Below are 72,089 nucleotides of genomic sequence, written 5' to 3'. Positions count from 1 at the left end.
ACTGTTATTATCAGTATTACCAAAACGAATGTGTTGTTGCATGTGTTTAAGAGAAACGTTGAAGTCGCATGCTTCTATTCAAGCTTTTTGGCAGCCCCCGTGAACTAACTGCATTAAATGATTTTTTGTGCAGCTCCGTGCTAGTAGCAAACAAAATGGCCCTACCAGTGTCTGATTCGTGAGATTGTGCAGGATTTCAAAGTCGAGCTAAGCTTATAAAGTTCAGCCGTAATGGTACCCGAAGAAGCCAGTCTTGTCGTTTTGTTCGAGGCTACAAAACAGTTCGCCAGGCACGTAACTATCATGCCAAAAATATCCAACGATCCAGCGCATCACCATCAACACCAACGCCGATACCAAAGGTTCTTTTCAGAACCACCATTATTACCATAGAGAATTATTTGAAAATTTCCCATTCAAACGTGATTCTGTTGAATATTATTAGATTTAAATTAACGTCTCGAATTGAAATCACGACGCTCCGGTTATGTGACAGACATTACCCACCCATCTTTTTTTATTGTGACCACGACACCCTATTTCAATATTTCTGAATGAACAGAAGGTCGAGTTTGGAAAGTTTGTAACTTTCATTGTACTTAACCAAATTACACAATGTTCGCACTAATGATTCAGAAATATGATCAGGAATCTTCTGTTAGATTTGTAAGTATGTATAATTTACATGAATAAAGAACAATTGATTTTCAGGAATCAATTGTTATCTGTTCTTCCATTGGCCAGTACTACGCGACTTCCTCATGCTAACAATTAATTTCATCGTTAGCCATCTCCCTCACCAAGGCCAACAACGCCAACAAAACCGGTCCTTTTCAGGACCACCATCATTTTTGTAAAGAATAATTTGAAATATTCCTCGCCCAAATCAGCTTTTGTCCGAAAATCCTAATGAGTATCAACATATTTGAAGAACTTGTTCCTTATGTATTCTACATCTCTCCGGTTATGTCGCAGACATTACCCACCCATCTTTTTTAACATTTTAAACAGATCCATTGGAAACTTTAGATCAATCATGGGATTACAAATTGAACATAGTCATTCAGATTCGCTCTATAAATACTTTTCCGATGATTTGAGTTCAAGCAAGGAAAGGCTTGCAACAGTACCGGCAGCAAACGGCACGAAGAGAAGAAGAGGGTTAGGTACACTATATGCGCCTCTGCAACATACACTAGATCGAGAAGTTCTATTAATTCTAATAAAGGGTTGCTGTATTCCGAAGACATCGAAACATTTTATCCACGTGTGGTTCTTTATGAGATTAAATTTGGTATAAACTGGAATTGAACGATTATCATAATTACAATCACTCAACAGTAACGTAATTCAGTAACCTAGCCACAGAAGACATTCATGTTCTTACAAACAAGTTTATACTTGTGTAAATAATTCAACGAATATCCATTAAAACAGTAGCGAATCGATGCCATATAAGCATATCTCTACTAACTTAGTGGTTGTTTTTTTTTTCTTTTTGTGATCAGCTATCAATTCAATTAAGTTCATTAACACACCTGGCAGTGATATACTAATCACTTTCAAATAAACTGTTATTTTTTACATAACTTTAACGCTCGAGATTGACGTTTTGCTTTTCTCAATAGAAAGGTATTGCAATTGCTCTGAAAACCGTGTGTGTGTACGCGAACACAATCTCACCAACTTTTCTCAGAGATGGCTGAACCGATTTTCACAAACTTAGTCCCAAATGAAGGTGCAACGTTCCCATAGATTGCTATTGAATTTCTGATGGATCCGACTTCCTGTTCCGGAATTACAGGGTGATGAGTACGAACACGCAGAAAATGTCGATTTTAATAAATTCTGCAATGAATGTATAATGGTGAAAATTTTTCCAAAATATGACCACAACTGCTTCGATTTGTAGTATTAGGTCACTAACATCCATTCAAAGTCTATTTGGCCACATTAGTCACCATCATCGGTTCCGGAAGCCCCGGCGGAAGTATCTAAATTCAGAATAACAGTCACATCGGTTTCTCGGAGATGGCTAGACCGATTCAACTAAACTTGGTCTCAAATGAAAGGTATTGCGTCCCCGTAAATGACTATTTAATTTCATCCCGATCCGACTTCCGGAGTTACAGATTGTGGCGTGCGATCACATAGCAAATTGCGGTTCAAACCGATACTCCGATGAAAGCAAAAAAGGTAAAAAATTCGCTAAAATGTCTCAAACAACTTCAATTTGCTGTTCTAGGTCACCGACGGCCAACCAAACTTTCGTTGACTACATTGACCACCATAGACGGTGGAAGTGCCCGGGAAAAGCTGCCATCTTTCAAAATTGACGAATTCACATCAGTTTCCCGGAAATGGTTGGGCCGATTTTCACAAACTTAGTCCCAAATGATAGCTATAATATCCCCACAGATGTCAGTAAAATTTCGTAAGGATCGCTTATATGGGTCCGGAAATATAGACTAAATCGTTCGGTCACATATGAAATTCCCATATAAGCCGGAACTCAATTTTTTTTTTCAAATGAAATTTCAGAAATCGAATTCGTATTTTTGATGCCAAACATCTTCAAAATGCATGAAACGTCGAGATTTTATGTTATCTCGAAATTTTTTTTGTAAAAATCGACTTTTTGGGACTTTGCCGATTTCGCATCTTTTATCAATTCAATATTACCGTGGCTGTTTTTTCTTTTACAAAGTTTTAGAACTCGAATAATGATTTCTATTCTTGTATATAGTTGTCATGTCGTGTATAATAAAAATGTAATTTATACATTTGGAAGCTTATAATGAATATAAACAACGCAAAAATTCTCATGTTCATGATTGAGAAAGGCACAATTGCACCGCTAGGTGGATTGAAACAAGTTTTTCTATTATACCTAACCAAAAATCGGACATCTAAATCCAACTCTACCATCCAACGAATGATGAGAACTGATTCACACGCGTATCATTACATTAGCGATGTTTAACTTTGAGTCACCAGGGTGCGGATACATGTGGCATAGGGACCATTCATAAATTACGTAACGCTTTTAGGGGGGGGAGGGGGTACGACAAGTTGTGACAAGTTGTGACATAGGGGGGAGGGGGTGTTAACTAGATCGTTACGTAACATGTTTTCATCGAAGAAAAAAAATTTTTTTCTTGGAATTTGTTACGTAACAGGGGATGGGGGGGATGGAAAAATTTGTGACAATTTGTTACATAGGGGGAGGGGGGGGGTCAATTTTGGGCAATTTTTGCGTTACGTAATTTATGAATGGTCCCATACAGGTAAAATTTTAATAAAGAAGCTTTTTAGCAGACGAACTTTTTGGTAGGTAGCTATAAGCTTTTTGGTAGGTGGAATATTTTTCTACTATTAATTAATATTAAAATCAATTTTTTTTTACGTTTTAACGACATTCAATTAGCTAGAGATTACTGGGTAGGGAAAGTTATGAAACTTAGAGCCATAGTACTCAAGTGAGAGCAAGGATGTGAAGTAAACAGATCGGAAAACTAGAAGTGGCAGGGTCATTAGAACAGGCTTAATATCGTGCGGGCTTAATTTTTGCCTTCTGATAATGAGGGTCGAGCTTACTATTAGCTCGACCCTCATTATCAGAAGGCAAAAATTAAGCCCGCACGATATTAAGCCTGTTCTAATGACCCTGCCACTTCTAGTTTTCCGATCTGTTTACTTCACATCCTTGCTCTCACTTGAGTACTATGGCTCTAAGTTTCATAACTTTCCCTACCCAGTAATCTCTAGCTAATTGAATGTCGTTAAAACGTAAAAAAGAAAATGTGACTAACATAGTCGAAATAAAAAAGGGAAAAAATTAAAATCAATTTCTCGCCCCCATGTCTGTGAACCAATATCATTCAGTACGACAAGTTAACTTTTTGGTAAGGAAGCTTTTTAGTAAATAAGCTTTTTGGTAGATTAAATTTCTACTAAAAAATTAATTTCTCGGCACTAGGCCTTTACCTGAAATAAACAATGCACCAGGAGATAGCTAAAAGTATGGGCAATTGACTAAACAATATGTGGTTGTTAGTCATTTTGTGTTTCTTATGCAAAATTTAAAAACAGTTTATTTGCTCGATAATTATGGCAACTCCAGTAGTTCCGATTCCCGCCACCAGGCTGTGAGCTTTATCTATAAAGCACTTTTATGGTGGAAGTCTGTATTCAGTGAGCTTTTTTAGTAGAGGAGCTTTTTGGTAGGTGAGCTTTTTGGTAGGTAAGTTCACAGAAGTGTTTCAACACTGTTTTCGCATTTTGTTTTGATCACTCAGACTAGAAAAACTCTAGTAAGAGAACTGCGGAGAGAAAAACAGCATTTTTGGCAACGTATGCCGCGGCATTGCATGGCAACACGTCCAATGTTATAAGGATAGGCAATGTTCGATTGGATTCTTTTGACAGCTAAACGCGAATCCATTCGATCCAAAATGGAGTCTCCGCAGTTCTCTTTCTAGAGTTTTTCTAACTCAGACAATTTCTACCTAGCTTTCTACTTTGTGACTCCGTTCTGTTACTGTGAGCGATGGTGCTATTGTACAGTTTATCATCACTCGCAAAAATCGGAAATTCACTAACACTTTTCAATGAAATGATTTTGGGTCACATCAATCCGACGACTTCGCGATTATTAAAGTGAATTTCTCCGGGAGACCGTTCGAAAAGGGGATTTACTTTTGGTCTAGAAATCAAATCACCTTTTCTTGATTTTGCGTTGGGCGCCAGTTGTTACGACTTAATACGAACTACTACGTGAACTGACACTTTCACTGCGGTTTACGGTACACATAACACTAGAGCATTTGGGTCGTTTTCTGTGATCTCCAGGAGAATTTCACTGTGCGGGCGGACTGTCAACCCTACCGTTGGTCTCTGGGCAAATTCACAAACTAGCGGACTAAATTAACTCAAGGACATCACATAATTATAGAAAACAGCTTAGACAGACCAGACAATTTATTCGAACAAAAACACTAAAAATACTTGCGCAATTTAGACTTTTTTTCACTTTATTTCATGCAGAAAATCGTTGCGGCCGGGACAAACGTTGGTCGACTTGCTGCTTCGATGGGTTTCCGGGACGACGAGCAGGAACAGCTGATGGTGGTTCAGACCGGATGCTTCCGTCGGTCGGGATCCAGTTGCGGCGGCAACTCGGCCGTGTAACGTGTGGCCTGCGTTTGCGGAAAGGTCCGGAAGTGGTTCACTGTGCACACAAACTTTTGCGAGTGATTTAGCACAATCGAGCAGGATTAACAATGGTCAAAAATGAATCTTTCAGCACCAGTCCCTACCACACAGCCTTTTGTAATGGCGTCATTGGACCAAATTTTGCACTCGTCGGGACTGGGCTGGATAACGTAACACTACACTTTGACCCCAACTCGACTGATCCTGCTGCCAGGAAAAAAAAGTCCGTGTAGTGCTTCTGGCGGATCGTGCTTCGGATCTTTTAGATTCCACTTTTTTCCAAACGGAAAACTATCGAACCGCACTATCCCAGTGTAACGAAGGAACTACGCTGCCGCGGGTCTTCCTTCCACGGACCGAACTTTTTCTATCTGATGCCGTTTTTGACGCGGGAAGCCCTTTTTATCCTCCTCCTTGCCCCGGAAACCATCCCCACTTTCGGTCGATGACCTCTTGTAGTATGCAGCATAGCAGTAGAAAACGTTGTTTACAAACATGTATGGGTTGGTGCCCCGATAAAAAGTTTATTTGCATATTTAGATCGGATTGGTTGCATGCATAACCTTTGCATTATATAAATTTACTTTTCACCAAATAAACAAATGAACAAAAAATGTAAATAAACTATCTGACACATAATATAAACAATTGCGTAAATAAATAAATAATTAAATAAATAAATAAATAAATAAATTAATAAATTAATAAATTAATAAATAAATAAATAAATAAGTAAATAAATAAATAAATAGATAAATAAATAAATAAATAAATAAATAAATAAACAAATAAATAAATGAATAAATTCTGACGGGCACCAACCGAAGACTACTAAACATGAAATAAATATCCTTCAAACATGTAAACACGGAAACTATGACATTTATTTCACATTTAGACATTTACTGACAATATTTACAAATATAACAAAATTTCTAGGGGTCTATATTTAGCTGGCGCAGTGACCACGGATTTATTGTGACCAACGAAACACAGGTCACAAAGCCTACAAATTCTGCTTCGAATACCATAATATGGATGTTGGATCGGCACCATTCCGGAACGAAATCAAAGAACAACCGCCACCAAGACCGCGAGAGCCACCTAGAATTCCACCTAGACCAACGCTCCTACCTAAAAATTTGACTAATCCGTTCCATCGTACGTTTAGACAAAATCCAATTCAACCCAGACCATTCAACTCAAACCCATTTAACTCAAACCCATTCAGACCGAATTTCGCAAAGCCAAATCCTTTCCAACCAAACCCCTTCACATTAAATCAAACACCAAAACCTTTCCCTCCACCCGATCAGAAACACATAACAGAAATCTTTCAAAACTATATCTCGCATTGTTACTTGTTATAAATTTCTGTTATTTTAACTATTAACGGGACCTAATTTACAACACAATTCATTCTGATCGGGCAGCTGAACCAATGGAAGTTTATCCTAGCATGAGAACAAGAGTCGTCAACTATGGCAATCGGCCACCGATAAATTACAAACGTCCTCATCCAACTCCCCAGCAATATCAATCAAACTTCAAAAGACAGGCTCATCCATTAGGGGTCATGCATAAATGATGTAGCATTTTGGGGGTAGGGGGGTATACCAAATTTGGGACGAACTGTGACGAGGGGGAGGGTAGGGTCAGAAGTTGTGAAATGTAGCATTAAGTTTAATTTTTTTAACGGGCATCAAAACCCATTGAATAGAGAAAACATTTCAGTATTCCTCCAATCTCAAGAGAAATAAATTTAAATTCACATAAGTTACATTTCACGCGGTTTTTCATGTGGTAAATTTTATGATTCGCGGAATTTCAGACTCTCAAAAAGGAAAGATTTTGTATGTGGATATAACTTCCTACATTAGTTAGCTAATGTTGCTAACTATTACACGCAAAAGAATTGTGCATGTTTGATTCTATAAATTATTTCTTCATTTTTAATCGATAAAAATTCTTTATTGTAAAATATCTTTTGAATCAATCTTACAAGTTTTGTTATCTGTGCTTTTCGAAGATCGACAAAATTATTGTTTGCTCCAAACAAATCAGTGATTCTAACAAAAGCATGCAGCAAATTGATTCAAAAGGACTGAATGCATTACATCAACAGTCCTTGTTGAATTGAAACAAAAAAAAGTTGCTACGAAGAAGAAAACTTTTTCCACGTGCGTCAATGCTGGAAAAATTCGCTATTTTTAAATCAGGGAATTCAGATTTTGGTAAATTCGTATAGTGCTCAGATTTTCCGGACTCGAAGGGCGCAAGTGCAGCTTGAAAATAATCATAATGTCGCACAAAGGTTAGTGAATAAATTAAGTCGAATGCACACGGTGCGTTTTATGGTGCCTTCCTCTATTCCAGGACTCAAACAAAACACCCTGTGTGGCTTAAAAACGACAATCGCAGAACTGAAAACACGTCACCGCACCAGAAATAAATAATACCCGTTCGAGAGGGCAGTTTCCTGTACTTCACCATCTCTGGTCCAACAGGATGACACAGCGTATTCGTGCGCCTTCTGCAATCTTTTTGGAAAAGCCGAGACTCTGAAGCACTACATTATAGCGCATATCTGGAACAAATCACGCGCACGGCCAAAGGTACCACATAAAGAGACGGTGATTGGAATCGTATGCGCTGCATGTAATAAAATTTCATTTCATTCCAAGCAAACCTACTCCGGAACAGGTTTGGAATCCCTTATGGATTCTCGCTCAAATGCAACAAACGATTGAGTCGGAATCGGTTGTTGCCTTTGAGCTGGAACTCATAATGAATCCATTGAGAATTCCAAACCGATCCCGGAATGGGTTTGACTGGGCCATACTGAATCCATTCAGGATTCCGAAGCGGTTCCAGAATGATTTGACAGCGTAAAATTAATGCGTTTGTAGCCTGTTTTTAGAGAAAGGCCAATAAGTCAACGGCCAGTATTTACTTTGTGTGGTTCATTTGTACTGATGTGATCTGTTGTCAGCGAGTAATGGTTTGTTCTAAATTTGTCACCATCCAAATATTTGTTATGTTTAAAACAATAAAAGATATTATTTGATTTAACATAATTGTTTTTTGTATTGAACATTTGACATGCATTGATCCAAATATTTTATTAGTTTTATTCAACAAAACGAGCTCATTGATTCAACAAAGTTGTTTGTTGTTTCGATTGTTGTTATGATAAAATCAATAAAAAAAAATTTGGTCCAACTATTTTCCATGTTTGATCCAATAAATTCTTCAGAGTTATTTCAACAATTAATTTATTTATATAAACATGTATTTTTTATTGAACACAGAACAACTTGGTAAATTTATTATTTCAACCCTCATATTAGTTGACATTAAAAATTATTTTTCTGCGTGTAGACTTAGTTTGGTAGTTGAATTAAACTTTCTCTTCGTATGCTTCCTAGAATCCTTGGCACCTGCAGGATTGTGAACTTCTCTTCATGTTCCATGACATATAAAATTCAAAACAAAACTATCAACACTATATTTGTCATTAAATGGGCTTTTTTGTATGCAATTTGCTATTATAATGAAAATTTTGGTAAAAGTCGTCAAACATTTTGTAAGGAAATGTATTTAAAAGAATTGAAAAATATTTCAACCGCGGCTGCGTTGGTCATGGGGGAGGGGGTTAAGGAAATGCTACGTTATTTACAAGGGGGCAGTTAGAATTTTGTGACCAAATGCTACGAGGGGGGAGGGGGAGGGGTTGAAAATCGTCGAAAAAAGCTACGTCATTTGTGTACGGCCCCTTAGAAACTATACAGCAACAACCCGAAGACATTGACTGGTATGACAATCAATATTTTAATTACGAACAGAACTATGACAACAATAGTCATGGTACAATAACCCATATGACGAGTCTATCCACCCCACTTATGAAATAAGAGAACCCTTGGGACTACAACAGTCCGAACCTAACGCTTCTCAAACAGAAGAGGCCAACTTTTTAAAACAGCATCCCCGTTGGTAGTACCAACGATGCAGTATATTAACTTGCAAAAAAACATTGGAGAATCCCCTTTTCTCATCGATACAGGTGCGAACATAAACCTGATTCATCCATCGTTAGCGAACTCATGTTCTATAGCAAAGCCATACTCATTCACGGCTAATAATATAGGTAGTGCAAACGGAAAATTTAGTGCTAAGTCAGTTGACTTGAACTTCTTCTACCCCAAGATTAACCACACCACGGTGTTCATATAAACGTTATTAACAAAAAATGACCATCAATTCGGCATACGGCATTCAAAAGATACAGTATCCAAGCATCTTCTCAGTGAATTTCAAAATGATCCATCGAGAGATTGGGGAGATATGGCGAGTTGAAGTTTTATGACACGTTTCATAAGGCTACCAGAAAACACCCACAAGTTTGGTCTGATTTTTGCTAACCAAAAAATATTTGTCTACTCATTTGGTACTTGGCATTCGAAAGATATAGTATTCAAGTATATCCTCTGCGAGTTTGAAAATATTTCATGTTTTTTTCTAAGAAGCAAGCCCGTAATCATGCTATGGGCGGACCTTCGTGTCCCTTCGGTGTGGCAAATAAGAAGAAGCCGTGAACGTTACACAGCTAAATCTAAACCATTGTGCAGCAGCCCAACAGCTGCTGTGGCAGTCGGTCTCGGAGTCGAGGACAGATGTCGCCCTCCTATCAGACCCGTACAACATCCCTGCCGACAACGACAATTGGGTGTCGGACGGGTCTGGGATGGTGGCAATCTGTACAACGGGACGGTTCCCGGCTCAAGAGGTAATACACTCCTCCGCCGAGGGTGTTGTGATTGCCAAGATAAATGGTGTGTTCTATTGTAGCTGCTACGCTCCACCAAGATAGCCCATAGAACAGTTCAACCAGATGATCGACAGGCTCTCGTCAGACCTAGTGGACATACTGTTCGTATGTCATCGGTTCGACGTCGAAAGAAGAGCAATGCTTGACGTCTGTGGCTGGGACACAACCCCTGATACCCTTATTCAGCGGATGTGTCAATCGGTGGAGAAGTGGAACGCAGTTTCGGCTGCTACCATCCAGATTGCCAGTAGGCTACAGGTAATCTGGCGAACCGAGCAACAGACGACGGGCACGGCTAACTAGTGATTGGTTAGCTGGAGCTAAAAAGGCCAAGCGCAAAAAAGGGAGTGCATGGTCTGTTCATGCCGAGGCAGGTTTGGCGCAGCGAATGGCAACCGCACAAGGGATAAACCCAGCCACCCCGAAGCAAGACAGAAGAGTGAGTGTATAGGCGTATAAGTGGACTGCCTCATGCCAAGACGGGAGGGTCGTAGCGTAGTATGTTGGGACTTAGCTATCGATACCTCATGGCGTGGCAGAAAAGTGAAAGGGTGAGCATCCAAGTCAGTCTCACACGGCATGTTAAGGGTGAGCACAAAAGTCAGCCTCACATGGTATGGTAGAGGCTAGCACAAAAATCAGCCTAGCAAGGAATGAAAAAGGTGAGCACACAAGTCAGCCTCGCATGGTATGTCAGAAGTGGGGCCTAAGAAAAATGTCCCACATGGGATGCCAGGGGGAGTGACAAAGGTACAATAGAGTGGCACGAATGAGAGTGAATCATGTGATAGGGTGAGCACCCAAGTCAGCCTCACACGGTATGGGTGGGGTGAGCACAAAAGTAAGCCTAGCAAGGAATGAGTAAGGTGAGCACACAAGTCAGCCTCGCAAGGAACAAAAAAGGTGAGCACAAAAGTCAGCCTCATGTGGGAGTGTTTGAGAGTGAATCAAAGTGCGATTGAGAGAGCACCCAAGTAAGCCTCATACAGGACGTATGAACGCGTGAGTGAGAGTGAATGAGTACACTTAGTACAGCCATCCCCCCAGAAGTAATACCGAGAGGTAGTTCCTGGAAGGAATGATGGCGGAGCCCAATGGAGTTTAGTCGGTATTAATGGCTGGTCACCATTCGAGTCCGACACGCCCCCAGTGCACCCCGTGTGGTAGATTGGACCCTACCAATAGCACGTGTACTGGGCTGGGACGCAAAAAGGTCTTCTCCATTGTAAAAAAAAAGACCTAGTGGGCCGGAAACCGGTAGTCATAGCGGGAGACTTTAACGCTTGGGCAGTGGAGTGGGGCAGCCGCTGTACAAATAGCAGGGCCCAAGCGCTAATGGAGGCGCTTGAGAAACTCGATACTGTGCTAGCAAATAATGGCTCCGCTGGTACATTCCGTAGAAACGGGGTGGAGGCGTGGATTGACGTAACATTTGCTAGCCCGAGTCTGGTTCCAGGCATGGAATGGAGGGTAGACGAAGGCTACACCCATAGCGATCATTTAGCAATCCGCTTTAGGATCAACTATGGTGTGCAGCATCCGAGGGCGGGAGATCCCTGTCAGGTACGCGGGTGGAAGTCCAATCATTTCGACAGCGAAGCTTTCACCGCGGCCCTGGGACTGGAGGCCAACACCGACAGTCTAAGCGGGGATGCGCTGGTAGCTGTTCTATCACGCGCGTGCGACGCCGCTATGCCGAGAAAAACCCTGCCAAGAAACGGCAGATGCCCGGTATATTGGTGGAGTGCCGAGATTGCAGCTCTACGATCAGCATGCCTCAGAGCTAGACGTAGGATGCAAAGAGCTCGCACCGAGGATGCAAGAGAGAACCGCCGTGAAGTGTTTCGAGCTGCGAAATTGGCCCTCAACAAGGCCATTAAAAGCAGCAAGAGAGCGTGTTTCGACAACCTGTGTGAGAGTGCCAACGTGAATCCGTGGGGTGACGCCTACAGGATCGTGATAACCAAGACCAAAGGGGGCTCTTCACCCCCAGAACGGTTTCCGGACCGGTTGGCGACGATTATCGAAGTACTCTTCCCGTAGCGAGCCACAAGCCCCTGGCCACCTGCACTACTAGACAGTGCGGGCACGGCGGAAATGGTGGCTCCGGTGACGGATGAAGAACTACTCGCAGTGGCTAAATCCGTAGCAATGAACAAAGCTCCAGGGCCGGATGGAGTTCCAAACAGCGCTCTCAAGGCAGCGATCATAGCGAACCCGAACATGTTCAGGCTATGCAGAGATGCCTTGACGAGTGGCGTTTCTCCGATAGATGGAAAAGGCAGAAATTGGTGCTGTTGCCGAAGTCCGGGAAGCCGCCAGGAGACTCATCGGCGTACAGACCAATCTGTCTGATCGACACGACTGGCAAATTGCTTGAGAGGATTATCCTCAACAGGCTAACCCCGTACGCGGAAGGTACGGACGACCTGTCAAGCAACCAGTTTGGCTTTCGGAAGGGTAAGTCCAAAGTGGACGCTCTCAACTCAGTGATAAAGACTGCCGAGATAGCGATCCAACGAAAAAGGCGAGGCATTCGATACTGTGCGTTAGTGACGCTTGACGTGAAGAACGCATTCAACAGCGCAAGCTGGGATGCCATTGCGCTCTCGTTACACCGGCTTAGCCTACCGGTGGGTCTGTACCGGATCCTGGAAAGTTACTTCCAGAACCGCGTACTGCTATACGAGACGGATACCGGTCAGAAAAGGGTTCCGATTACCGCCGGAATCCCGCAGGGCTCGATCCTAGGCCCGGTGCTATGGAGGATTTTAACTTGACAGCTTGCGACTGTCTACATGTACTTCCGTATAAAACATAATACGTTGTGTTACACAGCGGTACTTTCCGAATCCATGTTCGACCGGAATGACATTTACTGCACTCTTTGTTTACATGCCTAATCAGCTGTTCTTTAGAAAATCTGTGAATAGCTGACCAGAAAAAGTAAACAAAAAGCGCAGCGAATGTCATTCCGGTCGCGCAGGGACTCCTTCATAAACACCCTATATAAGACTGGCTCGTTCGGCAGTTGCAAAGTAGATGGCTTAATTCTAGTAAAGGCCATCCAGAATTTGAGCTGGGTTGATGTTTCTGTTGGAATGTTGGATAACAAAAACAACCGATCCCGACTCATTATCGGTTGTTTAAAATTGGTTGTCGCTGGTCCCCATTGCGGGGAGACTTGACCAAGGCGTGGGGAGACTTGACCAAGAGAAGTTTGAAAAATCATAACAAAAAATAATGACATAAAACATACTGTAATTATTTTTTTTCCCTATTGTCGAGATCCTTAGGTAGCAGTACAAAATATAAAAGAGTTGCATTTGATAAATTTTGATTTTAATTAATGCATTTCTTTTCAAGAATAAACTGTACTGCTTGCATTGCATGTTCACACGTCACAAAATCAGTCCTACTATTGCTAACTTTGTTTACAAATATTAAAATATAAAGACTTATGTTTGGGGTGGGATTTTTTCATGGCGTGATTAACATTAACAGTAGATACCAAAGCTTAATAAATATTAGGAATTTTGTATCTTTCTTCAGCAGATCGCCCCTTGGTCAAGTCTCCCCGTAAAATCTTGGTCAAGTCTCCCCAACATTAGTTATTGCGTTCAATGTCATGCAAATTCTAGTAATAAATATTCCAATGTTCCAGTTTATGTAAAATCATTTCACTGCTTCACAAGGATAAATATGGTATATTAGTACATTAATAGTAATAAGTAGTCGAGTAGATATGTCTATACAAAGTTTGATAAAAAATTACATCATTTAATTCAAATTTATTAATCACGTAATATTTTCTGTAAGGAAAGGATTTTTCATTCCAAACTTTTAAAATTACCTTAACGAATCGAAACAAGTATAAAAATATTATTGAAAAAAATTTAAGAATCGAATAGAAGACGCCATAGCCGAAAATAGAATTTTGCGCTTGGTCAAGTCTCCCCATGTTCCCCTATATAATAAAATGCTATTCTTATTTACACGAAATTTAACTTTAAGAGACTCCTCAGAATGTAATGTTTATGAAAAAATCAACTTTTTCATTTTCTATTATAAAAAATTCGGTACATTTTAAGGCAAACATTATACATTCAAAAACGTTCTACTGCAGTAATAGGAAAACTTTTATTTTAGCAACCCTTCAGTTAATCGGAAACAGTGGAATAAAAATGTAATAAGAAATTAAGTTGCATTTTTTTTTTAAATTTTCATATTTTCAATGTTTTTGACATATGAAAATGAAATAGATGATTTTCGCATTCACGTAGTAAAAACCACCTTTCATTCTTAAAGGAATTTCATCAAAAAATATTTAACGGACCACTTCATAATAAACTGTGAATATTTACTTACTGCATATAACGATTTTTTTCACCATACATACGGCGCTGACGGCATTCAAATCACTTCAATACCTAAAATAGAGCATAGAAAATATTTTAGAATGAATATAAAATTAATTCATTCATTCTTAGCAAAAATTTCCTGTCCAGAAATCTAAAGACCTAGTACAGATTGCAATGCCATAGTATTACCCGACGCAGCAATTTTCTGGGCATTTTATCTAAGCCTCTACCAAATAGATAGTACTCAACTCACCTTGATCCCTTTGTGACACCCAAAGAAAGCTCTTCAAGTCAGCAGAATCCATCAAAAAGGCCCTTGAATCGGAATTTCCTGTCCGAAGTTTTATGAAAGTAACCTTTTGTTTACATTCATATCGGCAACACTATGGAATTTGTCAAAGTTAGCGCGCACTGTGTGCATTTTGTTGTAATGTTGTCAGAATTCAATATTGAATCCTTTGAGACATAAATTTCGAAACATTATTAACTTCATACATGGACCAATGCATCGACAGTACATTTTGTCATGAATTTTGTCATCAATTTTGATGCGTATTTTTTTCTATTTACGTTCAAGTAGTGAATGAAACATGTCGACATATTTGACCATTCATGGTTGTTCGTTTGTTACAGTGTGAAAACACGTTTCATAAAAATTATATCCCATGGCCATCTACTCATAATTTCGCTTATTTGTTGACACACTTTCATCGCTGTCAAACGGTTTATCTAGTGAGCTAATTGAAAAGGGATTATATCAATTTTATGGAACCGATGTGTCAAAAAATGAACAAATGTATTTGCAGGTATTTCTGGTTCTATATTCAATAGTGAATAAAGATACTAAAAGTAGTATATAATCGAAACTTATGCATGAGGCAGACATCATTCGTCTCCAAAGAACATTTGCAATGTAGCCAGTCGTTTTTTGGACTGTCTAAATTTGTAATACTATCCAACAAAGATTTTTTTTTACATTCAGCCTAATAACTGATTGCAACCGTCATAAGGTAATAATGATCGCATCCGGCGATGGTATGTGAAACATATATTGCAGTCTTCGGTAGAAGTGTGATGAAGAGTTGAGTTACTTATTGAAGAGAAAAAGCAAGTTATTCAACTATCAACGTATACACGCCAACGATCGACAAACCCGATGATATGAAAGGTAGTCCAACAAACGTTTAGACATGACGTACGAAGAGTACATGAAACATGACGTGAAGCTGATCAGCGGGGTGTCAAATGCAAAGGTCGGTAGGCAAGATTATTGATGATGAGAGTTTCCCCAGAACCACCAACGACAGCGTAAACGTCAATATCGCAGCAGTCAGAAAAAATTAAAGGGTTGTGTACAGGACACGACCACGGTGACATTAAAAATATAGCTTTTTTTTATCTATCACACATATCGACACACGTTCTTGTTCACTCGCCTGTTTTCATATGTTACAATTTGCTATATACCCTCCCCATTAAAACATAATTTATTGAAGGTCTTTTAACGGTAATCTATTAATTAATCAAGTATCTCACTAGGTGATTGGCATTATTTGGCTGATCCATCTAGTAAAAATAGGCTGGTCTGTCCAGAAAATATATTCAAAAGAAAAGTTCCATATTGAGAGCTGTGATGAGGAAACCCACGCCCTCCAACGGAAATATACAGATTCTCCATAAAATATGAAATTTCATTTTCCATTTAAATTTTCAATAATGTACTAATGAACTTAAGTAAACAATCTTAAGTGTAAGTATTTCTTGATCGATTAGTGGTGGAAAAATGAAATTATTTGATAAATTACATTGTTATGCAACGTTCGCACTACCAGTTAAAACGGGTTTTTATGCTATCTCGGTGACATTTTTCTTGTTGCTAATTATTAAAACGTGTTATAACTCTGTAGTGTAAACATTGTATTATTAAACCAATTCTGCAGCGTTTTATGTTATATAGGTGTTTTATGTGGTAATAGGACTGACATAATTATATCTTCAGTACAGCGGTTTGTTTCATAATTTAAAACAGATTTATTTTAAAATTTAAATTAGTATACCCAACCGTATTTGTTGTATACCTTAAAACGCAATTAGAACTGTGTTTTAAATACATAGGGTAGGACAAATATTCTGACTGGTTAAACTGGGAAAACAATTTTAAGTCCAGTAACGCTTAAGACATGGCTTGAATTTGAATCGAAAAAGAACACCCGCTTCAACTGCTGCTGGGACGGTAAGTTCTGTTTTAAAATTTTCCGTTGTGTGCAGTACGAAACAAAAGTGTTTGAAATTAGAAAACAAAAAGTTCTGCTGGGAATGTGATTGTTTCCGATGCAATTACACTCAGATTTTTCACGCAGGGGATACAGGCCGTGTAAATGAAAACCGCGTAAATTAAAAAAAAAACGCGATAATGAAAACCGCGTAAATTTCAAAATCCGCGTAAAAACCTGAGTGTACTCTCCTATATAAAATACTACGCTGCTGAACAGTGCAATAACTACAGAAGCACGTTGTCAGATGCCTTACTGATAAAAAACATATAACCGAAATATGAAACATGAAAACCAATTGGCTCTTTACCCTACGCAGCTACAAAGCGCCGTAAACATGGATTAACAAGTTACAACGCACACGCATGCATAAAAATAAATATATTTTTTTCAAACGCAACACTCTTAAGCAGCACACACCGTATTGAATTAAATCCAAACCACCCCGCCCACCCACTTTGCAAATCATTCTGTGACACCATGCTGGTACCCGACAAATCCGCACACGGCCACCGCTGCCGAAAATGCATAGCGTCTACCGCTTATTGTAGTGCCCAGATGCTGCAGCCATGATCTTACCCATTCGACATAAGAACAAAAACTGATTCAAACGGGTACGCGTCACCTCTATTTATAAACTAACCGTATATGGTTTAGTCACTTAGGTGCGAGTGTGTGCAAATGCCAACGTTACCGAAAATCGATAGCGCTTATTGTATCGCCCGGAGACGACGTTGCTCGTGTGGGATAAGAGCAACAACTGATTTAAACGGACATGCGTTGCTTCTATTTATGACTTTTCGTGTTTCATTGAGCAACTAAGCTGCCCTCTTTTGACGGCTGTGTCTGAGAAATCTGCCTCACGAATGGTATTTTTCCCGTTTTTTGTGAACTTTTTAATTTTACCAATTTCCAAAAGTCTACTTTTATTGGGGAGATATTAAATTATTACCAATATTTAAGTTAGGTGTTTCTGAATCGGTTGGTGTATGAATGATTAAAATCCATCTAGTAATATCGGAGTTATAAGCGTGCAAACCTTACATAGTTTCGTTACATGGGAGATAGTTTAGATTTTAGAATGACACCTAGCCCCAGATAGTGGAGTAAGACATTTTTAATGTCAAAATGGGTATGTGTAATACTTACTTAGTACAACAAAATATTCGGAAACGCATTTGTAGACATCCAAATGGTTAAACGTGTTTTAAAAACAACCATTGCAGAATTCGATAAAATCGGGATTTTCTGTGTGATCGTACTCATCACCCTGTAATTTCGGAACCGGATCCATTATAAATTCAATAGCAGCCATTGTACCTTTCAAATGGTTATTTCGTTGATGTCGTCGATGTTAGTATCTTCCAAAAATTGTTCGATTCTCTCTCTTAGCACATCATGGTCACATGATGTGCTAAGAGAGAGAACTATTTACATGCTTGGTAAAACAGTGACTGTTGAATCAGGATGCTGCTAAAGAATATGTTGAAAAGCTCAACGAACGAATATATGAGCTACTAATCAGAGATAAACTAAATACAGCAAGGTATCAGGTTCACGAGGCGGTCTACTACAGTCACAAAGTGTTAGGAAACACAAAAGGGCATCTGTGGAACGGCTGGATCAACATTGAATGACCAATAGCGACTAACGAGAAAATCCAGACTGTGAGTCGAATGCTTGCAGCGGCTATACAGGCAACTTACACATTCAAGTGGGAGCCAGTATAAAATTTTATCGATGTAAGAAGGGGTACCTCAAGAAAATATTTTCGAAGTACGAGGTAAGCTTTTGCTGGAAAGATTTGCAAAAAATTTACGGGACTATTTTCAGCACAAAAAAGAAAAGTTCTGCGGGACCAGATAGGATCAGGATGAGAAATCTGTTATCAAATTAAACAAAGACAACTCATTCGTATCCCAACTTTGTACCGGGAAACAAGTGCTTTTTGTTCTCTCCGGTGTGGTTTAGTTTTTTCGGTAGTACGAAGGTGCTTGCTGTGGCGGAGGCTGCAGTAAAGCATTACTAATAAACAGTCCCGCGAGTGATAATTATTACCTGCGATATCGGTGAAGGTAGTGCAGTGAAGTGCGTTACTAAACAGTTTTCTTGCCTGAAAGACTGCTTTGTTTAGACGAGCTATATCAGCTCTACTGTGTGAAGGTCACGCGGGTGACGGATAAAACAAACGAAGGATCAATTCACCTACCAGCTCGTCAGGAACCAACTGGTGAAGTGTTTCGTTTTTTACTTTTCTTATCGATTTTTTTTTTCTTTTTATTGCTTTTGATTTTTTATTTTGATTTAAGTTAAACAGTGCGGTCGAGCGTGTTGCTCCCGCAACAAAATGGAACAAACAGAAGGATCACCCTCCGAATACGAATCTTATGGGGAAGAGAAACGTATATCTGATTTGGAGACAGATAATGTTATGGTCGATCCACTTCCCCCCAATGTCTCACAGCCCCCCCCCCCCCGAGTCAAGGTTTACCAGGATGGATCCGCTGGTCCTTGGGTGGTATACTTTCGGCCCAAAAATAAACCGTTAAACAGCATAACTGTTGCACGGGAGCTGACAAAACGTTACTCGGCCGTAACCGAGATTAAAAAGGTTCAGTCAGATAAACTGCGCGTAGTCGTTACTGACTTGAAACAGGCCAATGATATCGTTAGCAATAGCCTCTTTACGCTGGAGTATCGCGTCTACATCCCTTCTCGTGATGTGGAGATCGACGGCGTGGTAAGTGCTGCGGGTCTAACTGTCGATGATCTGATGAATGATGGGGCTGGCCACTTTAAGGACCCCAACCTTCAATCAGTTAAGGTTTTGGAGTGCAAGCAATTGCACTCAAAGTCCATCGAAGATGGTAATTACTATCCATCAGACTCGTTTCGCGTAACCTTCGCCGGATCTGGACTTCCGAGCTACGTTGAAGTGGGAGGAGCTCGTCTACCTGTACGCCTGTTTGTACCGCGGGTCATGAATTGTTCCAATTGCAAGCAGCTAGGTCACACGGCCACCTACTGTAGCAACAAGCAACGGTGCGGTAAATGTGGGGAACGCCATGCGGATGATACTTGCAGTGGGCCGCTGATAAGTGTGTTTACTGTGGGGAGAATCCGCATGCACTTTTGACATGCCCAACGTACAAACTTCGCGCGGATAAACTGAAGCGATCCGCCAAAGATCGCTCCAGACGCTCTTACGCAGAAATGCTTAAAAGAGCTGTTCCACTTATCTCCGAAAACCCATTCGCTCTCTTGCCACCTGACGATAACGCCTCTAACGACCCTTGCGAGGGGCATTCTTTGGCTCCGCTTGGAAACTCTAGGAAAAGACCTAATCAAAACTCACCTGAACTTCCTCGTAAGGGTCCTAGGTTGTCCCAAACAAGGGTACAAAATAAAAATAATTCATCAACTGGAAGTGCTGGTACAAATCCGAAGATAATACCTGCTGGTTTTGGGAAATTGAGATACAACCAGGAGTTCCCAGCACTCCCCGGGGCACCAAAAATCCCAAGTACTCCAATTTTACAATCAAAAACTCAACCTAAAACGGGATTCCTTAAATTTTCTGACATTGTGGACTGGATATTCACAGCTTTCAACATTACCGATCCTATGAAAAGCTTGCTGGTTGCTATTCTACCAACAGTAAGAACATTTTTAAAACAGTTGACTGAACAATGGCCCCTCCTTACAGCGATCGTATCCTTCGATGGCTAACTTATTAGACGGAATCAGGGATCTGATCACTGTTTTACAGTGGAACTGCAGAAGTATTATCCCCAAAATTGATTCATTGAAACACTTGCTAAATTACAATCATTGTGATGCATTTTCCCTATGTGAAACATGGCTAATATCTAATATAAACCTCAACTTCCACGATTTTAACATTATCCGCTTGGATCGAGAAGACTCATATGGGGGGGGGGGGTACTTTTAGGGATCAAAAAGTGCTACTCCTTCAATCGAATCAACCTCCCTTCGACGCCATGCATTGAAGTTGTCGCTTGTCAAACAACAATCAAAGGCAAAGATCTTTGCATTGCTTCTATTTACATTCCTCCTAGGGCCATGATGGGATATCGAAGATTCTCCAACGTGCTTGAACACCTTCCCTCGCCCCGCCTGCTTCTTGGAGACTTTAACTCTCACGGTACGGGGTGGGGTTGTCTATACGACGATAATCGATCTTCGACAATTCAAGACCTTTGTGACAAGTTCAATATGACAATTCTGAACACAGGGGAAATGACACGGATCCCTAGACCACCTGCGCAAGCAAGTGCACTGGACATATCTTTATGCTCGACATCACTACAGTTAGATTGCAAGTGGAAGGTAATATCTGATCCCCACGGTAGTGACCACTTACCAATTGTAATTGCAATCACCACTGATTCAAGACCATCGGCACCAATCAATGTTCCCTATGACCTCACACGAAACATTGATTGGAAGAGCTACGCTGCTGAGATATCCAAAACTATCGATTCAACACAGGTACTTCCCCCGGAGGAAGAATATAAGTTTTTGTCCAACTCGATTCTCGATAGCGCGATTCAAACTCAGACGAAACGAGTACCCGACGTGAACACCCAAAAACGTTCTCCCAACCCGTGGTGGGACAAAGAGTGCTCAGACGTGTACGCGGAGAAAGCTGCCGCGTATAAAACCTTCCGGAACGACGGGTTAGTTGCTAGTTATCGAGTGTACGCGATATTAGAAAAGCGAATGAAAAATTTAATGAAAGCTAAGAAACGCAGTTACTGGCGCCGGTTTGTCGACGGGTTAACAAGAGAAACATCGATGAGCACTCTTTGGGGCACGGCCCGACGTATGCGAAACCGAAACAGTACTAACGAGAGCGTGGAATATTCAAACCGTTGGATATTCGATTTCGCCAAGAAGGTTTGTCCGGATTCCGCCCCGGCACAGAAAATCTACCGCGCCGCGTCGCCTTACAATACCGCGAACGAAACACCGTTTACTATGGTGGAGTTCTCACTTGCTCTCTTATCATGTAACAATAAAGCCCCGGGGCCAGATAGAACCAAATTCAACTTGTTGAAGAATCTGCCAGACTCTGCCAAAAGACGCTTGTTGAATTTATTTAATAGGTTTCTTGAGAGTAACATTGTCCCACATGACTGGAGACAGGTGAGGGTCATCGCCATCCAAAAACCAGGAAAACCAGCCTCCGACCACAATTCGTATCGTCCGATTGCAATGCTGTCCTGTATCCGGAAGTTATTCGAAAAAATGATCTTGTTTCGCCTCGATAATTGGGTCGAAACAAATGGCTTACTGTCAGATACACAATTTGGCTTCCGCAAAGGCAAAGGGACGAACGATTGCCTTGCGTTGCTCTCAACAGAAATTCAAATGGCATATGCTAACAAAGAGCAGATGGCATCAGTATTCTTGGATATTAAGGGGGCTTTCGATTCAGTTTCGATCAACATTCTTTATGAGAAGTTGCACCAGCATGGTCTTTTGCCAATTTTAAATAACTTTTTGCTAAACCTGCTGTCTGAAAAACAAATGAATTTCTCGCATGGCGATTTATCGACATCACGATTTAGCTACATGGGCCTTCCCCAGGGCTCATGTCTAAGCCCTCTCCTCTACAATTTTTACGTGAATGACATTGACGAATGTCTTGTCAATTCCTGCACGCTAAGGCAGCTTGCAGATGACGGTGTGATCTCTATTACAGGTCCTAAAGCCGTCGACTTGCAAGGACCACTGAAAGATACCTTGGACAATTTGTCTGCTTGGGCTCTCCAGCTGGGTATCGAGTTCTCCACGGAGAAAACTGAGCTAGTCGTATTTTCTAGAAAGCGTGAACCAGCGCAACTACAGCTTCAATTAATGGATCAAACTATTGCTCAGGCTTCAACATTCAAATATCTCGGGGTATGGTTCGACTCTAAAGGTACCTGGGGATGTCACATTAGGTATCTGAAACAGAAGTGCCAACAAAGGATCAACTTTTTCCGTACAATAACTGGAACATGGTGGGGTGCCCATCCAGGAGACCTAATCAGGCTGTACCAAACAACGATATTATCAGTGTTGGAGTACGGATGTTTCTGCTTTCGCTCCGCTGCGAACATACATTTCATCAAACTGGAGCGAATCCAGTATCGTTGCTTGCGTATTGCCTTGGGTTGCATGCACTCGACCCATACGATGAGTCTCGAAGTGCTGGCGGGCGTTCTTCCGCTGAAAAATCGATTTTGGGACCTCTCATATCGATTGCTCATTCGATGCGATATTCTGAACCCATTGGTGATTGCAAATTGCGAAAGGCTTGTCGAGCTTAATTCTCAGACCCGATTCGTGTCCTTGTACTTCGATTACATGGCACAGAACATCAATTCATCTACGTATAACGTCAACCGTGCTCATCTCTTAGATACTTCTGATCCAACTGTATTTTTCGATACATCCATGAAGGAAGAGATTTGTGGAATTCCGGATCATATTCGCCCACAAGTGGTCCCAAATATTTTCTATAACAAATATCATCAAGTCGACTGCGCCAAAATGTTCTACACTGACGGATCAATTCTCGACGGGTCCACAGGCTTCGGTATCTTCAACGAAAATCTTGCTGCCTCATTCAAACTCAATGATCCTGCTTCAATTTACGTCGCAGAATTAGCTGCCATTCAGTATACTCTCGGGATCATTGACACCCTGCCCTCAGACCATAACTTCATCGTTTCGGATAGTCTCAGCTCCATTGAGACCATCCGTGCGGCGAAGCCTGGAAAGCTCTCACCGTATTTCCTGGGGAAAATACGGGAATATCTGAGTGCTTTATCTGAAAAATCTTACCAGATTACCTTGGTTTGGGTCCCGTCACATTGTTCTATTGCGGGCAATGAGAAGGCGGACTCTTTAGCCAAGGTGGGCGCATTAGAAGGCGACACTTACGAAAGACCAATTTGCTTCAACGAATTTTTCAGTATCTCTCGTCAGAGGACACTCGATAGTTGGCAAACCTCATGGAGCAATGGGTATCTGGGACGGTGGCTACATTCCATTATCCTGAAGGTATCAACGAATGCTTGGTTTAAGGGGTTGGATGTGAACCGGGACTTTATTCGTACGATGTCAAGGATCATGTCCAACCATTACTCGTTTGACGCGCATCTCCGTCGTATGGGGCTTGCTGAAAGTAATCATTGTGTTTGTGAGAACGGCTATCACGACATCGAGCATGTTGTTTGGCTGTGCGCAGAGTACTGTGTTGCCAGGTCCCAACTAATAGATTCCCTTCGGGCCCGAGGTAGATCACCCTATGTGCCAGTCCGGGACGTCCTGGCAAGCCGTGACCACCCCTATATTTTTCTTATCTATATCTTCTTGAAAACCATTGATGTCCAAGTTTAATACATTTTCCCCTCTCTTATTCACAGTAGAATCTCACCAACCTATCCCTTCTTGATAACCGTCTACCCAGAACATCATGACATACCTCACATGCAGATGATATAGAGAACATCATGACAGCATCAGAGTGCCAATAATTATCCGAAATATCGACCCTCCCTCGCCCCTGCGATTACAGGCTGGAAACTACAACACTACAACAAAGTGTGCATATCCGCCACAATGATCAATCAGCAAACGACGATGTCAATTACACAATATGTATCCCACTTCCTACCTTTTTCCTTAACTCACATAAGAGGGCAGCAAGCCGCCCCTAAATACGGCTTTCCCTTCCCCCACTAACATATGACATGTTATTAAAAAAAATGAATTATCGGCCTCGTTAAGCTAAAGCAATTGGGCCTAAATAAACGTATTTAAGATAAAAAAAATACAAGACCTTTGTGACAACTTCAATATGACAATTCTGAACACAGGGGAAATGACACGGATTCCTAGACCACCTGCGCAAGCAAGTGCACTGGACATATCTTTATGCTCGACATCCTTACGGTTAGATTGCAAGTGGAAGGTAATATCTGACCCCCACGGTAGTGACCACTTACCAATTGTAATTGCAATCACCACTGGTTCAAGACCATCGGCACCAATCAATGTTCCCTATGACCTCACACGAAACATTGATTGGAAGAGCTACGCTGCTGAGATATCCAAAACTATCGATTCAACACAGGTACTTCCCCCGGAGGAAGAATATAAGATTTTGTCCAACTCGATTCTCGATAGCGCGATTCAAACTCAGACGAAACGAGTACCCGACGTGAACACCCAAAAACGTTCTCCCAACCCGTGGTGGGACAAAGAGTGCTCAGACGTGTACGCGGAGAAAGCTGCCGCGTATAAAACCTTCCGGAACGACGGGTTAGTTGCTAGTTATCGAGTGTACGCGATATTAGAAAAGCGAATGAAAAATTTAATGAAAGCTAAGAAACGCAGTTACTGGCGCCGGTTTGTCGACGGGTTAACAAGAGAAACATCGATGAGCACTCTTTGGGGCACGGCCCGACGTATGCGAAACCGAAACAGTACTAACGAGAGCGTGGAATATTCAAACCGTTGAATATTCGATTTCGCCCCGGCACAGAAAATCTACCGCGCCGCGTCGCCTTACAATACCGCGAACGAAACACCGTTTACGATGGTGGAGTTCTCACTTGCTCTCTTATCATGTAACAATAAAGCCCCGGGGTCAGATAGAATCAAATTTAACTTGTTGAAGAATCTGACACACTCTGCCAAAAGACGCTTGTTGAATTTATTTAATAGGTTTCTTGAGAGTAACATTGTCCCACATGACTGGAGACAGGTGAGGGTCATCGCCATCCAAAAACCAGGAAAACCAGCCTCCGACCACAATTCGTATCGTCCGATTGCAATGCTGTCCTGTATCCGGAAGTTATTCGAAAAAATGATCTTGTTTCGCCTCGATAATTGGGTCGATACAAATAGCTTACTGTCAGATACACAATTTGGCTTCCGCAAAGGCAAAGGGACGAACGATTGCCTTGCGTTGCTCTCAACAGAAATTCAAATGGCATATGCTAACAAAGAGCAGATGGCATCAGTATTCTTGGATATTAAGGGGGCTTTCGATTCAGTTTCGATCAACATTCTTTATGAGAAGTTGCACCAGCATGGTCTTTTGCCAATTTTAAATAACTTTTTGCTAAACCTGTTGTCTGAAAAACAAATGCATTTCTCGCATGGCGATTTATCGACACCACGATTTAGCTACATGGGCCTTCCCCAGGGCTCATGTCTAAGCCCTCTCCTCTACAATTTTTACGTAAATGACATTGACGAATGTCTTGTCAATTCCTGCACGCTAAGGCAGCTTGCAGATGACGGTGTGGTCTCTATTACAGGTCCTAAAGCCGTCGACTTGCAAGGACCACTGCAAGATACCTTGGACAATTTGTCTGCTTGGGCTCTTCCAGCTGGGTATCGAGTTCTCCACGGAGAAAACTGAGCTAGTCGTATTTTCTAGAAAGCGTGAACCAGCGCAACTACAGCTTCAATTAATGGATCAAACTATTGCTCAGGCTTCAGCATTCAAATATCTGGGGGTATGGTTCGACTCTAGAGGTACCTGGAGATGTCACATTAGGTATCTGAAACAGAAGTGCCAACAAAGGATCAACTTTTTCCGCACAATAACTGGAACATGGTGGGGTGCCCATCCAGGAGACCTAATCAGGCTGTACCAAACAACGATATTATCAGTGTTGGAGTACGGATGTTTCTGCTTTCGCTCCGCTGCGAACATACACTTCATCAAACTGGAGCGAATCCAGTATCGTTGCTTGCGTATTGCCTTGGGTTGCATGCACTCGACCCATACGATGAGTCTCGAAGTGCTGGCGGGCGTTCTTCCGCTGAAAAGTCGATTTTGGGACCTCTCATATCGATTGCTCATTCGATGCGATATTCTGAACCCATTGGTGATTGCAAATTGCGAAAGGCTTGTCGAGCTTAATTCTCAGACCCGATTCATGTTCTTGTACTTCGATTACATGGCACAGAACATCAATTCATCTACGTATAACGTCAACCGTGCTCATCTCTTAGATACTTCTGATCCAACTGTATTTTTCGATACATCCATGAAGGAAGAGATTTGTGGAATTCCGGATCATATTCGCCCACAAGTGGTCCCAAATATTTTCTATAACAAATACCATCAAGTCGACTGCGCCAAAATGTTCTACACTGACGGATCAATTCTCGACGGGTCCACAGGCTTCGGTATCTTCAACGAAAATCTTGCTGCCTCATTCAAACTCAATGATCCTGCTTCAATTTACGTCGCAGAATTAGCTGCCATTCAGTATACTCTCGGGATCATTGACACCCTGCCCTCAGACCATAACTTCATCGTTTCGGATAGTCTCAGCTCCATTGAGGCCATCCGTGCGGCGAAGCCTGGAAAGCACTCACCGTATTTCCTGGGGAAAATACGGGAATATCTGAGTGCTTTATCTGAAAAATCTTACCAGATTACCTTGGTTTGGGTCCCGTCACATTGTTCTATTGCGGGCAATGAGAAGGCGGACTCTTTAGCCAAGGTGGGCGCATTAGAAGGCGACACTTACGAAAGACCAATTTGCTTCAACGATTTTTTCAGTATCTCTCGTCAGAGGACGCTCGATAGTTGGCAAACCTCATGGAGCAATGGGCATCTGGGATGGTGGCTACATTCCATTATCCCGAAGGTATCAACGAATGCTTGGTTTAAGGGGTTGGATGTGAACCGGGACTTTATTCGTACGATGTCAAGGATCATGTCCAACCATTACTCGTTTGACGCGCATCTCCGTCGTATAGGGCTTGCTGAAAGTAATCATTGTGTTTGTGAGAACGGCTATCACGACATCGAGCATGTTGTTTGGCTGTGCGCAGAGTACTGTGTTGCCAGGTCCCAACTAATAGATTCCCTTCGGGCCCGAGGTAGATCACCCTATGTGCCAGTCCGGGACGTCCTGGCAAGCCGTGACCACCCCTATATTTTTTTTATCTATATCTTTTTGAAAACCATTGATGTCCAAGTTTAATACATTTTCCCCTCTCTCATTCACAGTAGAATCTCACCAACCTATCCCTGCATCTACAATATGGCATTGCTTCACGAGTCTTCGGTGCATACCCTTCTTGATAACCGTCTACCCAGAACATCATGACATACCTCACATGCAGATGATATAATGAACATCATGACAGCATCAGAGTGCCAATAATTATCCGAAATATCGACCCTCCCCTCGCCCCTACGATTACAGGCTGGAAACTACAACACTACAACAAAGTGTGCATATCCGCCACAATGATCAATCAGCAAACGATGATGTCAATTACACAATATGTATCCCACTTCCTACCTTTTTCCTTTACATACATAAGAGGGGAGCAAGCCGCCCCTAAATACGGCTTCCCCTTCCCCCACTAACAAGTGACATGTAATTAAAAAAATGAATTATCGGCCTCGTTAAGCTAAAGCATTTGGGCCTAAATAAACGTATTTAAGATAAAAAAAACAAAGACAACTGCCAGCGGTTGTCATAGAATGGGCAATCAAATAGAGAATGAAAACACAGAAAAAGGATTGACGATGAAAAACAGTTTATGAATCTACCTTCGCTAGAAGAAGTTGAAAATGTTGCGACAACATGTTTAACAATAAAATAATATCAGTTTATAAAGTGTCAAATGAGTAGAACGTAGAGATAAGCATTGCGTTACAAAAGAAACGAAATCACATCTGATCATAAGCCAATTTTCAACTAGATTGCTAGTTTGATTAGGGTCGTTATTATAATTTTACAAATATCTTTTGTAGCAACAAATGGTTACAATTTTCTTTGAATTAGTAGATTTATGACGGTGAAAAAAAGTTTATAAAAATTGAGTAGCTAAATGATGATTTGAATACAACAGAGACTGTGCCTAGGGGCAGATCACTTGCGATGCATTTTTAAAAATCAGCGAAATTAAATGCATTTATTTCCATTAAAATAAAAATTCATAATGTATTTTGCGTTGCGTGCAATGTTTTTGCGTTGCGTGCAATATTGTTTGCATCAAAGAGAATAGTGAAAGAGACGAAGAGTGAAAATCAGTCAAAACGGCAACACTCTCAATATGATGATTTCAACACTAGAATTTTGGCAACCCCTTCTACAGGCAGCACTTTAAATGACTCCTATTATATTTTGAAAACAAACCGTATGTCGATCGATGGATTTGTTTATCAAACGATGTGCATTTCGATACAAAGAGATGAAATAATTCTAAAGCTTATTTTTACTCATACATATACTCTAGAATGCACCTTACAATCACGATTGAGCTAAATTCTGACGAAAATTCAAATTTCTTTTTTGATAGAAGTACAATACTTATCTCCTCCAACTCAGGCATGAGTAATGTTTATTTACATTGCACGATTGGTCCGCTCCATAAGGTATTTTTGGCTTCACACTATTCGTCTCTTTCCCTATTCTCTTTGGTTTGCATTGCGTGTAAGACGTCAAAACCCTACAGAAAAACCTAAGAGAACACGCAGAAAAAAGATTTGTTGGTTCAATAAAATTATGCATTAAATTCAATAAATTAAATTATTGGTCGGGAGACAATAAAATTATTTATTGAATTCAATAAAATTTATTTATTGTTTCAATAAAACAAAATTATCGTTCCGTTTTTCAATAATTATTTTATTGAATTAAAACAAAATTATTGATACTAAAAATGTATTTATTGAAAGCAAAAATTTGTTGTTGTTCTAATAAAAAAATATTTTCAAACCAATAAGTTTGTTTGTTAAAGTGATAAACAATAAATGATTGGATTCAATAACACATATTTTTGGTTTAAATATGCTAATTTTTTCTGCGTGAAGAGACGACAACAGGCTTCTTGCTCTTCTTAATTTTATCTACCAGTCCCTGTCGTAATAGGGATCTTTAATTTGGAAAAATTGTGCCAGTTTTTCACATTTATTGATAGCAGGTGTCCTTACGAGTACACTCATATCATTCTTAAACCTTAATTATTATTTTCTGATCTTTAAATTAAAAAAAAAAATCAAATTAAATTCAACCAACAAACTGACAGTTGTCCGACTAAATGACGTCAGCAAATATCTCGTTCGTCTCATTGTTAATCGGGACAGCACCCCACACAGCATGATCTGGTACTTTGTCAATCCACTAACAGCCTGCCATTCCAACCCAGTTAAACTCATTCCGGAACCGGTTCGGTTTTCTGAATGGAGTCATTATGGATTCCAAATCAAATGCAACAACCGATTCCGACTCAGAATCGGTTGTTGCATTTGATTTGGAATCCATACTGACTCCATTCAGGATTCCGAATCAAATTCCGAATGGTTTGACCGGGAAGTTTCATCTGAAAACTATGGTAGATCTGATAAGGCAACCTATAGAATCGTGCAAGTCGCATGGGTTTGGATATGTTATTGTCCTAAAAGGAAACAAACTAAAAAATGTTTTTTTCAATTGTTTCGGGCCTAAAAATTGGAAAAGGACTGAGATATTAACTCACGGTACTAATCTGCATCAGAATATGCCTTAACCCGCACTCCCCTAAAGATCCCTATTCCAAAGACAACAAGCATCCATCGTTGCCAAATTCCATTTGAAAGTTTTTCACAATTGCTGAAAATAATTGTACCTCAAACACAGACTAACAGACATAACACTATGAGGGAATTCCCTCAAAAAACATCGATCCGACAATTTTCTCAGAACACTAGCTCCATCTTTCATTCACAGTCCCAATCACTCATTTACTGGTGGGTTACCCCTCAGGTTTGGGAACAATTGTTCACTAGTGGTCTATCCTCCATATGCTTGTTCATATGTCAGTGGCGCCATAATTTCAAATGTGGCCACAGTCCCAATTACAAATATATTTAAAATGACCGTTAAAGCGGGCGAAGCTTTGTTTTTGAGTGTTATGTCTGTTAGTCTGTGCCTCAAATATCAAGCTCTGTCAAAAATTCACAATACTAGCTGCATTTAAAAATTGAATTTTATGTTTATTCGTGTCTCTCTTAACTTTACACGTAGTTATATCGTCATTCAGGGTATTTATTCAATTTGCATAAAATGTTCATGGGTATGAAAAGTAGCCAAAATAAATTCAGCAGCACTGTTTTTCATCCCGTTTGAAAATATTATGAACGCTCTTGGCTGGCAAAACGACCAATCAGAAGCTGGTTCAATATTGAGGTTAGGACTGGATCAAATTGGCTACGCGATTGTCTTCTCTTCTCTTAGAGAAAAACTAGCCCTACATTTAACAATACGTCAAACAAAGTGGATCAGCGTAGGACGTTTGTTAAACAAACTCTTTTGCGAGGCAGTGCAAAGCTGATGCAAAAAAGGAAATAAATGCATTTTTTTCAATTTGATGCAAATTTGTTATACATTCTTAGAGTGATCTGCCCCTAGTCCGGAATACTTTTTCCGGTGCACCCGGATGACCCCAGCAGTGTTTGATAAACTTTTCGATATGCTCGGAAAGTTGCTTGAAAAAAAATCTTTGCGTCAACCGATTGCTGCAAAATGCAGACTGTTCCTCACATTGATGTAAGAGCTGAACAACAATAAACCACTCGAAAATTGGATAAAATCATCTGTTTGATTTTTAGGTACTTAGCTCACGGTTCCAGTCATTTTTATTTATCACGATTGTTCCGGATGGGAGTGTCAACAGTGCGGTCAATAACACAAGAAGTTACACAAATCATATGGAACAATCTGTGTGCCATATATTTGCCTGAAGTGGATGAGAGCTCTTGGAAGCAGTATAGTAACATACAGTGGAACCTACCAAATAGACCTTTCTCGTCAAAAAATTTTATATGCAGAACAGCTTCCGTTTTCATCGCTGGATCGATTCTGAATACTGTCACGTTAATTTGGTGTCTCTAACTATTGAAATAATCAAAAATTCTTCGAACTGCCCATTTTACTCTGTATTCCCCTGTCCTATTTTACCTCGATTCTCCATACTTTTACACCATTTGGATGAACTTCGTGTGGGGAATATGAAATAAAGTTACGGCGGGTAGCTTATAACAAAGTTCCAGTAGCCTACCGCTCGCCGGCATCTATTTTAATCTGGCTATTCGCCGTTTTGTTTACTGGGTATGAACTCCAAACAGTTCATTCCAATTTGTCAAAAACATTGTTTTGACGTAGATGAAACCCAAAACAGTGTTGCAGAATATACCGATTCATCGATATCTAAACCGATTTTTAATTTCAATACCAATAAAATTACTAAAATACCGATTTATTTTTTCTTACCAAAAAATAACGATTTTCATATAATACGATCAATTAATATTACGTATGGGCCTTTTTAGAAAATGTCTTCACATTTCCACATCAAATCATCCGGAAATTGATTCAGCAATCTGCCAGGTTACTATCAAAATTTCAAATGAAGCTCAACAACCGATTCTGAAATCGATTGAGCTCGGTAGGTTTGATTACATAACATTAGAATGATCTATTTTTTAAAGCCAATAATTTGCAGGTAACTTTTGGTTAGCATACATCTTCACACCGATAAATACCTATTTTTTATTTAGAACTATACCGATATTAGATTTGTTCCAGTACCACTAGAAAGTGGAAGTACTCCGGAGCAAACAGAGAGAAAATCGTTTCTATGTTCTCTTCTCTTTTTTCTTCTTCTGTTAGCAAGCTGGAGTAAAAAACAAGTATTTTTTGCTTCTGTTTGCTCCGGAGCAACTTCTGTGTAACTAGAACAAACTTATTATACACAACCATCTGACAACGCTGCTCTAAAGTGAAAAAGTGCTCTTCAAACATCGATGACATCTTTTTTGTTTTTTTTTTCCTGTTTTCTCTACCTATCTGTTATGTATTTACATCCTGCCAAGGAATCCAAAAACATCAGCTGTTTCCCAAGAGTTCGCCGACCAGTTTTGCTTTCAAACTGAAGAAAAAACTACAGTTTAACTTCACCAGGCACAATCATCAGAATGAGATGCAGGAAAATATTTTCATTTTACCGTTTAGTATGAGAAACATTTTACAAATGATAATCGTGTATGCCCAAAAGGTATTTGTGCGGATCTGCGAATCCGGTTTTTGTGGTATAATTCAACCAAGGGCTATGATGTAGCAGCGGTGGAGAGTAAGTCCAACCATACGGCTTCATCCCACCCCGGCAGCAGATGAGCGCTGGCGAATGTTCTCAGCCACCTGGAGGAGGAGGTTCAGCGCGGAAGAAATGTTACCAGACATCGCCGATCTGGTGTCTGGACTTTTTTGATAATTTCATAGAGATTGGGTGTGCAGATGAGCGGTTGGAGTTCTGGGAGGTAACGACTGGTAACTTTAAGGTAAATTGTACGGAGTCACTTGTTTTTTTTATTACAACTATTGACGGACGTTTCATTGCAGGGTATATATGAAGCCGAAAACATTCACAACAATGGGGTAACTAACATAAAGCTTGCCGGTGACAAAGTGATAGTCGCACGGTTGAGTGGACGAATCGATTCTCTGAGAATAGAAACATACACACAAGGTTGTCAGATCGATTGGGGTTTACGTCTGCATATGGCGAAGTAAGTCCTATGTTGCAAGCAATTTTTTAAGCTCACGTAGGGCGCAGAACAGACAGATTTCATTTGTTATTTTAAAATACTGTATATTCTAAGTCATTTAATTTTCAGTCTGCAATAAGTATGTCATCAAGTGCCTTAATTCTTAATCTTTTTTAGCCCACGTACGCACCGGTTCGGCAGGCAGCATTAGTTTATTTCAGAAATCTGTTCACAGCGTTGCCAGCTCAACATAACGCATCCGAGGAGGAGCTTCGATGTATTCTGGAGTTTCACCAGCAGGGTTACCGGTGACATGTTTGGAAGTGGCGGGCGGTACAGTCATGACTGGCAGCCAGGGCCACACTGTTAAAGTGTTCCGACTCGATAGCCACCTATTGCAGTTCACCCTAAACGGCCATTGCGGTCCTATCACATGTATTTTCATAGACCAGTGGCAGGCCGAGATGGGTGCATCTGGTCGCCAGGATGGTGTGCTATGTGTGTGGGGCTTGAACTAGAACAGCTCCTACAAGACAATGGTTACGAGAGTGTTCAGTAGGCCGTTGGTAAGGGAGTGGGTAATTTTTATAGTGTCGATTGTTGACAACAGGGTCATTTAATGGCGCCGCAATTAAATATAGAAAGTTACTAAATACATTTTGATAATAAACAAGACTTCTATTTACATTGCTTTCAATCAGATAATTTATGTTAGAACTTGCTTTTCCTCTTCTATTTTCCCATTACCGCCTCCAGTGACCGCGTGGATGCTTTCGGTCACGGTAGAATACTTAATTTTTCCTTTTCGCCTGCTACCATTCCTTGACATTTCGTGCAGCTTCTTGTGTCCCATCAAATGACTACGTTCAACGAATCTTTTTCCACACTATTCACAGCCATGGGGTCGTTCGCCAACATGCCTGCGATTATGCTGGGTCAAATGTGCTCTTCGAAGAAACTCCTGCCCGCAGAGGTCACATTTGTACGGGCGTTCGTTTATATGGATTTGCATGTGCCGAGTCATGTGAGAATATTTTTTAAACCCGCCACCACAGACTTCACATCTGAATTCTCGATCTTTGCTGTGGATAAGTTTGTGCTGCGTAAGTTCTTTAGATTCAAGAAACTTTCCACCACAGATGTCGCAACTAAATATTTGATCCGCAAGATTCATATCGATGTGAACACGCTGTTGACGTTTCAAACTGCTACTTTCTACGTAGCCTTTGCCACAGATATCACACTTATACGGACGCTCGCCAGTATGCATGCGCATGTGGCGAGTGAGTTCAGCACTAGTTATGAATTCTTTGCCACAAATATCGCACTTGTGCGATCTCTCACCTGCATGGATAAGTCTGTGTCGCGTGAGACTACTGTTTTCAGTAAACTTCCTACTGCAGATATCGCAAATGTAAGCCTGATCTTTATGGGTAAGCCGGTGCTGATCCAATTGCTCAGAAGTGAAAAATTCTCTGCCACATATCCGACAACGGTGCCGTCGTTCGCCGGTGTGTATCCGTTTGTGCCGGCTTAGATTTATACCCTTGGTGTATGCTTTACCGCAAATATCACAGAAGTACGGTCGCGTGCCGGCATGTACGCGCTTGTGAACTGCCAGCTGTCTCTTCTTGGGGAATGATTGGTCACACATTCCGCACTCATAGGTTTAATCGATGGTTGTTTGCAGTAAGGTGGCATGTGTGAAATTGTCACCTGGACCTGTTGACTGTGTTGTCTGTCTAGAATGAAAATAGGGAAAAGTGCATTCGATATTAATATTTTTTTTAAAAGCATTCTTATATATTAAAATCGCCGAAAAACGGGTTATGATCTCAAAAAATCTAACTTATTTTCGAAGCATATGAATTCAATGAAGCGGAATAAGCATATCATAACAACTTACCGTTCACCTATCTCCACCTTACCGTCCTATCACATGTATTTTCATAGACCTATGGCAGGCCGAGATGGGCGCAACTAGTTGCCATTGCCAGGATGGTGTGCTATGTGTGTGGGACACATTTAGGTTCACTAGTCGTATGGGACGACAATACTGGAGATGTAGCTCGGGAAGTCAGGCTTGACTGTTCCAATTCACAACTAAGTCCGAAGATTATGCTACCTGCCAGTGATTCGGTAATTTGTGACTACGGAAATCAAATGTGAATCGTTCGTTTCCCACTTGTGGCGGCGGAAAAGTAGTCCGGTCCGGGGAATCGTAATGGGCCAGCCAAGGATAGGAAGAATCGCATCGCTTTACGCTCACTCAAGGCTCATGCGCACTCACCTACCTCCGATGCTTTATTCTATTTTTCTTGTTTATGAGTGTGCATCTGTTGAGCGCCCGATCGGCCAAAGCCAAGTGAATATGGTATCTCACATGTTCGTATTTTTTCTCTCTTACGCTCACTTTGGATCGCTGCGATTTAGATTCTTTCCGATACATGTTCGGAATTGTATCCGAACAATGATGATCGAATCCGTTCGGCAATGCGATTCTTCCTCAAAAATTTGGATCGCGATCTATGTTCGCCTAAATCGAAAATCGATTCAATTCCCACCGCATGCGAGCTGGAGCGGTGCTTGCGATTGTTTGCCGTGACGCTGCCGCGGTGTTTTGTTTCGATGGAGTGGTGTAGTGTCAGTCGAGTGCATTTGCTAAGCGAGCAGATTGTCCCTTTGTATATCATTCATATTCCACATAGGTATAAATGAATAGCGGACTTTACGCGTTCAATATTTTTGATGCACATCATCAATCCAACTTTGTTATACCACAATGGATTATTGAACGCTTAAGAGCCGATAATCATTAACAGACTTTGGAGTTTTTGTTTTCAAGACAGTTTGATGTTTTGCATAATTTGTAGTATGATAGTACAGTAAGTTGACTTTGTGGCCATGCCGGGGTGCGTGGGATCGGTTTCTTTCACTAGGCTGTTCACAGTGATGTCATGTGGATCTAATTCGAAATGATGAGCGGTCAAGAATGGATTTGGAACGTGATGTTCCGGGTACGACGATTTATCCATCTGTTCTAAATATTGTTTTCCCGATGTTTTGATTGCTTATGCTTTTTGTGGTGCTTTTTGTCTTTTCTGCTGTCTATCATCATATATACTAGTAAAGAATGTTTGATCTTGTTTGTGTTCCATATTAGTGGTCCATACACGTTCAGTTGTTTTGTCAATACTGGAGCGTATTGACAAGGTTTTTCAACGTGTAATGGAATGGAGGAAGTATTGACGATATGTGTTTTTTATGTTTCTTGGAGGCTGTTCAATAGGGTGGGACAAAAAATAGATTCCAGCTCCGAGCAACTTTTTAGGTACCATTTGGGTCCTAGAACAACTGTGCAAATTTTTAGCTCGATCGGTGAAACTATATTTTTGCGCCCACTGTTTAAAGTTTACATGGGATTTTGTATGGGAAAGTTAACTTTTGCAAAATAATTCCTCCAGGAGTCGCCCATTACTTCCTAAAAATAAATCGTTATGTGGCTTGTATAGGAAATTCAACAAAGAAAAAAGTCTCGAAAACCACGAAACGATCTGATGCTTGAGAAAAAAGTTATTAAGCAGAAACCGATTGATGCTCTGACGATTGATAAAATATTTATTTTTTCTAGAAACACTGCTGTTGGTTGTCCAATTATACGCAATTCTTCTGCTTTCACGTGTCACTTTTGTCACTGGAATGATTATTTTAATTTTAATATGCACACTTCATTTTTCGTAACAAAAGTTAAGAAATATAAAGTGTGCATATTAAAATTAAAATAATCATTCCAGTGACAAAAGTGACACGTGAAAGCAGAAGCCGACCGACCGACAACCCTGCACTGGGAGAGTTCGATTGTGTGCACGGTGGCCCCAGCTTTACAAAGTCGACCAGTTGGCCCAATCCGGGTGTGGACCTAGCCCGACCGGTTTCTTTCGTCGACGACGAAACAATCGATCCTGCGACCAACATCGAGGAAAGATTTCTGCTGCTGTAGCTGCTGCCGCTGGAGGGCGGTTTGATTTATGTTGCGCCAAATCGAGCAATCGTCGTGACAAGCAGATGGAGACGCCGTTTGCTACTCCACCGACATTGGAGGAATATTGAGGCCGGAAGTAATGGCACAGAAACCGTAAGCGCGTGTAAATCTTTTCCTTTTATTCTTTTCCTTCCTAAAAAAACAAAATTTCTTATTAAAATATTAAATGAATAAAATGGCCTTGTCTTATTATGCATGTATGAACATATTTGTTTAAAATCTTTACTGCCAGAGCCTTTTTCACAAAATATTTTCGGTTGGTTCTGCAGTTAGGGAAGACAGTCCGCAATTCTTCCGGAGCCAATTGCCCCCGCCGGGCAAACGTAAGTGATCAGTTACAATTATAATTACATCGGATAAAATCTTCGGTGTTCTTAAAGTTGTACCTACAGATCTTTATCGATTATTTTATTTTCAACTCATCGTTATCTGCTATGATCTCGTCAGTTTCGTTCAGTAGAATGTTGGCCTTCACTGCCGCTAGAAGCATAACTGTCCCATGTGATATGGGAATCCCTATACAAATGAGACAGTTATGCGTACAGCAGCAGTTTAGGCAGTTGTCTTTGAACGAAAAATCTCCTGAGCTTCGCGACTGGGACATGACCAACAATGGTTTCTTTTCCAGAATATTTTTCTTGACATTGGCCAACATAAGAAGCATGTTCAAAAAGTTAAGGATGACTGTTTCCTCATTGAATTGCCTGGAATTTGTGGAAAAAATAAGCGCAATTTTTGGAATCTCAGCATATGAAGAAAGCGATTCGGATCTTACGTCGCATACGATATCATGGACACTGACGCAGTGCAGTTTCGGATATTATGACGCCTAAGAACAGGGTCATAATGTCCCAGGGTAAATCATCCCAAAATAATGTGCATCATAATGTCCCATCGTAATATCCAAAATAAATATACGCCTTATGGCCGGAAGTTATGCTAGTTACACAACGTCCGAAAATCGTACTACGTCATAATGTCCAAGAAAAGTAAAACGCACATCATATTGAGATGCTAAGCGCAGAGGTACTGTCATAAAATTCTGGATTTAATGAAGCACTCATAGTTTCGGACATCACGACGCATGCAACTTTGCCATAAGATCATAAAGAGGGTTGCATCATAATGTCTGGGATATTATGACGCACAAGGCTACGTCATAATATCCGAAAACGCATGTGCCTCATAAGATATGGAACTATTTTTGACGCGTTTTTTCCGGATCTTATGACTCAGTTGAAATATTGAAGAACTGTAACAGTTTCTGAGATGATGCATAATTACCTAAAATCGCAAGTCAGTCCCATGTAGATAGGGAACCCCATAGAACTTGGGACTGACTTATGTTATGGGCAAATAAGTACTGGGTCATAATGTCCTAGGACTTTATAATGCAAATCCGCCGTTCGAAGCGCAAGCAGACTTGTGATCCACTAGTTTGCCTGGTATACTCAAACAAAGAGGCTATGGTTGGTTTATGTTCAGACAGCGATGTTGTACATCCACATTACTGCCGTGATCCGCATAACAGTCCCACATGCTATGGGTTTTCTATGCAGGTGGGACTGTTATGCGTATCACGGCAGATTAGGCATTGACCATATCGTCGATGTTATGCTATCTTATGACCAGCGCCATTTAGCACATTTCGAGAAAAACGATTTTTAAAGTTTGAAATTGAATATCTTGAAACTTATAAATAGTAGAAACTATCCAGAGAAGACAATTTATGCTTCTATCTATTCTGTTCTAAATTCTCAAATATTACGAAGATCGGTTGACTATATTGAGAGTTGTTTCTAAAAATGTGAACAAAAGTCACACTCAGACGTATCATAGGTGTGTATTGATGACAAAATTTGTATGGCGTGTCATAATCGTGCATGGAAAATTTTCCATTCAAATAAAGCATCAATTTTAAACAAATAAAGCAAGTTTTGCCAAACATGCAATATTTCCAGTTGAAAAGGAAAAATGCATTTTTCTCGCTATACATGTATTATTATGTCATTGTGTTCCTCAGGCATTTTTACACATAAAAACATATAAATCTTTAATATAACTTGAGAAACCTACACAGTTAATACCTTCAGAAGAGTTGCTCAGAATAGCATTGCCTAAAACTTCTCCGAAGATACCATCCTTTTACAATACCTCGTTAAATATTAGATGAAGCGCCGCCCAAGCGGTTGAGTTCCGAACTACTTTGATGCAACCAAATGAAGGCCAAGATACTAAGCATAAACTTTCCTCATAACATTATTCTTCTATAACGTAATAGCAGAGTTATTAATTTATTTTACGTTTTTGCCTTTCTGATATAGAAAAATTGTGTAAGCACTTTGAAAATTAGCAAAATAATTCCGGCCCACAGGGCCGAAAATCATATTCCATTCAATTCAAGTTGTAGAGTTTGGAAAATGTTGGTACGCATGTGTAAGTGTGTATGTGTCAAATAATGACTCATTTTTATCAAAGATGGCTGGCCCGATTTGAACAATATTAGACACAAAGGACAGCTCTAACATTGGCCACTTACGACGGTTCTTGATTCCATATAAGCAACAACTGAAAAATATTCACGGAAATTTTAGATATGGAATTTGTATTTTTGATGCCGATGTCTTTAAAATGCATGTAACGATTCATGCATGTCAAGATTTGATGCACCATCAAATTCTTTTTTTGTCCATTTGGCACATTTTTGCTTTCCTCATGTACTGCCTATAATCGTAAACCAGTCCCATGTATATAGGGAAACCCATAGAATGTCGGACTGACTTGCTATTATAGGCAGTATAGAAAGATTATGTAATCTGGATACCGAGACTAATCCCTAACTTTATTGACTATGTTTCCTGGTATTTCAGGGACTTAGCTTGGGGTGTGCTGCGAGGGGTTATTCCCCACCTTTCCCCCTCCCCCTCACACTCCCCTTAAACCATCTCCTCTTACACTCTCCTCAGACCATTCCCCCTCACGCTTCCCTCAGACCCGCTTTCATCTGGCTGATTTTGTAGGTTTATGTCGGTTGGTGTAAAACCTAATAGTAATGGTTGTTTACAACTTTTGCTTTGTGAATAATCGGTTTTGCCATCTCCCACTAACCAATGTGAAAATGGAACTTTGCCATACATACGCAACGCATACATATATACACAGTATCCCCAACTCACCTGCTTAGCCATCTTCATAAACTCCGTAGTCGGTTTTCTCCAATATCGAAAACAATTCGCGAGCCTGACGTCCATTTGAATGTTACGATCAATTCCGTAACTTTTGGTATTTTTCTTGAATATGGACATCACATCTGCCACGTTGACGATTTCATCACAGTCCCTCCAGCAGTCGCAATCAGTTGCCATAGCAATAGCCGGATAGCAAATTCCAGCTTCCTTTGCAAATACAAGTTCTGGAGTATGTCTTATTTACTAGATTGCCCGGCAGATGGAGCAGATTGCTTTCATCCTTTACACGAAAATCTGCGGTCATTCGATATTCATAGCACGACTACAAAACGCCGATTCCATCGAAATGTGACAAACGCCAACAAGCAGTTCATTTCGTCGTAAAATGTTAGAGTTGTCTTTGTTGTGCGGTCGATAAAATAATATACCGGATAATGGCTCCCGAGCGTATTTTTTCCTGCAATGAACCAGTTGCAGCAGACACGATTAAATGCATGCGTATAACCTAGTGACATCATAGCCCAAATATTCGCACGGTAGTTAATGTTTGAAGGCATGGTTCCGGCCATGACGTGCCAAGAGAACGCAGTCAACTCGCCTTCTTTCCTTCAATCAGGACATCTGTTGGGTTCCCAAAATATGCACTTACCGCTTTTTACGACAGAGCTTCGATTATCTGATTGTCATCCAATCTAGAACCAGCGATTATTCCGCTCTAAAAGGTAGGAAGGTTGTAGAACATCAACTAACTTAGCATTATTGGAGTACTCATTGCTTCTCAATATCCGCAAATTGATATTATAATGTATTATACGTTAAAAACACGATTAAAAAAACCCGATCAGTTGTTAGCTACAGTTACTGTCCGGCTATCAAAAATTAGGCAAATCATGAGACGTTTGTTGGATAATGAGACAGTGCACGCTGCGTTACATAGAGGTACTTTCCGAGCTCCTGCTCGACCGGAATGTCATTTGCTGCGCTCTTTGTTTACTTGGCTGATCAGCTGTTCTTTAGAAAATCTGTGAACAGCTGAACAGCCAAGTAGTAAACAAAGCGCGCAGCAAATATCATTCCGGTCGAGCTGGGCTCGGAAAGTACCGCTATGTAACACCGCGTGTTTTGCTTGATAGTTTGACTAGGTTTGATTAGAGCACTCTAGTTAGAGTGTGGCCAAGAGGCCATGACGTATCCAAACGAACATGAAATTTGACGTATTCACAATAGAAATACGTCAAATTTCTGCTCGTTTGGATACGTCAAACGCGTCTTGGCCGCACTCTAACTAGAGTGCTCTAGGTTTGACTGGGTGACGGCGCGCCGCGGTGAGGCCAAAGACGATGTTTTAAATGTAGACACCCGGAGAAAAAAAAAGTAAATTTGACTGTACGGTTTCCTCCAATACCGAATGCAATTCTCGAGTCTGATGTCCATTTCCAGGTGTAACGATCGTTTATGCCGTTCCGAATGAAAAACTCCTTTTATTGCGCCCGGTTATGTGAATATAATCTTTCTAAAAGGCGAAATAGATCACGCATTCGACGTCTTCAACCACTAACCATCTCACTGCCACATATATGTCGCAACCAGAATGAAACTATTGGCATGTTGAAAGACTTGCAAAACAAAATCTTGCTCCGACTCAGATTTATGCCATAGCATCCCTGATCAGCATCCGTACCTCTGTCGATCATGACACATGACATAACACATCATAAATAAAACGATCCGATTGAATCTTACCATTTCAAGCGGAGTGTCCGTAATTTTTTCATCTACCACTCTATGTTCAATTTTCTCCTCTTGCATCCTTGACGTCTACGGATCATTGTTAACAAAACAGTTTACTATCCGAAGGCTGATTACTGATTGCAAGAAGTGAAATATGAATTCCGGAACGTTTTCGTTTGTTTGTTTTTTGATTGTAAATTTTACCAAGCTGGCACCGAATATTTCCAAGGCTAATCCGTATCTGCTCACTCAAGTTGATTCTATTTTAAAGAAAAAATGCATTTTAATATAAAAACAAGTTAACATTATAGTTTTTTACCATCAAATATCCCAATACATGTTGCGTTATAGAAGTTAAATCTGAGAGCAGCTCTTCCAGGTTATTTTGAATAGACGCCATCTTCCTTTCATACATCACAGAATGAACACAGAACTTGGTTGTCAAAATGAATTTAAGCGAGAACGTGACATTCACATAAAAGAGATGGGACAACTGCAATGAAAGTAATGTGCGCTTCATTTCATATTCATTAAGAATCCGGCGATTGTTACCTTTGTCAGATAAACTGAAGTGAAAAAGCATATTCTTGAAGTTATATGATGTTTCACGTAGCATTAACGTGTCGATTATTTTGAGTGTACCGATATTTTCAGGCCAGCCATATATTTCAATCGTTTAGTTTCAGGATTGCGCACGAAGATTTGGATCATTTTTCCGAACGAACATGTTCGCTGCCGAATATGTTCGATGGCACTCATTACCTCACTGCATCGACAATGCGGAACGCGTTAAAAAATTTTGCGATTTCCGATTCTCTCTCTCTCTCATCGTAATCGCATACGGTGTGATGCGGAACGAGTTGTGTGGGTCTGTATCTTTTTAACGAGAGCGTAAACCCCCAACGATGTATAAGGAAACAAATTCATGTACGCTCATGGCGGTGAGCGAGTTTTCCGCACCTTGGGGCCAGCTAAAGAAAACAAATGTACAGCAGCAGCCTCTGAACGAAGCCATTGCTAGCACGAGTCTTTGATTTGGAAGGATAGTTGCTGAGGACCATTCTCACAATAGTATAAAAGTTCTAAGTTCTAACCTCAAAAACAGACAACAATAAAATGTATTTCTTTCAGAGTTGATAATATCCATTACATGATCAAATTGCGCTGATAGGTTAGGCTTTGGATTCGGCTATATTCCATCGTCATTGAAGCTAGATCATAGAATCATGTTAATTTGACAGACTGCAAGTGTTATTAGTAGCACAAACAGCTAGCAGCCCAGCTAGTATTGTTCTTTCTGCTTGCAACCAACCTGGTTATATTGATGTCAATGCTAAATTCGCTGTTTCAGCTGTATGATCGCTATACTGTCCCATTTGTTATGGGATTCGCTATTAACATGGGACAGTTATGCTTAGAGCACCAGATTCTAAAAGCGACCAATTTTGGCCAATCACTGGAGACAAAATCACGCGTAACAATTAATAATAAATTATTGCTGAATAATTTTTGTTGTACATGAATAAAACATATCTATTTTCTCGTTACCTATGGCTAAATAACCTTTAGAAAGGTTATGAGTTTATGTTGTCGCATTTTATAATCATTTATACTACTTTCAAGCGATCGATTTTCAAGATACGACTCGCACTTTAACCACCCCTTCACCGTGCCATCAAAATATAAATAACTCATACTCCTAATGAACTAATATTTATTAAAACATTTACTAAATAAAAACATAGACCTGATAGTTCGTTGGCCAAAAAACACCGAAGCACAGTGAGTTGGTATTAAAACTCTATCTTTGATCCTAGTGCTGCAGGATTTTGCCAACATTTATACTATTTTCATTCAAAAAAAGTATCACGTGTACACTATGTACATGGACTTCTAAATTTGGTAATTGTTACGAATCACACTCGGCCTGGCCTTGGGTACAAGATAATAACTGCTTGATCTCCCACGAGCATGGTCCTACCGGAGTGTTTGCCTTGCCCGATACCGGGGCAGTCTATCCTTGTGTGAATCGGAACCGCTGAACATTCCGATGAGGGTATGTCCAACGGGATTACCGACGGAGCCGATCGCTACACTACCAGCAGTAGCTGCGATTTGAGCAATTAATCCAGATGCCTGGTGGGGAGCTACCATTGGTGCAGCGACAGCCGAGTGTGACGCAGGCTGGACCATCGGCTAACTCGATTCCGGCGAGGTGGAGCGGTTGCAATTGGTGCGGACCTATGAAGCGATGTATATAATTTCAAGGACATTTGCAACGCAATTACCAGGGATCATCAAAATGTTTCGTGGCTAACGTTGTAATTCAGCAAAAAACAAAAGTTAAGTTGATCGCAACCAGGGTTGCCACTATTTTTCAAAGAATATCTGGCAGTTCAAATAAAAATATCTGGAAAAATCTGTCACTTGACAGCGACCTCAAAGTCATCGAAATTTGGTATACATTTTGGTCTTCATAGCATAGATTTCCAAAAAATGTGTGTAACAATATCTATAATATAAAAATCTGGTAAAATGAGAGGTTTATCTTTTTGATAGAAGCTCAAAAGAACTCTAGCTGTGCCAGATATATCTGGCATAATGGCATTCCCTCTGGGGTGTAACGTAGAATTCAGAATATCTGGAAAAATCTGGCAAAATTTAAAAAATCTGGCAAAATGTCTGGCTTGAACAAATGTCTGTTCAGTTAGGAAAAATCTGGAAGATTCCAGATAAATCTGGAACATTGGCAACGCTGAATCGCTTTCTTCGACGAATCGTGGACAAGAAAAATCCAAATGCCAAATTTAACGGATTTAATGCCTAATAAAAATGAAAGCCTAGCGAGCTTGTTAATCAGCGTTGCCAATGTTCCAGATTTATCTGGAATCTTCCAGATTTTTCCTAACTGAACAGACATTTGTTCAAGCCAGACATTTTGCCAGATTTTTTAAATTTTGCCAGATTTTTCCAGATATTCTGAATTCTACGTTACACCCCAGAGGGAATGCCATTATGCCAGATATATCTGGCACAGCTAGAGTTCTTTTGAGCTTCTATCAAAAAGATAAACCTCTCATTTTACCAGATTTTTATATTATAGATATTGTTACACACATTTTTTGGAAATCTATTCTATGAAGACCAAAATGTATACCAAATTTCGACGACTTTGAGGTCGCTGTCAAGTGACAGATTTTTCCAGACATTTTTATTTGAACTGCCAGATATTCTTTGAAAAATAGTGGCAACCCTGTTGTTAATACAAGATATTCGCATTTAAAAGCGAACCAAATCAAGTTTCTCATACTTATCAAGTTTCTCATACAAAAAATTCCAAGTCTATGTAAACAAGCTCTGCGAACTGTCAAAAAAGTGAGGTTAAACATTTTCATCCAATGTTCATACAGCGAGAGGTTCATTTTAGTTTGTTTACATTGCTAATGAATTTTGTACTGCGATTCACCACTTCATTTACCGCGTTGCCAAGAACTTAAGTGAAAATATTCAAAGCAGTGCTGCCCAACGGACATTTTAAGTCCCACCATTCTTGCTGAGGTGAAAAAAATATTCAACATTCTTGCATATTTCAAATTTTAAAAAATCATTAAAAAATCATGATAGCTCCTAAAAATCTCATTTTTACGGAAATGTTCTTATAAATGTGTAATCTTTCGATTAAAAATAAGAAAACAGGTGTTAGGTCGGACGAGAAAGGTCTACTGCGGCGCCATTGACGGCAAACATATTACATTGGAGTGCCCACCAAAATCAGGCTCACTCTATTTCAATTACAAGAGACAACACTCCATATCGCTCATGGCCATTTGTGATACAAATTATAATTTCTTAGCTGTTGATGTAGGAGCATATGGAGGCAATTCAGATGGAAGTGTGTTTGCAGCTAGTGAATTCGGACGTCGACTTCTTCGAGATGAGTTGAATTTACCTGGCCCATGCGCATTACCACGAAGCGAACATATTATTCCACACTATGTAGTAGGTGACGCAGCATTTCCACTTAAACCTAATTTAATGCGGCCGTATCCAGGTAGGAATCTAACTCTGATCAAAGAAAACTTTAACCGACGATTGTCTAGAGCACAGCAGACCATCAAAAATGCTTTTAGCATTATGGTTGCTCGATGGAGAATTTTAAAATCTCGACTCACCCGATGTCAGCAGAGCATATTATAAAACCGTTGGGTATTCTGCACAACTTTGTCAAACAGCATTGTGGATCTCAATACGCTCCACGAGGGTTTGCTGACATACCTAACGAAGACCACATAGAACAGACATCCATGATCGAACAAAAATATTTAAAAAACGTGTGTAAACATTTAAATTAATATACGATAAACACTAGCGCCACCACACCAACCTATCCCAACTATCCGTTAAATCCATTTCGGAAACGATTCGAAATCCTGAATGAATTCAGTACGGAATCTTGCTTAAGCTTAGTATGCACCTCTTGCGAAATGAGGTCGCGAAATATTTTTCCTTATTCCGTGCGGTATTTTGACATTTGCTCGCGAAAACTAGTCTGTGTGTTTGCTGTTAGATGTCGCTTTTGATAACTGAAAAACGACATCAGCTGTTGTTTGTTTATTTCTTTTTTATATTTCTGTTGCCATTTAAATGTTTTAAATGATGTATTTTATTAATTCATCACGGATGTGTATGAAATCGGTAACAATTGTAAACCTATTTGCCATTCATGAAGCTCTCAGGGAAGTGACGTACTCAGCGTGAATCATATTTCGAGCATGATTAATCATAATGCTTATTTGTGACGGTTGCGGATGTCTCGGGGAAGTTCAATCTGACCAATTTAGACAGCACAATTCCTGCTATCGGAAATTTAAATCATTGGCTGGCCATTTTCTATTTAAATTGGCTGCTTCTACCGGTTCTAGAAGACCCAGGTAAATGATCGAAATTCGCTCAAACCAAATCTATTGTAATTGTCCGCAAATCTGATGGCCTTGGCCGCCTTTACCGCTTTCACAATTCTCGGGGAAACTACCTTTCGAAACACGTTTCGGAATCCGGAAATATAACGCAAATATAACAACCGACTCCGACTCAATCGGTTTCAGGTCGAACCAAACCCTAGGCTTTAAACTTTGGCTGACGTTAAAAATCGATTATGATAACAATGGCTACTACTAAAGGTTCTGGAAGTCTCAGGGAACGCTACCAACAATCAGCATGAATTCAAACCTATTTTTGGTATAACAATTGAGAGAATCGTAATTCAAATTTATTGCCATAAGTAATTCGTGGTAATTCTTATTGCATGAAACACAAGAGAGGTTTAAGGAATTGCGCATCTTGCTACTACTTGTATTACTGCCGCAAGAAGCATAATTGTCCCATGTGTATAGGGATTTCCATAGCACATGGGACAGTTTTGCTTCTTGCGGCAGAATACCTCAAGTCAAATATTACACCTCAAGTCTGATATTACACCGAAAGTTAGACGAATCAACTGAATTCTAATTTGATGGTCAGATTGACCCTGTATGTAAATTATGGAAAAGATGTTATAAGCCTTTTACAATCAGTCATAATCTAGGGGCAGATCACTCTAAAAATGTATAACAATTTTGCATCAAATTAGAAAAAATGCATTTAATTTCCATTTTTGCTTCAGCTTGGCGCTCCCTCGCAGAAAAGTTTGTTTAACAAACGTCCTACGCTGATCCACTTTGTTCGACGTTTTGTTAAATGTAGGGCTAGTTTTTCTGTAGGGTTTTGACGTCTTACACGCAACGCAAACCACATTGCAGGCAACGCAAAAACATGGCACGCAACGCAAAATACATAATGAATTTCCATTTTGATGGAAATAAATGCATTTAATTTCGCTGATTTTTACAAATGCATCACAAGTGATCTGCCCCTAGGTCATAATACAATAATACGTTATAATCCATTTAAAACGAGTGTATTGCTAGTTAGGCACTTTTCAATCAGTTAGGTCCTTTCATAATCAGTTCGGTTATAAAAATCAATTAGGCCCTTTTATAAATTGTTGTAAAATCGCTATCAAAATTCTGCATAATCAAATGTTGCGTTATGTACGTGCTCGGGTAGATATTTGTTAATGGAAAACATGAAATTTCAATTTGTTACATTTTGCAGTTAGGCCATTTTCAAATGTTTGGATAGAACTGGGTAGAGATAAATTGTAATTGTAAATTTATTAGCTTACGATACCCTGTTGGTTACATTTGTATACCTTATGTCAGATCAAGGAAGAAAAAAAAAATTAAAAAAATATAATAAAATTATAAATTCAGAATTAAAACAAGTATGACCCAAAAAAGCTCCTACGCCTTTCACCAGTAGCTGGTCGAAAACATTTTACGGTGCGATCTTTTCAATTTCGTCCGAGTTCTCCGCGTCTAGCAACTGAATCTTTTTCCGGAAGTGTTTCGATTGATCTGCAAATCATCATGCTTCGATCACTGCCCACTAGGTTGATGGTGATTCCGTTCTGTTAAAGAAGTGGGAAGAAATACAATCTATAGGATCACAAGAATGAGTCACACTTACCGAATCTACTGGTGCGTCTAATTCGATGTAGATACGTTTCGCAATCGGCTCGTCCCTGCTAATCCATCGGCAGGTCGAAGTTGACGACAATGGTCACCTGTTCGACGTCGATACCTAAGACGAAAGAATCTCTCCGTAATCTGGTGCTGTAGCCAGAATCAAGTGGTGGAACTTACCCCTGGACAAAACGTTCGTTCCAACCGTTGCTCCACCGTTAGATTACCGGACAGTACCGCTACCCAGTGACCATCCTGGGACATCCTGCCGGTCAACCAACCGGCCCACAGTGGGACCAATCCAAAAAAGGTGGGACAAAACCTATTTGAGGCCTTAAGGCTAGTTTACAGTTCGGAAAACGTGTCACGGGATTTATGTCCCTGTGTATTTTAAATGAAGCTCGGGATTTCAAATCCCGTGACGGGATATGAGTCTACACAAAAATGACAGTTTTTCTGAAGTGTAAACCCAACCGCGGGAAACATCACGGGATTTTAAAACTCTCCACACAGAAATCCGGCCGGGAACAATTCAACACAAATTGTTTCCGACGGGAAAAAGAGTATTTTTATAAGGTTTGCAATTCCCTGCAAGTTTGATACTGTTTGTATTTTTAAGAAACAGCAGAGTTTTTGGTTTGACAGTTTGGAGAGATCTCGGCGGGAAATTTTCCCTGATCAAATCCCGACGCAAATCCCGTGCGAAATCCCGTCATCCATTTCCCGAACTGTAAACTAGCCTTTAGATGTCATTTTAGAGCCAACATTGCTTCGTAGGATATGTTCACAATATTATTCTGCAACTTTTCAAATAGAATATTTTGTTGTTGGACTAAAGTAGAGTACCCGAGCAAAATTTTTTTTTTCAAAAAATTGTTTTAGAGGTTCGATGTCTTCGATAAAGTTGTAGAATATTATGTTTTGAATTACTTCTTCTAAGATACCACAGACATCAGACCTCAAATTTGAGACAAAATTGTTGTTTTTTGAAATATGACCAAAAAATCAGTTTTTCGACTTTTCCATGCTATAAACCTTAATTGATTAATTTAATATGTTCTACAAACTTGCAGGTAATATTAAAGTACAACTTTTCGTTGAAGGAACTAATAACCTAAAATCAATATTTTGGCTTCTAAAACTATTTTTCAAATAAATTTACTCTATTTTCATCAAAGATTTCTGTTTTTAAGTGCACTTTTGTGCAGCCAAACTTTGGCTATTCCGATACTCTATTATTCGTAGAATAAAATTAATATTACATAGAAACAGGATATAGTTGGACGCGTTGTTTGGGTGACCATTCATGTACGACGGTTTATAACATAAAATGTGTTTATATTATTTTTAATTTATATACATTATTAGCTATTAACAAAATCTTATATTTTGTACGCACTTACAAGCATATAGAATATATTGAGTTGATCAATTACGGTTACAATATGAAAAAGTGAAAAAATAATATAAATTTTGAATTTAAACTGCCAAAGAACAACGATTTCGGCTCAAAAAATAAATAAATGGTATTTTCAACAAAATTGTTCCAAATACAATATTTGACAATTTTGCTGAAGACCTCAACCATTTAAAGAAAATTTGATTTTTTTAGTTCGGGATTTCTACTTTAGTTTAACCAATAAGATTAGTTCTACAAATTCATAAAAGTAGAACAATACTTATTTGAGGCCTTAGATATTATAGAACCTAAGTGTGTGGAAAAATATTCACAACATAATTGAATCATTTCTATTTTTTTAGATGGTTGAGGACTTCAGCAAAGTTGTATAATATTCAATTTCGAACATTTTTGTTAAAAATACCTTATACATACGGTAGATTTATTTTTTAATCTGAAATCGTTGTTCTTTGGCAGTTTAAATTCAAAATTTATATTATTTTTTCACTTTTCCATATTGTAACCGTAATTGATCAACTCAATATGTTCTACATGCTTGTAAGTGCGTGCAAAATATAAGATTTTGTTAATAGCTAATAATGTATATAACTTAAAAATAATATAAGCACATTTTATGTTATAAACCGTCGTACATGAATGGTCACCCAAACAACGCGTCCAACTATATCCTGTTTCTATGTAGTATTAATTTTATTCTACGAATAATAGAGTATCGGAATAGCCAAAGTTTGGCTGCACAAAAGTGCACCTAAAAACAGAAATCTTTGACGAAAATAGAGTAAATTTATATGAAAAATAGTTTTAGAAGCCAAAATATTGATTTTAGGTTATTAGTTCCTTCAAGAAAAAGTTGCATTTAAGTGTTACCTGCAAGTTTGTAGAACATATTAAATTAATCAATTAAGGTTTTTGGCATGGAAATATCGAAAAACTGATTTTTTGATCATATTTTCAAAAAACAACAATTTTGCCTCAAATTTGAGGTCTGATGTCTGTGGTATCTTAGAAGAAGTAATTCAAAACATAATATTCTACAACTTTGTCGAAGACATCGACCCTCTAAAACAATATTTGGAAAAAAAAATTTTTGCTCGGGTACTCTACTTTAAACCAACAACAAAATATTCTATTCAAAAAGTTGCAGAATAATATTGTGAACATATCCTACGAAGAAATGTTGGCTCTAAAATGACATCTAAGGTCTCAAATAGGTTTTGTCCCACCTTTTTTAGATTGGTCCCACTGTGCGGCCGTTTTGCGTACCTGTTTCGATCAACAGTTCTGAAAATAAGTTTACTTGGAGTTTACAACTGTCCTATACATCATATGACAGAAAATGATCGCTTGTCCGACGGTAATCACACAATTTCTCGTCCTGATTGCGGAACTTGACGTATTACTGTTTGATGTTATCAAGTGATTCTTGCTGCCGCGCCTGCCGAATGACGATCGGATTGGGTACGATGTACTCGGCAAACTCCATCACCTCGCGCTCGTACGTGGCCAAGAAGAACACCGACCATAACACCCGCCTCCAGTACAAAAAGGAAAAACTAGGTCGTACGTCCTGAACTTTATACCCCAGCCAATTAGCTTGCCGGGTGTTTCGATGATGATATGATTAGTCAGCTTCGCCCCTTTGACGGTCTCCTCACCGCGAACGCCGTAAGGAAGTTTGATTTCCGGACAAAACTTTGCCATTTAGGCAGCTACTTCCCCCTTCTGAATTGCCAGCTCATACGTGGGGGAAAGGCAAATCACCTGCAGATAGTTTTTTAACTGATGGACTCAACTGAGTATTGCCAGCACGAAGGCAGCGGTTTTTCCTGTTCCCGACTGACTCTGGGCGATTATATTCCGTGGCGGACCGGCCAACAGAGTAGGTAGAGCCATCTCCTGAATCTTGGAAGGGGCGTTGAAACCCATCGCATAGACTCCCTGAAGTAATTCCGGCTTCACGTGCAAAGCTTCGAAAGTTTTAACCAACCAACCGGCGAAGAAGAATCCTTCCGCTGCACCTTCAGATCCAGCTTTGATTCTACTAGACCTTAGCGAACATCTTTCATTAGCAAACTTGCATCCGCCGGGCTAAAAGATTAGTCACGAATAATTTTAAAGCTGATACTAAATATTTCGGGAGAAAATTTAGAATAGGACGTAAGCAACAATGAGATTCTCTTTGGGGTCTTTCTCTTCTGTTTGTTACTCGATCGTTTCAATATTTAGTACTCAACTCTTTGCCTAATATTTTAGTAAAAACCATCGGCTATGTACTGGAAAATTAGTGCAAAGTGTTATAGTGACGTCATAATCGAAAGAGAAAGTAAACAAAGAGAGGCTGTCAATGTTCCTTATGTCCTAATCAAAATTTTCTGCAGATTTCGACATACTTGAATGCCTCTGCATCTTCCGCGGAGGAAGGTGTTTCTCCATTTTCTCTTGCAGCTTGTTTTTCTTCAGGAGCTGCTAGTCAGAATTTCCGTAGCTACCGAACTCCAAACATCAGGTGCAGCTTTGGTTCTACTGCCGGTGGACTAGGTTTTTCCGCATTCTCTTTCTCTGGACTGCCAGCCGCCGACTCTGAATCCTTTTCCTTGGTGATATGTACTCAGTTCGCTAACCTATTTGTATTGAAAAGAAAAATTCAAATCCCATCCCAATGATCGCTTCAAAAATAGGTTATAACAAAAAAACACTTATCGTGTGCAGAAATTTCTTGATCCGTTGTCTTTTTGACCCAGTTATCGGCAGCGCTTGCCATCGTTTCGATCGGGTATTAAAATTCAATAGCAAGGTACAAAGTATGGGAAATCGTCCTGAATCAGCACGGGTACTGTCCCTCGGGTGGTTTATTCCTTGCAATTCGCTGAAATTTTGACCAGAGCGACCTTGCGGAAAAAAACGATGCCTTCTTTCCTGCTCACTTCCCTGCCATGAAACCGATGATGAGCGCTTATTCCAAACGGTTAGCCGATTGAACATGACGTGCCATTATGTTTGTTCTGTGAATTGATAAGGACATCTAGATATGCAAAGGTATGTTTGGAGGAGGGATGCTACTGGTAAATACATACCGAAAGAGAAAGTCCTTTCCGAGCATCGTGATGTTGTGTTTTCTGTTGGCCCATTATCACTGCGTTCTCTTGCTGGGTGATTACCATATTATGTTGTTGGTGTTCGATCTGGAAAAAATAATAATAAAAAAATATCCGTAAATGAGTAAACTCGAGCTTTTTAAAGAAGAATAGGGTATTACATTACAATGTACTAAACACGGTACTGATCCTTTCGAAATAAAAAAGGTAATAAAAATGTCTCACCTTGCCGCACCAACTGAATAAAAAAGTCCTCCTGCACACCGCATGGTACGGTATAGTATGCTGCTGCTACTGTGTTTGAATGTGCTGTTGCTATCTTTTTTGCAGTTGGTCAATGGTCTTCTACATTTGGCTTGGATCTATTGCACTAATTGCGGTTGCTGAACAGGTTGTACCGTCGGTTGAACGTTATTGCTACTGACCTTTAGGAATGTGGTCGTGGTCTGGAAGAAATCTTAATTTTCTGATGTTGTGGTTGAAGGTGGTTCTGCTGCTGAGCTTGCTGTGAAATGTTGGCGATAAGCACTCGAATAGTGATTGCTTGCTGCTGCTGGAATGGAATCACGAGCACTGTGGAGGCAGTGATATTTTCATGCAAGGAACTGGTAGGAACCAAGGCTGGAATATGACGTTTGTGCTTGAATCCGATTTCTCTAAATCAGGAAAGCAACCGCTGGTAAAAATAGTGGCAGACAAGTTTTAAGGCAGAATGTGCCGATGAAATGTATTCCGATGTGTCCATCATTCGTAAACTCCTGTTGTTCGTTTGAGCAGTAATTGCTATGTGGTCCTTTTTGAGAGGTTGTTGGCTGTTGCTGGATTTGGAGTAGTTGGTACTGCTGCGGTTGTATCGATTTAATGTTGGTTGGCTGATTGCCAGATCCAGGATGTTGAGACAAGATTAGTTGAGCTGATTTGCTTTGTTCGGGTGTGCTGCAAATAATATTAATTATTTAAATTTAATTGTTTAAAACTAATAATATTTTTAAACTTACCATTCAAATTCGAAATATTGAATTTCTAAACTACGAAATTTTGACAGGTTGCGATGAAAAAAAATACAAAAAATTACCAATCTTGTGTTTTCTTATATTTTTTCATTGCAACCTGTCAAAATTTCGCGAGCCTCCGTGCGAAATAATACCGATGACCATTATTTCGCAAGGAAAAAGTTTGCCTTGGTGACAGCGCATAGAAAGCAGCGCTGTCTCGCGGAACTATTATGAAACTTATCGTTTGTCGAACCGTGTCTCAGCTAACTTCATTTTTCGTTATCCTTTTCGCGAGAGCTGCGTACCGCTTACGAAATGGAAACGAAATTTTTTTTCGCGAGCATTTCGCGACGTTTTTTATGCATAGGTTTTGTATAGGAAATTTCATTTCGCAAGAGGTGCATACTTAAGCTTAGTATGCACCTCTTGCGAAATGAGGTCGCGAAATATTTTTCCTTCTTCCGTGCGGAATTTTGACATTTGCTCGCGAAAACTAGTCTGTGTGTTTGCTGTTTGATGTCGCTTTTGATAACTGGAAAACGACATCAGCTGTTGTTTATTTCTTTTTTATATTTCTGTTGTCATTTAAATGTTTTAAATGATGTATTTTATTAATTCATCACGGATGTGTATGAAATCAGTAACAATTGTAAACCTATTTGCCATTCATGAAGCTCTCAGGGAAGTGGCGTACTCAGCGTGAATCATATTTCGAGCATGATTAATCATAATGCTTATTTGTGACGGTTCGGGATGTCTCGGGGAAGTTCAGTCTGACCAATTTAGACAGCACAATTCCTGCAATCGGAAATTTAAATCATTGGCTGGCCATTTTCTATCTAAATTGGCTGCTTCTACCGGTTCTAGAAGACCCAGGGAAATGATCGAAATTCGCTCAAACCAAATCTATTGTAATTGTCCGAATCGTAACTCTAAATCGGCGTTTGACCATTAAGAAGCAAATCTGATTGCCTTGGCCGCCTTTACCGCTTTCACAAGTCTCGGGGAAACTACCTTTCGAAAGACGTTTCGGAATCCGGAAATATAACGCAAATATAACAACCGACTCCGACTCAATCGGTTTCAGGTCGAACCAAACCCTAGGCTTTAAACTCTGGCTGACGTTAAAAATCGATTATGATAACAATGGCTACTACTAAAGGTTCTGGAAGTCTCAGGGAATGCTACCAATAATCAGTACGGATACAAACCTATTTTTGGTATAACAATTGTGAGAATCGTAATTCAAATTTATTGCCATAAGTAATTCGTGGTAATTCTTATTGCATGAAACACTAGAGAGGTTTAAGGAATTGCGCATATTGCTACTACTTGTATTACTTCCGCAAGAAGCATAATTGTCCCATGTGTATAGGGATTCCCATAGCACATGGGACAGTTTTGCTTCTAGCGGCAGAATACCTCACACAAAAAATGCTGTTCAAGTCTGATATTACACCGAAAGTTAGACGAATTAACTGAATTCTAATTTGATGGTCAGATTGACCCTGTATGTAAATTATGGAAAAGATGTTATAAGCCTTTTACAATCAGTCATAATACAATAATACGTTATAATCCATTTAAAACGAGTGTATTGCTAGTTAGGCACTTTTCAATCAGTTAGATCCATTCATAATCAGTTCGGTCATAAAAATCAATTAGGCCCTTTTATAAATTGTTGTAAAATCGCTATCAAAATTCTTCATAATCAAATGTTGCGTTATGTACGTGCTCGGGTAGATATTTGTTAATGGAAAACATGAAATTTCAATTTGTTACATTTTGCAGTTAGGCTCTTTTCAAATGTTTGGATAGAACTGGGTAGAGATAAATTGTAATTGTAATTGTAAATTTATTAGCTTACGGTACCCTATTGGTTACATTTGTATACCTTATGTCAGATCAAGGAAGAAAAAAAAATTAAAAAAATATAATAAAATTATAAATTCAGAATCAAAACAAGTATGACCCAAAAAAGCTCCTACGCCTTTCACCAGTAGCTGGTCGAAAACACTTTATGGTGCGATCTTTTAAATTTCGTCCGAGTTCTCCGCGTCTAGCAACTGAATCTTTTTCCGGAAGTGTTTTTCGATTGATCTGCAAATCATCATGCTTCGATCACTGCCCACTAGGTTGATTTTTTTTCCATACATTTATTTGACACGGCATTTGCAAAAGCTTTTTACGCCAGTTTCTTTTTTTACATAGCACGTTACAAAAATCCTTAAGACTAATTTTAACTATACTAGTACTTTGTCTAAAACTAACACTGAAATCACTTTATTGTTTGCTTTTTTCCTTACATTGTTGTATTTCATAATGATCTAGTATTTTCGGGTGTATTTATTTACTTTTTTTCTGTTATTGTCTAAATTTAAAAACTAAATATTCTAGGACACTTTAATTGGTGAATGATTAGCCTTGGATGAGAGTATGAGGAGATGAATTTAATTAAATTTTGACAGACGCTGTTTTTAGATAATGATAGATAAGTTCCATGTATAGAGGATCGCGATACGCCAGGATGTCTCTAACAGGAACATGGATTGGTCTTCCTCGGACTTGTAAAGAATCTACTAATTGTGATCTGGCTTCACGATATTCAGTGCAGGACCAAACAACATGCTCAATGTCATGGTAACCTTCTCCACAAGCACACTGATTACCCTCAGCGAGCCCAATACGACGGAGATGCGCATCTAAAGTATAATGATTGGACATGAGCCTAGACATCACACGGATGAAGTCCCGACTTACATCCAATCCTTTGAACCATGCCTTCGTTGATACTTTAGGGATAATTGAGTGTAGCCATCGTCCCATATCTCCATTGTCCCAAGATGTTTGCCAACTAGCAAGTGTGCTCTGTCGAGAAGCGCTATAAAATTCATTGTAAGCGATGGGTCTTTCATATATTTCACCATCTAGTGCACCAATCTTGGCTAAATTATCAGCTTTCTCATTGCCCGCAATAGAGCAATGGGCGGGGAGCCACACTAGGGTAAATTTATAACATTTTCTTGTCAGGTTACTCAGAGATTCTCGTATCTTCCCCAAAAAGAATGAATCGTGATTATCAATCCTCTTTGAGCGTAGAGCTGCAATTGTGCTGAGACTATCAGTGAGGATAAAGTAATGGTTCGGGGGTAAAGCATTAATTATTTGAAAACTATAGTGAACTGCTGCTAGTTCCGCTATATAAACAGAGGCGGGTTCTGCAAGTTTGAGAGAAATTGAAAAATTATTGTTGAAAATACCGAAACCAGTGGCCTCACTGATTCGTGACCCATCAGTGTAAAACATTTTAAGGCAGTCTATGTGTTGATATTTACTTGTGAATATTTTAGGGATCTCCCGCGAGCGTAGATGATCCGGAATTCCACGAATCTCTGCTTGCATGGACGTGTCGAAGAATAAAGTGGATTCAGGAGTATCTAGTATATTGACGTATCTGGGAACATAACTAGCAGGCGTTATTTCTTGTGCCATGTGATTGAAATACACTGTCATGAATCTGGTTTGGGGTCGAAGCTCGACAAGTCTTTCAAAATTTTCAATTACCAGTGGGTTCATAACCTCACATCGAATAAGTAAACGAGAGGAGAGATCCCAGAATCGGTCTTTTAGAGGAAGAACTCCCGCTAGTACTTCAAGACTCATCGTATGGGTCGACAGCATGCAACCTAAGGCAATTCGTAAACAGCGATACTGTATCCGTTCCAGTTTAATAATGTGAGTGTTCGCAGCTGAACGGAAACAGATGCACCCATATTCCATTACTGAAAGTATTGTTGTTTGATACAATCTTATCATGTCACTTGGATGAGAACCCCACCATGATCCAGTTATTGTTCGCAGAAAATTTATCCTTTGTTGGCATTTCGTTATTAGATACCTAATGTGGCCTCCCCATGTGCCTTTAGAATCGAACCAAATTCCAAGGTATTTAAAAGTCAGGACTTGGGCTACCGTTCTACCAACCAACTGAAGCTGAAGCTGAGCTGGATCACGCTTCCTTGAGAAAACGACCAACTCTGTTTTCTCCGTAGAGAAATCGATGCCCAGCTTTAAAGCCCAAATTGATAAATTATCCAAGCTATCTTGCAATGGTTGTTGTAAATTTATAGCTTTTGGTCCTGTGACAGAAACCACCCCATCATCTGCAAGTTGTCTTAAAGTGCATGGGCTGACAATACAATTATCAATGTCATTCACGTAAAAATTATAGAGAAGGGGGCTTAGACAAGAGCCTTGTGGGAGGCCCATGTAACTTATTCTGAGTGTCGCCAAATCGCCATATGAAAAATGCATGTGCTTTTCTGACAATAAATTGTATAAATAATTATTTAATATCGGTGAAAGACCACATTGATGTAGCTTCTCCGAGAGAACATCAATGGAGACTGAGTCGAATGCTCCTTTTATGTCTAAGAACACAGACGCCATTTGTTCTTTTTTTGCGTAAGCGAGTTGGATTTCTGACGAAAGTAGCGCCAGACAATCATTCGTTCCCTTTCCCCTCCGAAAACCAAACTGGGTATCTGATAGCAAGCCGTTCGCCTCAACCCAATTGTCGAGACGTCGTAGGATAATTTTTTCCAACAATTTCCTGATGCAGGATAGCATTGCAATCGGTCGATACGAGTTATGATCGGAGGCTGGTTTTCCCGGTTTTGGAATTGCGATAACTCTCACTTGTCTCCAGTCGTGCGGGACAATGTTCTGCTCAAGAAGCTTATTGAATAAATTCAACAAGCGTCTTTTTGCTAGGTCAGGCAGTTTCTTCACCAAGTTGAATTTAATTTTGTCTAGTCCCGGAGCATTATTGTTGCATGAGAGGAGTGCAATTGAGAATTCCATCATTGTCAAAGGCGAATCTATGAAATCGTTACTTGTGGGAGCATCGCGAGTGATTTTCTGCGCAGGAGCAGAATCGGGACAAATTTTCTTGGCAAAATTAAATATCCAGCGATTCGAAAAATCTTCGCTTTCATTAGTCACGTTTCGATTCCTCATTCTTCTGGCTGTGTTCCAAAGAGTACTCATTGATGTTTCTCTTGACAAGCCATTAACGAAGTGTCTCCAATAACTAGATTTTTTGGCACGACGTATACTGTCAAATTTGTTTTGCAAAATGAAATAATTTTCAAAGTTCTCACGTATACCCCCTTTCTGTTTCATAATTTCTTTGCAGGCAACTTGTTTAGCTTCATATGCATCAGAGCACTCTTTGTCCCACCAAGGATTAGGGGGCCGTCTATTTATTGTCATTCCAGGATTGCATTTCGTTTGGGCTTGTTCTGCTGCTTCAATAATTAAACCCGCTAAGAATTCATATTCTTCGGTAGGGGATAGCTCTTCTGTCGAAGCAAGAGAAGTGGAAATTAATGTTTCGTATGTTTTCCAATCAATATTTCGTGTTAAGTCATAAGGAACATTGATTGAATTCGTAAGGCTTAATTCACTGTTAATTGAAACAACGATTGGCAAATGATCGCTACCGTGAGGATCAGGTACAACCTTCCACGTGCAATCTAACCGAAGTGATGTCGAGCACAGAGATAGATCTAATGCACTTGGACGTGCAGGAGGTCTGGGGATGCGTGTTGTTTCGCCAGTATTTAAAACTGTCATATTAAATTCGTCACAAACATTGTATATCAAAGAGGATCGATTATCATTGTAGAGGGAACCCCACAATACTCCGTGCGAGTTGAAGTCTCCCAGTATCAGACGCGGAGCAGCCATGGATTCCACTACCTCAAAAATTTGACGTTGTCCAATTTGAACTTTGGGAGGTATATATATAGAAGCGATAGACATGTCTTTGCCTTTAATGTTCGTTTGGACAGCTACAGCCTCAATGCCCGCAAACAAGGGGATGTTAATTCTATAGAAAAAATAGCACTTTTTAATTCCTAGAAGCACTCCTCCATACGGGGTGTCTCGGTCTAGGCGAATAATGTTGAAATCATTTAAGTTGAAATTAATGTTTGAGGTAAGCCATGTTTCACATAGAGCAAAAGCATCGCATTTTAAATTATGCAGTAAAATTTTTAAGGAATCAATTTTAGGTATGATACTTCTGCAATTCCACTGTAAAACAGTGATGGAATCTTTCATTGGAGGAGGTGAATTACCCATTGAAAGATACAATCGCTGCAAGGATGGGCCATTGAGCAATCAGCTGCTCTAAATACTCTTTAGTGGTTCAGAAATATTGAATGCTTTAAAAATCCAATCAACAATTTCAGAAAATTTCAATAATCCTACCCCCGGCTGAGGCTCAGAGGAAGTCGAAATTTTATTATTTCCAGTAATGGTGTTCTGTTTGGATTGTACGTTCCCAAAACCGGGCGGAATTGATTTCGGTTTTGAATCGGAATTTTTCGGTTTTGGGCGCAGTTTATCTATTGGTGGAGAAATTTTAAGGCCCTTTCTTGGCAGCTTGGGAAAAGAAGACTGTTTTCTTTTTCTGGAATTTCCGGGTAAAACAAATGATGTACCTTCGCACGCTCCGTCAGAGTCAGACTGTTCCGAAAATAGAGATGTGTAAGTGTTTTCTAAGAAGATGGGTTTAGGGGTAGCATTTTTCAACATTTCTGCATAGGAGCGCTTAGACCTCTCCTTCAAGGATCGTTTAATTTTATCCTCACGCAATTTATAAATGGGGCATGCAGGGAGCTCATGTGAGTTTTCTCCGCACATTAAACATTTTTCTGAATTTTCATTGCATGTATCCTCTTGATGAGAACCCCCACATTTGCCACACCGTGCCTTATTGGAACAGTAAGTGGCTGTGTGGCCAAGCTGTTTGCAATTAAGGCAATTCATTACACGAGGGATAAAAAGGCGAACAGGGAGACGAATCTTATCGATAATGACATAGTTGGGCAGCGCAGAACCAGCGAAAGTCACTCGAAATGAGTCGACAGTCGATAAACTTTTTTATCTCCTTCGTGTGATACTGAATGCAATTGCTTGCATTCAAGCATTTTTACGTCTTTAAGTATGGTGTCTTTGAAACGACCAACCCCATGCTTAACTAAGTCATCAACAGTCAAACTCGATTCTGTGATGACCCCATCAATTTCAATTTCCTTTGAAGGAATATACGCTCTATACTCACGCGTAAAAAGCTCGCAAGAAGCAATTGCATTGGCTTGTTTGAGACTACCAACGACAATGCGTATTTTATCTTTATTAACTTTGACGATCTCTTTTACATCCGAGAATCGCGAAGTCAAATCTTTAGAAATTTGAATGATATTTAGCGCCTTTGCTTTACGCCTAATAAATACAATCCATGGTCCCGTTGACGACTCTGGGTAAATTTTAATTCTAGTCGGATTTATATTTTCAGCATAAGGCTTAGGGGGAGGGTGTGTTACTCGTTCTCCCATCTCTTCATCCATTTTACCTAGTAAGAAAAACTATCACAAAAAGGAATAAAAAATATACCTGTTATCTGCTCTCTATTAGGTGACGAAGACACCGGTAGAACACACCTCATGTGTTACGTTGTAAACTCGGTGCCCGTTGTTTGACAATGTGACACTTGCTGTCCTTCTTCGTCGCGTTGCTTCTTCAGTAGAGAAATAGTCCTACCTGCAACACTTCAAAACTCTCTCCGATTAAGCTGCTCGTCGGTATCACCACCACAAGCGCGCTCTCTCCGTTTCCACCACCTCGGTAGACAAATGTGGCTACCTGTGGCTTGCTGCGAAAATCCCACTGTCGATGCGGCACTTTTCGGTGCCACTTGTTTTCCTTACTCGTCGTACCCCTTCTGCGGTAGACAAATAGAGCAAATGGGTCTACCTGTGACGCTTCCCTCTCGTCGATTAGAATTGCCCGACGACACCAATACACTATATTTTTTTTCTGTGTGTACAGGCACGATCACTGTCGATTTCTGCCACCGCTGTAGGCAAATTCGTCTACCCGTCGTTTGCTGTCAAAACACCACTTGTCGAGGATGCCGTTGACCACGCCTCCAACGTATCAACTGTCGACTCTCACTTAACAAACTCGTCTCTCTCTCTCCCACAATAACGCATACAGCGTCTCGCACTCCGTCGCTCTCTCGAGAACAAAACCTTCCACCTGGAGGCACAACCGTCTCGGTCGGTTGCAAAAACTGTTATGACTAGGTTGATGGTGATTCCGTTCTGTTAAAGAAGTGGGAAGAAATACAATCTATAGGATCACAAGAATTAGTCACACTTACCGAATCTATCGGTGCGTCTAATTCGATGTAGATACGTTTCGCAATCGGCTCGTCCCTACTAATCCATCGGCAGGTCGAAGTTGACGACAATGGTCACCTGTTCGACGTCGATACCTAAGACGAAAGAATCTCTCCGTAACCTGGTGCTGTAGCCAGAATCAAGTGGTGGAACTTACCCCTGGACAAAACGTTCGTTCCAACCGTTGCTCCACCGTTAGATCACCGGACAGTACCGCTACCGAGTGACCATCCTGGGACATCCTGCCGGTCAACCAACCGGCCGTTTTGCGTACCTGTTTCGATCGATTAACAGTTCTGAAAATAAGTTTACTTGGAGTTTACAACTGTCCTATACATCATATGACAGAAAATGATCGCTTGTCCGACGGTAATCACACAATTTCTCGTCCTGGTTGCGGAACTTGACGTAGTACTGTTTGATGTTATCGAGTGATTCTTGCTCCCGCGTCTGCCGAATGACGATCGGATTGGGTACGATGTACTCGGCAAACTCCATCACCTCGCGCTCGTACGTGGCCAAGAAGAACACCGACCATAACACCCGCCTCGTCCAGTACAAAAATGGAAAACTAGGTCGTACGTCCTGAACTTTATACCCCAGTCCATTAGCTTGCCGGGTGTTCCGATGATGATATGATTATTCAGCTTCGCCCCTTTGACGGTCTCCTCACCGCGAACGGCGTAAGGAAGTTTGATTTCCGGACAAAACTTTGCCATTTTGGCAGCTACTTCCCCCTTCTGAATTGCCAGCTCATACGTGGGGGAAAGGCAAATCACCTGCAGATAGTTTTTTAACTGATGGACTCAACTGAGCATTGCCAGCACGAAGGCAGCGGTTTTTCCTGTTCCCGACTGACTCTGGGCGATTATATTCCGTGGCGGACCGGCCAACAGAGTAGGTAGAGCCATCTCCTGGATCTTGGAAGGGGCGTTGAAACCCATCGCATAGACTCCCTGAAGTAATTCCGGCTTCACGTGCAAAGCTTCGAAAGTTGTAACCAACCAACCGGCGAAGAAGAATCCTTCCGCTGCACCTTCAGATCCAGCTTTGATTCTACTAGACCTTAGCGAACATCTTTCATTAGCAAACTTGCATCCGCCGGGCTAAAAGATTAGTCACGGATAATTTTAAAGCTGATACTAAATATTTCGGGAGAAAATTTAGAATAGGACGTAAGCAACAATGAGATTCTCTTTGGGGTCTTTCTCTTCTGTTTGTTACTTGGTCGTTTCAATATTTAGTACTCAACTCTTTGCCTAATATTTTAGTAAAAACCATCGGCTATGTACTGGAAAATTAGTGCAAAGTGTTATAGTGACGTCATAATCGAAAGAGAAAGTAAACAAAGAGAGGCTGTCAATGTTCCTTATGTCCTAATTAAAATTTTCTGCAGATTTCGACTTACTTGAATGCCTCTGCATCTTCCGCGGAGGAAGGTGTTTCTCCATTTTCTCTTGCAGCTTGTTTTTCTTGAGGAGCTGCTAGAGTCAGAATTTCCGTAGCTACCGAACTCCAAACATCAGGTGCAGCTTTGGTTCTACTGCCGGTGGACTAGGTTTTTCCGCATTCTCTTTCTCTGAACTGCCAGCCGCCGGCTCTGAATTCTTATCCTTGGTGATATATACTCAGTTCGCTAACCTATTTGTATTGAAAAGAAAAATTCAAATCCCATCCCAATGATCGCTTCAAAAATAGGTTATAACAAAAAAACACTTACCGTGTGCAGAAATTTCTTGATCCGTCGTCTTTTTGACCCAGTTATCGGTAGCGCTTGCCATCGTTTCGATCGGGTATTAAAATTTAATAGCAAGGTACAAAGTATGGGAAATCGTCCTGAATCAGCACGGGTACTGTCCCTCGGGTGGTTTATTCCTTGCAATTCGCTGAAATTTTGACCAGAGCGACCTTGCGGAAAAAACGATGCATTCTTTTGCCTGCTCACTTCCCTGCCATGAAACCGATGATGAGCGCTTATTCCAAACGGTTAGCCGATTGAACATGACGTGCCATTATGTTTGTTCTGTGAATGTGTGGACATCTAGATATGCAAAGGTATGTTTGGAGGAGGGATGCTACTGGTAAATACATACCGAAAGAGAAAGTCCTTTCCGAGCATCTTGATGTTGTGTTTTCTGTTGGTCCATTATCACTGCGTTCTCTTGCTGGGTGATTACCATGATATTATGTTGTTGGTGTTCGATCTGAAAAAATCATAATAAAAAAAAAAATCCGTAAATGAGTGAACTCGAGCTTTTAAAAAAGAATAGGGTATTACATTACAATGTACTAAACACGGTACTGATCCTTTCGAAATAAAAAAGGTAATAAAAATGCCTCACCTTGCCGCACCAACTGAATAAAAAAGTCCTCCTGCACACCGCATGGTACAGTAGGTCTGTTCCAGTACCAGGAGAAAGTGGAAGTACTCCGGAGAAAATCGTTCCTGTACTCTCTTCTTCTCTTTTTTCTTCTTCTGGTAGCAAACCGGAGTAAAAAGGAGCAAAGATTTTTTGCTCCTGTTTACTCCGGAGTGACTTCCGTGTACTGGAACAAACCTAGTATAGTATGCTGCTGCTACTGTGTTTGAATGTGCTGTTGCTACTTTTTTGCAGTTGGTCAATGGTCTTCTACATTTGGCTTGGATCTATTGAACTAATTGCGGTTGCTGACCAGGTTGTACCGTCGGTTGAACGTTATTGCTACCGACCTTTAGGATGATGGTCATGGTCTGGAAGAAATCTTAATTTTCTGATGTTGTGGTTGAAGGTGGTTCTGCTGCTGAGCTTGCTGTGAAATGTTGGCGATAAGCACTCGAATAGTGATTGCTTGCTGCTGCTGGAATGGAATCACGAGCACTGTGGAGGCAGTGATATTTTCATGCAAGGAACTAGTAGGAACCAAGGCTGGAATATGACGTTTGTGCTTGAATCCGATTTCTCTAAATCAGGAAGGCAACCGCTGGTAAAAATAGTGGCAGACAAGTTTTAAGGCAGAATGTGCCGATGAAATGTTTTCCGATGTGTCCATCATTCGTAAACTCCTGTTGTTCGTTTGAGCAGTAATTGCTATGTGGTCCTTTTTTGAGGGGTTGTTGGCTGTTGCTGGATTTGGAGTAGTTGGTACTGCTGCGGTTGTATCGATTTAATGTTGGTTGGCTGATTGCCAGATCCAGGATGTTGAGACAAGATTAGTTGAGCTTATTTGCTTTGTTTGGGTGCGCTGCAAATAATATTAATTATTTAAATTTAATTGTTGTCGTGACCAGTAAGTAGTCGATTTTTTAGATTTCCTCTTGAGCTGCTGTCGTTCTTTTGCGGATTGTAAAATTCCAACTGTCCATTGCAAACGTCGCCAAGTGAATGAAAATTTCTTCAAGTTCGAAATAAACATCATATGGCAGCACACTTCGATCATTTTTTTTCAGGTATTTCACAGACTATTTGAATCGAAGACTTTTGAATATTAACTTTATTTCTATACATATTCCCTACATTGCTTACCTTCTCTACCTTTAACAGTGAATGGTACATACAAAATCATCGTTGTATCGAGATGTTTTCTGAATGTTGCCTCGTTCTCGTAAAACTCTCAATTTAAAGTTCTCCTCAGATTGTGAACTCGGAAAACCTTGTTCCGTATTTTAACTATTCTCTTGTAAAACATATGATTCTACCTCAATTATATACTGAATATCATCTATTGGATTCTGATTCTGCTGATCGAAAGGAGCTCTCCTGAAGTTATAAACGTTTCCGGCATACTGCACTTCATTGTTCGTTCCATACAATTACTGTATATTTGATGTCAATATCGCATTCTCTAGCTCCGAGTGCCGCGTCCGCGTAATGCTTACTCGTGAGCTATGCTTAACAGTCTTGCTACTAGAGCTTCCATTTCCCGACGGTTTTCAGCTTCCCGGGATTCGGGAAATAAATAATAAATTTCCCGGGAAATCCCGGGATCCCGGGAATACAGAAGAAAAATAAAAGGAGAATGATTTTCTTAAGAAAAACAGAATAAATTGAAAAGTTTTCAAACCCGTTTGATTGCATGTATATCTGTCCTAAAAGCAGTTGTCAGAAAAAGGCGATTTGGTGTCCTACACATCATTCAATCATATGGTAACTCGTCAATAAGTTTATGCAACATCAACTTCTTTTGATTTTTCTTGGCTATATGTATAACCTAAATTTTGGTAATCACGGATACGATTGGGACGATATACTAAACGCAGCTGCTGGAGTTACTGTCCAAAATTGCAATTCGTTGTTCTGATACGATGGGTCAATTCAATGTAAAGCATCTTCTTTGGTAATCCTGAATGAAAAGATTAAGCTGCTTCAGGGTATTGTGCAGTTATTTTCGATCAAATGAGAAAATGTGATATATGGAATCCATTTCTGTCGCAGTAGGATGAGCATCATTCCGAATTAAGTGTGAATCAAAATCAAGTAGATAATGGACGACCTGTGCAGCGATGGATGAAGCCTACAATCAATTTCCTGTTATGGGCGAGTATCTGGATTGCTTTATCTTATCCCTTCAAAAATCCTGCCTGCATCCTTGAAAGCGACATTGAAATAGGTTGGATGCGCATGATATTGGACAGCTACAGCGTTATGTCCTTTTTTCATACATCCAAAAATTTACAGATATTACGGTTACGGTATAACAAATTAGACGAAATATGTATTCGATGAACCGATCAAATATTTCTGCAGACGTTCTAGAAACGTTCTTTATTTTAAATAGCGTTTGCGTTAAGCATGATATCACTACAAACCACCCCAAGTTTTGAAACAAACACTCATCGAATTTTTAAGAAATTACCGCCATTTCAATTACTAATTTGATTGCATTCATTCAAGATCTTTCATCCAAGATCTAACTATTAAAATAAACTATGAAAAGAACTGTTAAAATATCTGATCAATCGGCTCACCGGTTGCAGAGATATCGAGCGCATCACTAACGCTACTGTAAGGAAATGCTTCGGTACAACGGCCGGCAAATTAATCCATTTTGCATGAAAATATCAACATTTTTAGTAGCTTGGACTATATACCTAAAAATCATGAAATCAGCGAGCCTAAAGATATATAGTCCAAAGATCTGCAAATCAGTTGGAAAATCATCTGAATTCACTGCTCACTCCAAATGTTTGCCGATAAAGATATTTCCTACAGAATTTCTTTCGCAGAACCTAAGCCTTTTGAAATAAATTAAAAATCTTTTTTTTCCCGGGATTCCCGAATCCCGGGAATGAGAAAACACAATTTCCCGGGAATCGGGAATCCCGGGAAGTCCAAAAATCCCGGGATTCCCGGGAAATAAATTCCCGGGATGGAAGCTCTACTTGCTACTTTATGCCCGTTCGATCCGAAATCCTGGATTCTGATTCACTCCATAGACTGGGGAATGTTCCGCGATAGCTCGAACCGACTAACGACTTAGAAGGCGTTACGCTTAATCGCGAATGAAAGATAAATGTACTATGGTTGTAAACATAGCGCTGCAATCCTATTTCCTAGCTTTTGCATTCAATACGAAGAGTTTTGTGATCCAAGACTTCATACGTTTCATAATTTTTCGTAAACTTATCTGTATCTAACAACAACGCGGGTCAGAAGAAACTACGCATAATCCTTGATACGTAGTACCTTGGACAGGATCACATTTTCACCCCCAAATACACGGTATCTAAGAAAGTGTAGTTCTTTCTTATGTACAGTGTGATAAACCAATGGTTCGTTTCGATTTCTTCGTTCACATTCATATGCTCATTGTCTTGCTCAGTTGTCTTCTCGATTTGATCCCATGAGATCTCCATACACCCGAAACCTAACGTGTAAAGACAGTTGTTGGAATCTATTCGACTTAGATGCGTTCGACTGTATCTCTCGGGAGTATTCTGACGAAAAATGGTACACATTTCCATATCGTCAGCATGTTTTTCCCAACTAAATTATTTGCTCTCAAACCTATTTTTGAGATCTCCATTTATATATACTTATTTTTCAAAAAAAAAAAAATTAACAGCCAGTATATTCAAATAATTGCCAATGCCCAAAGGTCTGAATTACTTATTTGCTCTTCCATCAGAAAACATCTGATCGGTTGTATTCCGCAATTTCATGGAAATTTAAATATTTTTTTTTCTTTCGCCTTGGAATTTTAATGCACAAAACATCACTTTTGCGTAATGCCATTTATTCGTAAACTTTTTTTTAAATGTTCATTTAACGCCCTTCCGACGATAAATTTTAACAATTTCTTTTGACATTATTTTTCCAACGCCCTTCCGTCGTGGATTTTTAAAAATATACATTCATCGCCCTTCCGTCGATGATTTTCAATAATTTCTTCTAACAATAGTCCTAAAATTATTCACGTTAAATTTGTAATCCAGAATTTTTTTATCGTCCTTTTTAATTCTAGTTACCGTGGTAACCGTATTTTTTAAATAAATTCCTCAGATTTGCTTTCCTTTTGCACAGCACTTTTTATTGCATTAAAATATGTTCACTTTATTCAATTTACCTCATTGGAGTGTTCCCTGCGCCATTGTCGTGACCAGTAAGTAGTCGATTTTTTAGATTTCCTCTTGAGCTGCTGTCGTTCTTTTGCGGATTGTAAAATTCCAACTGTCCATTGCAAACTAAAAAAAAAAACCTATTTTAATCCACCTAGCGGTGCAATTGTGCCTTTCTCAATCATGAATCACGAGAATGTGTGCGTTGTTTATATTCATTAAAAACTTTTAAATGCATATATTACATTTTATTATTATACCTCACATGACAACTATATACAGGAAAATAAATCATTATTCGTGTTCTAAAATTTTGAAAAAGAAAGAACAGCCACGGTAATATTGAACTGAAAAAAGGTACGAAATCGGCAAAGTCCCAAAAAGTCGATTTTTATAAAAAAAATGTTTTTCGAGATAACATAAAATCTCGACGTTTCATGCATTTTAAAGATGTTTGGCATCAAAAATACGAATTCGATTTCTGAAATTTCATGGGGTCCCCCCTTTGAAAAAAAATATGAGTTCAGGCTTATATGGGAATTTCATGTGTGACCGGACCGTTCAGTCTATATTTCCGGAACCATACAAGCGATCCGTGCGAAATTTTATAGACATCTGTGGGGATAATATAGCTATCATTTGGGACTAAGTTTGTGAAAATCGACCCAACCATTTCCGAGAAACTGATATGAGTTTGCTAGTTATGAAAGATGGCCGCTTTTCCCGGGCACTTCCGGAACCGTCTATGGTGGTTAATGTAGTCAACGAAAGTTTGGTTGGCCGTCGGTGACCTAGAACAGCAAATTTAAGTTGTTTGAGAGACATTTTAGCGAAATTTTTACCTTTTTTGCTTTCATCGGAGTATCGGTTTGAATCACAATTTGCTATGTGATCGCACGCCACAACCTGCAACTCCGGAACCGGAAGTCGGATCGGGATGAAATTAAATAGCCATTTACGGGGACGCAATACCTTTCATTTGAGGCCAAGTTTAGTCGAATCGGTCTAGCCATCTCCGAGAAACCGATGTGACTGTTATTCTGAATTGGCCAAATAGACTTTGAATGGATGTTAGTGACCTAATACCACCGACAAACTGACATGACAACTAGAACGATTTCAGTGAAAATTTTTGGCAAATAATTTAAACTCGAAACAGTAACTCCATCTGTATGAGTTACACATCACTACTTAACGTGTCTTTCGTAAAAGAACACTAATGTCCTCTAGTAAAAGTCTGGACAAGACATATTCAAACGAGCAGAAGTTTTTCGAATTCAAATGAGCGGAGCATCGTATATTAACGTTTTAAGTAGAAAGTATTGCACGTTTCATTGGAAACGAGTCTTTTAATCATTTTGAGGCGACGAATTGAATTGGCGCTTTTGATAATAAATGCTGAAAACGTCAAAAAATATGCATTACCCAAGTTTAATGTGTGCTAATTATTTACTTTAACTGAATTTCTCAATAAAACTGACTAAAACTGTGCTTCTAAAGTTTCAGGTTTTTGTATGTTTTTTACACAAAATTGCACCACCTTTTATTACAGTGTCCTCCCATAAGAAATACGCTGCGAATCTTGCTGCGACGAAAAATAATCGTCGTGTCTCCTTTGGAAAAGCACGGGCAATATTGCGGTATTGACTGGCTTTGTTCTCTGGGGACTCCATGAAAAGAAAATCGAAAAAATTGAATCAACTTCAAGTCGGTTCCGACAGCATGAAGTAACAAGTTACTTTACGCTCGTCCGGACATACCACAGACTCAGGTGATTTGTATTCTAATGCCAAAAGATCCTAACTCCTGTGGTAGCATGCAAAAGGTTAAGTCGCCGGGAAACTCTAAGCTTGCTCAAATGACCCTATTCCACACTTTTCTAAACTTTCTTCCCTCACATCCTTGCTCTCCCTTGAGTACTATGGCTCATAATATTGAAAAATATACTTCACCTTCCAGTGTCATGCTAATTAAATGCCGTTACAACAACTTCGGGATTTATTATCACATTGATTAATAAACTATTCCATTTCGGAGAATGAAACGATTTACTTTCGGACCGTAGATATTTCGCCGAAAATGCAGTGTATGTCATTTGCCCTGATTTACCTCATATTTTGTCAAATATTGTTTATATATATGTTTACAAAATTTATTCAGCTGTTTATCAAATGTTCAACAAAACTAGAACATATATTTCTAAGGTTATAGTTTCCTTTAACTATTTCAAGTATAACCCAACTTCTTTGAGCCAAGCTCCTTAAAACTATGGTTGTCTATTTTCTCTTGTCCAAACTTCTACTGGAGGAACTCTAGTTATATAGAGTAGCTTCGATGATTATTAGAGTTGACTGAAAATTTCGTAACTCGTACTGTCAAACGAACGTCCGTTTGACAGTACGAGTTACAAAATTTTGCGTCGACTCTCTAATAATATCTTGCCAAATTTGAAAATACAGTGTCATGTCAGTTTGTCGGTGCTAATACTACAAATCGAAGCAGTTGTGGTCATATTTTGGAAAAAATTTCACCTTTATACATTCATTGCAGAATTTATTAAAATCGACATTTTCTGCGTGTTCGTACTTATCACCCTGTAAATCCGGAACCGGAAGTCGGATCCATTAGAAATTCAATAGCAGCCTATGGGAACGTTGCACCTTTCATTTGAGACTAAGTTTGTCAAAATCGGTTCAGCCATCTCTGAGAAAAATGAGTGACATTTTTGGTCACATACACACACACATACACACACACATACATACATACACACATACATACACACACACAGACATTTGCCGAACTCGACGAACTGAATCGAATGGTATATGTCACTCGGCCCTCCGGGCCTCCGTTAAAAAGTCGGTTTTCAGAGCAATTGCAATACCTTTCTATTGAGAAAGGCAAAAAGGTGCAAAATCGGCAAAGTCCCAAAAAGTCGATTTTTATAAAAAAAAAAAATTTTCGAGATAACATAAAATCTCGACGTTTCATGCATTTTAAAGAT

At 39.8% G+C, this 72,089-nt stretch overlaps 2 long non-coding RNA genes and 3 pseudogenes across 2 annotated transcripts; all 5 read right to left on the bottom strand.

The window, feature by feature from the left end:
- Positions 1-40,254: 40,254 nt before the first annotated feature.
- On the bottom strand, positions 40,255-42,098 carry LOC131680329 (S-methyl-5'-thioadenosine phosphorylase-like; annotated as a pseudogene).
- A 28-nt stretch (positions 42,099-42,126) lies between these two features.
- LOC131679095 (uncharacterized) lies at positions 42,127-42,985 on the bottom strand. Its single transcript, XR_009303798.1, has 3 exons — positions 42,542-42,985; positions 42,235-42,482; positions 42,127-42,174 (listed from the first exon to the last, which is right to left on the bottom strand). It is a non-coding gene; the product is annotated as an uncharacterized LOC131679095 (long non-coding RNA).
- An 8,507-nt stretch (positions 42,986-51,492) lies between these two features.
- Positions 51,493-52,292, bottom strand: LOC131680327 (DEAD-box helicase Dbp80-like; annotated as a pseudogene).
- A 10,289-nt stretch (positions 52,293-62,581) lies between these two features.
- Positions 62,582-63,652, bottom strand: LOC131680326 (DEAD-box helicase Dbp80-like; annotated as a pseudogene).
- A 644-nt stretch (positions 63,653-64,296) lies between these two features.
- Positions 64,297-64,940, bottom strand: LOC131683127 (uncharacterized). Its single transcript, XR_009304386.1, has 3 exons — positions 64,890-64,940; positions 64,641-64,751; positions 64,297-64,570 (listed from the first exon to the last, which is right to left on the bottom strand). It is a non-coding gene; the product is annotated as an uncharacterized LOC131683127 (long non-coding RNA).
- Positions 64,941-72,089: the final 7,149 nt, after the last annotated feature.

The sequence above is a fragment of the Topomyia yanbarensis genome, chromosome 2 (assembly GCF_030247195.1).
Source record: "Topomyia yanbarensis strain Yona2022 chromosome 2, ASM3024719v1, whole genome shotgun sequence".
NCBI lineage: Eukaryota > Metazoa > Arthropoda > Insecta > Diptera > Culicidae > Topomyia > Topomyia yanbarensis.
This window is presented reverse-complemented; position numbering and strand designations above follow the sequence as displayed.